Consider the following 72,089-nt stretch of genomic DNA (forward strand, 5'->3'; position numbering starts at 1 on the left):
AAGATGTGGTCTATGTATACAATGGAATATTACTCAGCTATTAGAAATGACGAATACCCACCATTTGCTTCGACATGGATGGAACTGGAGGGTACTATGCTGAGTGAAGTAAGTCAATCAGAGAAGGACAATCATTATATGGTTTCGCTCATACTAGGAGATATAAAAAATAGTGAAAGGGATTATAAGGGGAAGGAGGGAAAATGAGTGGGAGAAATCAGAGATGGTGACAAAACATGTGAGATTCCTAACTCTGGGAAATGAACAAGGGGTAGTGGAAGAGTAAGTGGGCAGGAGGATGGGGTGACTGGGTGATGGCCACTGAGGTGGGCACTTGATGGGAATAAAACTGGGTGTTATACTATATGTTGCAAATCGAACTCCAATAAAAAATATATATAAAATAAAATAAAATCTTTGTCTTTTAGTGATTCAATTATACACACTAGATACTTATAAGTTCTGTTAAAATGGGTGCTAAGTAAAAATGTATATAATGCTTAATTTTAGAAATATTTTCTCTTGTAGGTGAGGCTGGTAAAGATGGAAGTGTGCCCATACACATGCTGTTGGCTGAAAGAGCCAAGGCTCCCAGTGTATGACAGAGGAAGGAAACTGAATACAAGGAAGCCTGTCGGCCCTGCTGGCTGCTCACTGCCACCTCCAGGGTGTGTGATGGTGTTAACACAAAATGGGAAGGATAGATTAACTGGCATCATAAAGAGCAGACTCCCTGCTGAGCAAGGAGCCAGACTTGGGATTGAATCCCAAGGCCCCGCAATCCTGACCTGAGCCAAAGGTGGATGCTTAACTGACTGAGCCATCCAGGTGCCCTGTATTTATATTTTTCTTAATGAATAGTGATGTAATAAGATCTTCTTTCTCAGAATAGGAATAGGTAAGAATCAAATTCTGTGCCTTCTTGACATCTATTAAAGGTAATTGGAGTGCCTGCGTTCTTAGTAAACCAATCATCAAGGCTTCCTTTTTGTTGTTGTTGTCTTAATGTATCTGCAAAAGATGCAAGATTTACGTAGTTGCTAATCAATTCTTCTGTTCTCTGAACTACTGTCACTGAGTGATATTGGTCAATAGTCCCTTTTCTTCGAAGTTCTTTTGGTTAATGAAACATCATTGTATCAAAGTCTAACTGAGGCTTATAAGGAATATTATCAACTATGGGTAAAGAAAGTCCTAAGCTAAAGATTTGTTTAGAGTAAAAGGTGTTGCCACATATGTATCTGCATTGACCCATAATTCATTGGGCCTATTTTTAATCTAGTGCAAAAACAGTGATTCACATAGTCACTATCTAACTTGTAAATTTCCAGATGAGAGGAAGGAAGTGACAAATTCAGTTTAATTTTATTTTCCTACCATATTCCCTCTTGAGGAAGAAGTTCTATTTAGAAGAAATCATCTCCAGATAAAGTTAACCAAAACCTTAGAGATGAAAAACAAAGCATTCCATGTTTGTCATGATTCTGTTTGAATTCTTTTGAAAAATTGATTGCTTTGACTAATTGTTTGTGTTTATTTAAGTATTACTAAAAGCAACTTAAGCTTATAGTTGAATTTATATGTCAGTGTTAAGTTTTATGGTAATTGTAGAAAAATGTGAAAAAAACTATGTTCAAGGATATTCATTACAGCATTGTTTATAATAACTAACGAGTAGAACCATCCTCAACTTTCATCAACAAGTGACTGATTATATTTTAAATGTATTTATATAACAGAATGCCATATAGTTGTAAAGAGGGCTGTGGGTGGACCAATATTTATTGACAAGATAGCTGGATATATTGTTGATTAGATATGTCTGGATATGTCACACACATAAAATAAAGAGCGTGATGCAAAAGAATTGAACATATATGTGGATGTGGATTTTTGTAACGAAGATTTGGCCTGGTAGTACAAAATGGAGACACATCAGTGGATTAAGGAGGGAGGAGAAACATTCCATTCCAAAATGCTCCAAAACAATTCCTATCTCCTGGGGCTACAGTACTCTGGGCTTTAAAGCAGTGAGGCTTGTTTCAATTCATTTTGTTTCCTTAGCTCTGGAATTGAGGATTGTGAGTGGTCTCCTTTTGAGATGTGTCACACGGCAGCACATGTTTGGTTTTTCCCTTTATCAGTTCAGGAATAAAAATGGTAAATCTGTCTTTATAAAAAATATTCTCTCAACAAATATAAAAGTTTTCCATTCACTGAAGTCTTTATCTTCACCAACCCAACCTTCTTTGCTAACTCAAAGTGAGTGATTCTAATTAAGGAAGTTACTTTCAAATTTTAAGCATCTTCATATGTACCTGTTGGAGATCATTCTCCACAGAACTCTTCTGAGTTTCTGTATGTCTTGCAAGAAGAGATACTGACTGTATTTGTTGCAGACTCTTTAAAATTTTATAGCAAACAGCCTTAGGATATGGAGAGCATGCCTCCCTCCAGGCAAAGGACAGGTTTGTTTACCATCCACTATAAGAAAGATATTGTTGCCCTCCAGGGCAAAGTACAAATAGGCCTACTGCCCATTATAAAAGATTTTCCCATGATGTACCCCACTACATGTGCAGGATGAAGACGTGAAGCCCTTTTCATAGCAGAGGAACTAATGAAAATGCTGATATTTTGTCTATGCTATTACAGTGAGTAATTTTTTGTCTCTCATGAACAGGTCTCATGCCATCTGACAGCATACATGAAACTAGAAAGAAGGCTAACCTCTTAGCTGGAAAGTAGGGTAAAATTTCAGACCCTTCACAATAATTGACTAGACCCTGTCATGACTCAAAGTTATCGAAGTTACCAGTGTCTCCATTAGGACATTTAATCACATATTTTGAAGTAAGATTTATTTAATGTCAAACATTAACCTTGGATGTATTGATTTCTAACATGTCTTCTTAAAGTAAGTAATTTTGATGGACTTGATCACAAACTGGCTGAAGGTACTGATCATAGTATCAACTAACCTTAAAAATGCATTAAGAAATAATTGCCCTTTAAGAGTTATTTCAATTATAATGACTGATAATATACCAGAACGGTTTTCTGACAAATCAATAAAAACAGAGACTTTGTATTGATCAATTTACTAGAGGTTTATATTGCCAGTGAATTCAAAGCAATTTAAATAGAAAGAAAAGAGAACTGAGTCAATATCAGTGGTCAAATTAGATTGCATTCTGTAAGCAATGAACTGTCTTTGGTTTGCTTTCAGGTAAATAATCAATTGTTGGAAACAGTATTCCTCAAGGAACATCTCAGGCATGAACGGGCTTTTGGTTGATAATCTCATTTTCTTCCATATGAACTTTTATACAACTTTGCAAAATCATTTTCTCTATAATTCCATATAATCCATATTAAGTGCTTCAATGATCCAGTCGCTTATGTTTGTAACTACTGCCAGGCTTGTGCAGAGATTTGACACGCCTCCATTCAAGTGCTCTACATCACAGATTTAACACAGAAGGAAGCTGCTGTAATCACAGTACAGAGTAATCAGGTCTGGAGGGTCAGGAGGTGGAGGCAGGGACATCTGAGAAGACTTTCTGGAAGAGGTAAGACTTGACCTAGACAGGAGTCTATATAAGACTTCAATAAATGAGAAGTGGATGAAAGCCTGTCAAAACAGAGTGAGAAAAAAAAAAAAAAAAAAAAAAAACCAGAGTGAGATCACAAATCTGTGGAGGTTGGAACAACCAAGGGTTGTCAAGGACCCAATGAGGAGCACATGATAGCTGGGGTGTGCCAGGCTTAGTGGTACATCCAGCTTGAAAGATGATTAGTCAAGTTCAGTCCAGAAATGAGTCATTGGGGGAGTGTTTTCATTGAGAACATATTTGAAGTTAAGGAGTGGAGGAAATCACCAATGGAGAGTGTGTAGTGTATTCAATGAGCTCATATCTTAACTCTGAAGAGGGCTGCCAAAGGAAGAACCCACTTAGGAGACCTGAAGACCCAACTGCACAAGCAGGTACTTATTTGTGTACACACAGTAATCGTGGGCATGCCGGAGTGGGATTCAGCCTGTCTTGAAAACCCTGGGTGACCTTAACCAAAACATTTACTCAGCCTCAGTTTTTCTCTCCTGTCCACTGAAGAATGAATCTCTGGGACCCACCAAACTTCCTGCCATCTCTGAATCCCTGATTTTATTTCCCATTAATGGTGAGTAGAGAATCAGGCAAGATCACTGACCTGGCCATCTACTGAGGAATTGCTTGGGTGAAGACAGTAGGCATTGCAAACCCCTGTGGCCTCATGCACATCTTTCTGTCTCTGTGTTTATTCCAATGATGTTAAGTTGATAGAGAGGCACAGTCTTAGATGGATCCTGAAATTAAGTGTTAGTGCTGTTAAAAAAACAGTAGCCACTCTGACACAGGAGAAATATCAAGGCACAATCTACAGTCATAGCCTTTGTATTTTAGGAGCTGTTTGAAGCTCATTTGCATTGTTCTGTGTCAGATCCTCTCCTAGAATGCATATTAAAAGCTACAGTAGTGTTGGTACCAATGACATTCCCATTAATTAATAAAGTCAACAGGAGAAATGACAGTTGGATACATGTAACATGGTATGAGAAATCCAATTTGCATCCTCAAATCTGTTAATTCATGTGTTCCAGAGTTAAGATAATAATAGGCTGGAGAATTTCAAGTTTGCTTTGATAGATGAAACGTTTGCTGGAATGGTTTTAAAAAAATTCAGAGTCTGTGTCTGTGTGCCAGGCAGGATCTCTCACATTATAAAAACAAAGTTTTTGCCAAACTGTCTTATTCCTGGAAGTAAAGCAAACTAAAAATCTAACAATGACAAAATCTTAATTAAGGAGGAAGTATAGCACAGTTCAGGCCGTTTTCCAAGATGATCTAATATTTTTATCTAAATAATTTTTTTTTTAAGAACCCACTCTTTTGGTTTAAGGCCTGGGTTTATATATTTATTGATAGTCTGTTATTTGGGATATTTTATATCTTTAAAAAATATTATAGCCGATTAGAAGGATTTTTCCCTTAAGCCAATTACTTTTGGGGAGGAAACACATGCAAAGAGGGCTGGCTATGAACCAGGCACTATGGTAGATGCTTCGTGAAGTTTAGCTGAGCAGCCCTGTGAAGAAGGCATGAGAAAATTTAGGATCAAAATTGTAAGTATATCGCTAAGTTGCTTAGCAGTAAAATTTGAGTATCCTGCTCTTTGACATAAAGGAAATCATTCTTTTATACGGGATAACATCTGAACACAACATTAGCTTCAAGTGACTTCTCCCTTTCTGATGGCATGTTAGAAAGAAGACCTTCCTCTTTGTGGCCCTCAGGAAGATGAGAGTAGATGGAACACGGGACAGGGGGAATAAGGGACCTGGCTCCCTTCCATCTCTGTCAGATCAGCTCCCCAACCTAAGTGAACATCTGCATACTCCTCCCCAGTGAGAGACCACAGTCCTCCAACTAACTGACTGCCTTCTATGATTCTCATTTTATTCATTTGTGTCTAAATTTCTTTGGCAATTTCAAATACTAACACCTTTTTTTTTTCCCCCAATGATAATCATTGTTAGAAAACAGGAGATTTTCTTTTTATTTTCTTTCTTTCCTTTGTTGTTGTTGTTGTTGTTGTTGTTGTTGTTGTTGTTAATTAAGGAGTTTTAAGTTTGAACTAGTGGGCTGGATGCATATAGGTAATAAGTTCAGGATTCTCATTCGGTTTTAAGTTATCAACCTGATTACTTCAAAGTTGTTGGATTTTACAACTTCAGGTCTGATATTTTATATATATATATATATAAATATATATATATATATTTATATATATATGTCAAACACAGCTTCCTCAGTATTTTCCCTGCTGGTTACTGGCTTCTGTGACCTAAGTATGCATCTCATTACTTGTATGGGCAAGGCTCCACTACTTTTTTTTTTTTTTTTAATCCATAACAACTACTGAATTTGCATGCATTCACATTTCTTGGATGCCACAGCGGAGTTTCTTTCCAATTTCTGTGAAGATTAGTGAAATAAGAATTGCAAATGTGTGAAGTCCTACCAGTTTAAATTAGTTATAATGAAGTCGGCCTTCTCCAGGGTAAAATTATGAGATTTTGGTAGCCAATCTTACAGTTTTTCAAAGGCAATCCCAGATGGGATATAATTAGCTGAAGGCAGGAATTATTATTTTTCTATATTTAATCAAAGTAAGACCACTACTGATGGTCCAAATAGTTTCATAATTAGAATTTGAAGCAATTGAATTCTGAAAAGAATAGCTGTGTAATGAGACAGAGCTAGGCCACCGGAGATGGGCCTCTTACTGAGATGCCACAATAGTCATTCCAGTGGGGGGCGGGGGAGAGGGAATGATGTATCTTAGATGATGTATCATGTCAAGGAGTTCTGTATACCTGCTTACAGATTTATGCTACCTCACCCAGTATCTCTGAGAAATCTGCCTTCCAATTCTTTGCAGAAGCTGCTAATCTATTCATGCATTCTGTTTTCTCATAAATCCCTGTCTATTCCCTGTGTTTCCAGTAACCGACTTCCTTTTCGATCTCACTTTTGCTTGAATTCATACTAACCTCCCAGTTGTCTGAAATGGAAACTCCAGACTACAGAACACACAATTATGTTCGCTGACTGTGTAGTGCTCTTTATTGGTTTGGCCCTGTCCCCACTCTGGTCCAGGTTCTCACCAGACTGAGGAGTCAGAGGATGTGTTCAATGCTCTTTCTTCAATGATGCCCTCTGCCACCAAGTAAGATCCTTGGTTCATACAACATCATATAGTCAGTTACCACACTTAAAACAACTTTTGTGCTTGGAGAATGTACTACTCATGATTTTTGGTGACAAGTGTGTACTACTGTCAATTACTCATGTAATTAAAAAACCCAAAACAGCAGCAACAACTTTATGCAAGCTATAGATGAGATCATTTAGCATACCAGGCATTTTCATTGCTTTTTGATTTGCACTAATTCACATGAGTGTGTCAGCCAGCTATCACTTTAGCCATTTCAATCTGAGAAGTGCTTTGTTTAGCATTGCTTGACTTCTAGAGAAAAATAAGTCTTATTTCTAAATTTGTAAAGATTCCATCATTCAGTGACTTTAATTTGGGCAGAGTTTAGATGAACTTTTATCACTTAAAGCCTGCATTTACATCACTGTAATCCTATCACTGATGGAACTGATAGCTCCTGGTGAGATCCAACCATCCTAAAGACAGATTCATGATCACAAAGCCTTTGCGGGGGATCCCTGGATGGTGCAGCGGTTTGGCGCCTGCCTTTGGCCCAGGGCGCGATCCTGGAGACCCGGGATCGAATCCCACGTCGGGCTCCTGGTGCATGGAGCCTGCTTCTCCCTCTGCCTCTGTCTCTGCCTCTCTCTCTCTCTCTCTCTCTGTGACTATCATAAATAAATAAAAATTAAAAAAAAAAAAAAAAAAAAAAAAACAAAGCCTTTGCCGACTCCAGGCCATCCCCATCCCCTTGCAGGATGTTTTTAAAGTAGATGCAGATCCACAAGACTGGATTTCACAGACTCTGTGAAATCTGGTATCTGGAATGCACTTATTTTCCAAGTGGTGTAAGAAAATCAAAATGGCTTTGAGGAACTACCTTAATTAAACAAAACAGTTCAGGGAAGGGGTCAGGAAAGAGGTTTCCGGCAAATGGGGAGGAAGTGTGGAGGTGAGTGGCATCGTTTCCCACAGGATAGAAGGTTTGGTCTGGAGGGAGATTGGCATGGGTATAACTGGAGATGGGCAAAATGGTCAGGAAGCAGCCCTAGAAACAACTCAACAAACAAACGTGTCAATAGATTATATACTGCAATCATAGTATTTTGATAAATATTTATTGAGTGGAGAAACCATAGAGATTTTGAGGTAATGAAGATTTCAAAAAATGAACAGGGAGAGTGCTTTATTTCAGATACTTACACGCGGAGAACTGCATGAATTATAAGGTGTGTAGGAGGCTCCTAGGCATATGTATTGCTAAGGCAAATACTTCATCTCGAGATATCTATTTAAACTCATTAAAAAAGGAATCAGCAATATTGTCAGAGCACATATAAATAAGGCTCGTAATGAGGAGGCTGGATGGAATCCTTCCTTGTGAGAGTGGGAGGTACTCAGAGTTTGAGCAGTGAATCAGCATCACAGAACCCAGTATTTGCTCGTCATCAGAGTATCAGGAAGTCTGCAAGGCATAAGGGATGTTCTACTGCGAGAGCACCCAACAGTAAAGGGGAAGGCTCTAGGGGGTAAGGCCTCTCTCTCTGTTCTCTGGGGTAGTCCAGCCCAAGCAGGACTTGGGGCCCGAGGCTTTGGCCTGGCTCCATTCATAATGTAAACTCTTTTGGTCTGTAGGAGGCACAGGATAGCCAAGTGATCTCATGTTTCTAGGTGAAAGATTGGGTGTTAAGTAGATCAAAGTCAAGGAGGTTTCTGCCCCGTGTCTTGACTTGGATAGTAAATGGTTTTTAAAGAGATGCATTGATTAGGAAGCTGTCTTCTTGCCTCTGAGCAATTGCCAGCTTCTAGGAGCAGTGCTTCCTTGCTGATGGGGGGTATGTGGGGTAGCACCCACTTTAGCAGATTAGCCTGCCGCCAAAATGTTTGGGCCAGCCCCACTGTGAAGAGCACTTCTGAGGTTATTACACTTGTTGAATATTCTCTGTGTAAACTTGCATGGGGATTGCAAGCACAAAACATGAATATACTTCCCAAAAGATATCTTGTGGAAAATGTAAGTTATTCCTAAAATAAAAAGTTTATGAATTAAATAAATTTGGGAAGCAGGGCATATTAACATCCCTTCTTTGCCACTCATTGAACTTTCACATTGAACATAATTGTATTCAAAGCTCAGAAAGGTGGTGTAGCAAAGAAGCTGGCTTAACCAGGAATTCCTTGTCTATTTTTATCAGAGAAACATTTCTAACAGCATCTGCAATTGATTCCTCTCAGCTTATCTGTTGAGCCTACTTCTCTCAGTATCACCACCCACTTCACAGAAACATGCCCTTAAGCCCAAGAATGGGCTTCCAACAGCCATGTTTATACAGTGGAGCTAAGGAATTTGTTGACACTGGCAGGATGGACAAGGAGGTAATGCTTAAATTCAGAAGTAGGTGTTTAAAGCCCACACCCACAAGCTGCTTCTCCAACCTCTGTTCCTCATGCCTTTCCAGCATCCCCTACTGATCAGCTAGTTAGGGAGAAAGAAAACCAAGATTAACTTCTTAATAGCCATTTGCCAACTATGGAAAGACAAGCTATGACCGCTCTTTGTTCTCAGACTTACTCTGCCAGGACCTCTCTGCCCACAGGATGAAACTGAACATCTAAGGAAGTCTTTGGGCTCTCCCAGACCCTATGTTCTTAGGTTTCCCTGTTATCTCCTGCCTCCAGGTGCTGCTGCTGTATAGCAATAATGTGAGCATGCGCTTTCCCAAAGTGCAGAGCCTCCTCTCTATTTTCCTCCCCTTCCAAAGAGGTTCTTACAATGCCTCTCAGTAGTCAAGGAGCTGTTGACAAAGACTGCAGGCTTAGCTGCCATTGCAGAAATGACCCAAACTCAGCAGCCTCAAAGGATACTCCTAATAAGATATTAAAGAAACTCCAGAGCTGGGGGTTGTCAAGTTTTTTATGACATGTCTAGGGAAAGGAGAAAGCTGGCCCACAGACAGAGGAGGGAAAGAATGTGTTCAAGGAACAGAGGGAGGATCCCAGAGCCTGGTTCCAGACTCTTCCTGAAATCAGTTTCAGATGCATGGGCTCCTGGAAGCCCCAGTATCTTTTTCTGTGAGTCCACACAAATTCAAGCTGGTTTTTGTTTCTTGGGCAATGGTCTTAGCCAGTGTGACACCAATTGACATCATGGGATCCAGTGTTCAACTGGAGCATGCTTTGTAGACCAGAAGCCTTGGAAGCATCCCAGGATTATAAGGGACAAGTACAGAGATGGTACAATCTATTCTTTGTCTGTTTCACTACACACTTAACTCCTACTATTATTCAAAATTCAGCTTCAAACTATTCCATTGCCTCAGTAGTGATGTATTAAGCCCATAAAAAGTTAGGTGATTAGGTATAAAGATATAAAGAAAGTAAGACATGTTTTTAAAGGCAAGGGGCTCACAGCCTTGGGGGTGAAGAAGGACTAGATAAGCAAAGAATGAAATCCACAGGGAGCACATAAAAGAAAGGAAAAGTCCAAGAGGTGAGAGTCAGAATTCAGTGCCTAACTTAAAAATATTTGGGTACATTGTTTTTCCTAGATCTGGGTTACACAAATGATTAAAAAACAAAACAAAGAAACCAGAACACGCAAATATAAAGAATACTAAGCATATAAAAACAGACTGTGCTTTCCGCAGCAGTACCTCCTATTCTGTACAGTCATGGGCCTTCCCCAACTGAAGATCTTGTATAAGAAATAAATGGCTATTGGTGCTGCAGTGATCTTCCCGGGCAATGTTAGTCTCAGCCTCTGGTGACAATCATTGGAGAGCATAGCAACCTAGCAATTCAAACTGAGAAGCCACAGAATGAAATCAATCATCACTGAGGGGATTAACTTCAGAATAAAGAGTCAGAAAGCAAAAGATTCCAGTGCCAGATAACAGAAATCTGAACAGATGCATTAAAAAAATCAGATTAAATTATTATTATTGTGTCTCTAGTAAGGATCTGTATGGATAAAACAAAATGTAAGGCAGAGAAGTGTGATTAAGTGCCATTTGACTCAATATTCCATTGAATCTTTGTAGGTTAAACTTGCTATAGTTGTTCATTGTGCCAGTTATGCACAGCTATAAAACAAACTACCCTCAAACAGTGGGTTAAGCAAGAGTATTATTAATTATTTTCAAGGCGTCTCACACAGTTGTAGTTAGATGGTGATTGAGGTAGTAGTCAATCGAAAAGCTTCCTTGCTCACATGGCTGGTACCATGGCTGAAAGATAGGGGTAGTTGGGGCTCTTCTAAGAGAAATTGCCAGAAGCTGCATGGCCTTTTCTAGTCCAGGCTTGAAGGTCATGCAGTGTCACGGCATCTGGGTGGCTCAGATGGTTAAGTGTCTGTCTTTGGCTCAGGTCATGATCTCAGGGTCCTGGGATCCAGCCCCACATCTGGCTTCCTGCTCAGCAGGGAGTCTGCTTCTACCTCTCCCTCTGCCTTCCTCTCCTTGTTGATGTGCTCTCTGTCTCTCTCAAATGAATAAATGAAATCTTTTGAAAAGGAAGAAAGAAAGAAAGAAAGAAAGAAGAAAGAAAGAAAGAAAGAAAGAAAGAAAGAAAGAAAGAAAAAGAAAGTCATGCAGTGTCATTTCCCCAAATTATATTTATAGAGTCACAAAGGCCCATTCAGGTTCTAGGGGAGGGGACAGACACTCCATCCCTTAATGAGAAGGAGTATTCCTAAACGTAAAGGTACGTTTTTGAAGTTATCACATTCCTGCTGTCCGAAAAATACTTCACCTGTGGAAAGTTCTTTTTTTTTTTTTTTTTTCTTTTTAAGAAGTATTTTGTAGCCATGAAGTTCTTTGGAGTAATTCTAGCTTTGCCTAAAGCTGTTCTTTCACATATATCCAGCTACATGAACAGGAGCACTTTCCATAACTATTCTGAGGCTCTGTTTTCTTGGCACCAAAATAAGGATACTTTTTAGGAATGGGAGGAGAATTAAACAAATAATGCAAGTGAAGGGCTTAGTATAATACATGTTTTATGGTGGGTGTTTAATCAAGTGATAATAACAAATCTCAGTTTCAAGCATTCCAATTCAAATCATCACCTCTTTCTTTCTTGCTTCCTCTAGGCTACCCTGATTCCAACAGTTGACATATGATTCATGATTCTGTCACTTTTTTACCAAGGTGTTTATAAATGTATGAAATAGTACTGTATTGATCACTGAGGCCCTCACTGGAGGGGGAAGAATTAGAGAAGACGGACATTTGCTTATCATCCTGTATTTTCATGGACACTTGGAATTTTTAAGCTATTTTTTTAAAGATTTTATTTATTTATTCATAAGAGACACAGAGAGAGAGGCAGAGACATAAGGAGCCCAATGCAGGACTTGATCCCAGGACCCTGGGATCATGCCCTGGGCCAAAGGGAGATGCTCAACCACTGAGCCACACAGGCATCCCGATTTTTAAGCTATTAAGCCAATTTTTAACCTATTTTATTCCTTATTCTCAAAAGCAAATAAAAATATATTTATAAAATTTTAAATTGCAAAGAAGACATTAGCCTAATTAATGATATAGGAATCTTTAATTTCAGCAAAATAATTGCTATTATACTGATTATTTCTAATACTGTAAGCTATTCAAACAATAGTTTTATAAAGTTTGCTTTCCCCTTTACAATTAACTCATATTTTAATCAACAGTTATTTCTTTATAATTATTTACATTTAGCCTAATTACCCTAGCTAGCTCCTTTTATTCTTTCCAAGTAAATGCAATTGCAGATAATAAGGCTTCTTAGAATTCCTTAAACTTCCCTTAATAGACCATAAATCCCTTGTTGATCTCCACAGGTAAGCTGTATTGATTTCCTATTAGGAGACTTTTTTATTACCATGAAGAAAATAGAGGCTACCAATAAAATGATTTAAACTATAGGTGTCTTTGTTCTTTGAATTTCGATAAACCCTTTGCTTTAGACTCAACTAACTCACACATCAGGTGATTTCACATGGAGTAGCTTTAGAATATGGCAATAACCCTTTATAGCAGTTTTACTTAACTACACTGAGGGGGAATTCTCTCGCTCAAACTGACTGTCAGCTAGGACAGTGACTCCTTACCCTCAGACTGGGATTTATACCATCAGTTCTTCTGGTTCTTAGACCTTTGCATTCTGACAGGAACGACACCACTGGCTGGGTCTCCAGTTTGCTAATGGCAGACTGTGGGACTTCTCAGCCTCCATAATCACATGAGCCAACTCCTCATAATAAGACTGCCCCTTCTACTTGGTTCTGTTTCTCTGGAGAACCCTAATACACCCTTTACACATCTTGACTTGTTAATTACCCCCCAAACCCCCCTCCAAGTATGCAGGTCTAGCCTTGGGTCTGTCTACAAAGATCTGTTACCTTTATGTTCTGCATTTAGTTACCATTTTGTAGTTAGCCTTTCTTCTCTTCCAGGGAACCCACTGGGACTGACAAATTTCTTTTTCTATAAAATAAAATTTCAATAAAATCTAGAAAGAAAGAAAGAAAGAAAGAAAGAAAGAAAGAAAGAAAGAAAGAAAGATTTTATTTATTCATGAGAGACACGGAGAGAAAGGGAGGCAGAGACGCAGGCAGAGGCAGGAGCAGGCTCCATGTAGGGAGCCGCATGTGGGAATCGATCCCAGGACTCCAGGATTATGCCCTGGGCTGAAGGCAGGCGCTAAACCGCTGAACCACCCACGGATCCCCGAGACTGACAAATTTCTATAAATCAGAGGCTTCTTTCCACACTGGCAACATAACTTGCCTTTGTATAAAAATGTGTATTCCCCTTCCCCAAAGACTTTTTTAAAGAATGTTTAAAATCTATCCCTTTGAAAAAAATTTCTGTTTTCCAATGCAAGGAATACTTTAATGTTCCTAGTTCCTGTGAAATTTCTTCCACGGATTCACTCCAGGGTGAATAAGTTTTGGCAAGAACTTCAATCTTTGATACAGTGTCTTTAGAGGATGAATCTTCCAAAGTAATTTAATCCCAAAGGATTTTTCAATCACAAGTGTTTTAGCCATTGTGTCTAGATTAATCCAAAAATTTTTTGAAATTTAAATATATCTCCCTTCTTCCTGCACTTCCACATTGACTTTTACATAATTACCCTTATTCTGTTTTACAGTTACAATTGATATGTTTACCAAATACCTTAAAATATACTCATTTCCAAGTTACTATGAAATTAAATATTGGACACTAAGAAGTTTTTGCTTATCTCTTGCTGATCCAATCTTAGAAACAGAAATCAAATTCAAATGTCAATTGATCTCATTAATCAATAGCTCTTATGAATAAAGTCACATATTGTGTCACATGTGAGTCAGCTTAACTCATTCGAAAATTAATTGCACAAGGTCAAAATCAACAATGTCCACCAACAATATCAAGAGTCCCTGTGAAGTATGTAATAAAGATGAAAATGATTATAACCCATTTGCCAACTGCTTTAATAAATTCAATCTGACACTGGAGAAACATTCTCTGCTTTGTCCATCTGTTAACTCAAGTTATAATAAAGTGGTTTAAGGAGATGTCTTTTACATTGTTCACATTCCCAGATACTTTTTCTCAACTTATACCGGCAACTAAATGGTTGAAAATAATTTTGATAAAAATGAATATAAGAAGAAATTCTTCAACAGATGACTGACTAATGGCAATACCAACTCATCCATGTCACTTAGGTGGAAGCAGCTAGTTCTGGGCAAATATCAACTATTAAATAGCACTCTTGTAGGAAGTCCCCTCTCTCAATGCCTTTCCAGATCCCCTTTCTCTCTCAGTGCTGTGGACACAACAGTCTGCTTATTTACTACCAGAGAACTTCAACTTCCCCTCATATTTCTTCTCCTCTAGTGTCCAAGGTCAAGGACTCCCAAAAACTTGAGGAAGCATTAGCTTCACTTCTCTTTTTAACTACCTAATCTCTTGGGATGTAACTGGAGATTCAAAATTCTTCCACGAACCCTCTGCTCCTCTAAAAAGAAGGGCCACTTTCTTGTTTTTGTAAGAGTGGGTAAGGTGGGTATATAAAACTATCTCCTCAGCAGAGCAGCACTTGGCTACTTTCCCTGGATAGCAGGGACTTTTGGCCTCAGGACTCTCATTACAACTTGTTTGGGAAAAACAAGGCAATGGATGTGGCCCAAAGTGAGCACCAAGTCACATTACAGAGGTTTGAGTTGCAGGTGTAGCCAGTTACACAGATAACTGTAATTTAAAAATGAATGGAGTGCAAGAAAAGAAAAAAAATGGATGTAGTAGAAGCACTTCCAAAATGGTAGAGTAGGGGTCTTTGAAAATCTGTTCCTCCACAAAAACAATTATGCTAACAAAAACAAATGAATCAAGAACAACAAACACTTATTCAAAACTGGAAATCGATGAAATGCTTGCAAAAACCTAAGGAGCATTTATTATTGAAAAATGGTCAAATCAGGGTTAGAACAAGAAGTCTGTGGTATGTTAATTTGCTTTATTCCCATCTTCTTCTCCCAAATCAGCAGTGGTCTTGAAACCAATGGCCTTACAATCATGGTGGCTATGAATATCAGCAAGCTAGCAACCCCTGGAAAAAGTGAGGATAGGTCAGGCCCCCTCAAAAGCTCTACCTCAAGATAATTGCTGTCCTTTGTTTCTACAAGGTAACAGTAATCAAGACATTGTGGTACTGGCATAAGGATAGACATTCAGATCAATAGGATAGATTGAGAAGTCCAGAAGTAAACCTGTACATCTATGGCCAATTGAATCCAATTGAGTGCAGGGAGGGCCAAGACCTTTCAATAAGAAAAGAGTAGTCTCTTTAAAAAATATGGGAACAATTGCATATCGACATGAAAAAGAAAATGAATTTGGATCTCTACCTCATGTCATATACAAAAATTATCTCAAGATGGATTTGTGACTTAAATACAAATGCTGAAACTGTTAGACCCTTAGAAAAATAATATAGAAGTAAATCTTTGTGGTCTTGGACTAGCAATCAGTTATTAGATATGACTTCAAAAACGTGACAAAATTAAAAACAGATACATTAAACTTCATCAAAATTTCATACTTTTACACTTTAAAGGGTAGCACTAAGAATGAAAAGACAACCCATGGAATGCATGGAAATATTTGCAAATCAGCTATTTTATAAGTGACTTGTATTCAGAATATATAAAGAACACTTTCATATCAACAATAGACAATCCTATTGGAAATGGGCAAAAGATCTCAATAAATAATAAATTCAATAAATTCAATATATTCTTTAAAGAATACATACAAATAACCTCTAAGAATATGAAAAGATCTTCAACATCATCAATCATTAGAAAATTGCAAATCAAAGGGCACCTGGGTGGCTCAGTCAGTTAAGCATCTGCCTTTGACTCAGGTCATAATCCCAGGGTCCTGGGATTGAGCCCTGCATCAGGCTCCCTGCTCCCTACTTCTCCCTCTCCATTGCTGTGTTCTCTTGAGTTCTTTCTCTCTCTCTTTCTTAAATAAATAAATAAAATCTTTGAAAAAGGAAAATGCAAGTCAGAACCACAAGATACTATTTCATAGTTACTAGAGGGATTAAAATCCAAAAGACAGAAAAAAAATAAATGTTTGCAAAAATGTGGAGAGATTGGAACCCTGATATGTTTCCATAGGAATGTAAGATAGTATAGCTTCTGTGGAACAGTCCAGTAGTTTCTCAAAATGTTAAATATAGTAACCTATATCACTCAAATTTCACTGCCAGGCATGAGAACCCAAGAGAATTGAAAGCATATGTCTAAGCAAAAATGTATACATCAATGTTCATAGCAGCATTATCCATAATAGTCAAAAGGTGGAAGCAACCACAATGTCCATCAACTGATGAATATGTAGTGGTATATCCATACAATAGAATACTATTTATCAATGAAAAATAGATGAAACTTGAAAACCTTGTACTTAGTGAAAGAAGCTGGTATTTATACATAATGTCTAGAATAGGCAAATCCATAGAAACAGAAGATAGATGAGTAGTTGTCAGAGGGAATGAGAAGTGGCTGCTAGGCATAGGGTTTCCTTTTAGGGTGAGGAAAATGTTCTAAGATTAGATCATTTTTATTATTGTACAACTTTGATTAAAACTCAAATGATTGAGTTTTACTTTTTAAAAGTAAATTTTGTGATACGTGAATTATGTCTCAATAAAGTCCTTTTTTTTAAAAAAAAGGCATATTTATGAATAAGGTTTAGAAATGTGGATTAATAGGTTTTCATGCATTTTATGTTATTCAGAAGAAAAGGTAAATCTGTTTGAAGAAGGGTTTTCTTGTTACTTTTTTGGACTTGCAAGTGTGTAAATTTCAGCTTTGTTGTGTGGTAAACTGACTCCCATGGGTAGATATTCAACATTACTGGCCATCCAATATGTATTGGAATTCTGTTCTGTTTTCAAAACTAAAAGGAGGCCATTTTTATTTTCTGAAGAGATCAAAGTGGTGGTGGTAAATATAAATCCTCTTGAGAACAACACCTTCTTTGCAGAGCCTAGAAAACAAACTGACTTTAAAATATGGAAGATTTATTGACAAATGGAAATTAGTCATTCTTTAGTTTTATCAATTCACAAGTATTTCTTAAGCACCTATATGCACAAGGCAATTTTTTTATTGGAGCTGGAAATAAAAAATACTTGATTCCTTAGGATGCTTTCTGTCCAAAGCTCTGAAAGACTTTAAAATAAACATTAATATACTATTGAGTTTTTGCTGAATGTTAAATTTATAATAAAATTCACCAGCTTAAAAATAAAACAAAGTTCTTGCCCTTTAGTGGAGAAGCAAACACTAAACAAATAAATAGTTAATACTAGCTCAGGTAATGGTCACTGTTACAAAGGCAAAGTAAGGTAAGGGGTAGAAAGTTCTGGAGGGGAAGTCCTGATAAAATGGAAAGAAATCCTTCCAATGAGTTATCATTAGAGGTAAGACCTACTTGAAGTGAGGGAGATAGTCATCTGCAAATATATCTCTCTAAAGGAAAGAGCAAGTGCAAAGGCCCTGAGGCAAGAGTGTGTTTGACCTCTCTGTGGTACATTAAGTACTATATTGTAGCTGAGGTCCTGAGACCAAACTGGATCTTGGACAGAGATGAGGTCAGAGAGAAACCAGGAGCAAGATCATTTAGTGCCCTTGTGAGAGCTTTAAATTTTATGCTAATATCAATTGAGGAGTTAAAGCTAGATGTTTCATTTTTCTACATCTCTGATGCTCATGAAATGAATCAAAAGTTCAGTTTTAGAAGATGTGCTGTCCCATATTTTTCAAATATGGGGCAAAAAATCTGATTTCCCATTTCTTTATCATTTGCATATACTCTAAAAAACGGATGAAAACTTGAAATGCCAAATGTTTTCTTTCCAAATTTCATCACAACTTCAATATACTAGCAGTCTTGCTAAAAAATTGTGTAATATGTGAGAGTACTTCCAGCGATGAAGTATAACGGGGGGGGGGGGGGATGCTGACTTCTAAGCAGGTTTGCAGCAACTATTGCTCATCTACTCCCTTGGGCTTCTCAAAAGGAAATGGAAGTATATCATGGTGTCTTCTTGAGCTGAAAACAATTGTTTCATTAAGCAAATAAACAAAAGCATCTGACAAAATAACTGGTTCATTTATCAGTGCTTTTACTTTTTAGTTGATTGCTTTTTTTTTATTCAAATTAGAGTTTTAGAAATAAGTGATTTAATTAGTAGTTATCTTCTCTCACGAAATTAGACAGAGAATTAAAGACAAGTTGGATAAAGAGGTGTTTCCTCCCTTCCTTGATTTGGAAAAAAAAAAAAAAAGAAGCAGTAGTCCATATAGCAGGGACTCAGAACGCATTCACTTTTAGCCTGCGTCACCTCAATGCAGGCAGTGTGAAGCATGCCACAGATAGCTTCACTTTCTCAGTGAACTATTGAGAAATGAACATTTCAGGGAAAATTTTGTGAGGCAACAGAAGAAGAAGTGAGGAAAAAGTGCTAATTTTCATGTAACATTTTATTCAAAAGAAATTCATTCTGGACCTTGTTTTTTGAAGTGTCTGAAATATTTTCTCTACTCTTACAGATCAGCTTCCATATTCCACTGTAGGGGAGGGCAGCCGAGGGTGGAGAGGACCTATGGGTTAGTGGACTAGAGCTTTTTATTGTTCCTCAAGCATGTCTCACTGAGAGGAGAGGCAGGGTCTAAATTTCATTCTGCTAATGAAACATTCAAGGAAAATACCTTGAAGAAATGGAATCTGTGAGACGATAGGGGTTAAGCTCAGTTGGAATGGACAGCTATATTAAGGTGGTCACTGGAGGCACAGAATGAAATTCTGGGATTGAAACCAGGCTAGCAGAACATAGTGTCCAGAGAGAGTTGCCAACATCCAGAGGTGGCAATCTCATGCAAAGACTCAGTGTTGCAGAGGTTTCATCCAATTTCCAGAGATAGGTATGTGTAAAGCAAGGAGTTCTCCAAAGGAATCAGGGTGGCCTCATAGCAACCAGTGATTAAAGACCTACACAGTCAGTTGCCAAACAAAAACCCATGAGCAGATCTGGGACTTCAAGCACTAGATACCATTAGAGGGAGAGGAGGTTAGAAGGGATGGATATGATGGCTAAGAATGAGGCAAGGTGAGTCTAGTCTGAGAGCATCTGAAAAAAATTGACAGGGTATGAAGTGAGAGACACAATGTGAGAATCAAGGAGGGATAGACTTACTAGAATTGGGGAACAGAACAGAAGAGGGACTTGAGCTAAGGTTTAAGGCAAAAGTCCAGTTCCTTCTGTCATGGTTGTAACAGCATGGCTCTTGCCTTGGAAGCCCCGTCAGATGAATGTGACAGGCAGATCCATCAGCATGTTTTAGGGCTCCAAAAACCTATAGGGGAGATGTGATGCAGTGGTTGAGAAAGTGGAGGCATTGGGATTGCTTAGTACCTATTGTTGTAGGTTAGGCTTGGTCCTGGGAGTGAGATAGAGCAGAGCATGTTGGTAAGTATGATGCCATCCCAATTATGGGGAGGAGACTGGAAGTTGGTTACTGAGGGTCTAGGAGGAAACAGATGGCACATTCAAGTGGGTCAATGAGGAGAGTTTAATGAACACATAATTAACAAAGATGCAGGGAGAGTTAAAGCTAACCTGCTGAGGATAGTGATGCACAAGCAAAATGCAGGAAGCTATTACTACTATTAGGCCTAAAAGGCCATGAAGAGGAAACACCCTTATGAGAAGACTATTCAGTATGACCTTTGGTCATGGAACAGAGCTGTTGCTAATCTTGGTCCAGTAGGGAGGGAGCTAGCTCAGAGAATAAATACTCTGATTTCTTATCCTTCCCAAACTGCAATCTACTACTCATGCCTCCTCTTGGCCAAATTTAGCCAGTGGATAAGGAATCCTAGCTGCAGCATTTTCTAGAGGATAGTTTCCAAAGACCCTGGAAAGGGGTAGTGGACAGATCTGGATGGAGAGTAGATGGATCCTGCGAACCAGGGTGTGTTTGATCTTCCTATACATACATAAAGCATATGTATGTATATGAGTCAAATATACTACACACACACACACACACACACACACACACACACACATATAGTCCTGTTTTGAGATTGCTCTCATTTGCATAAGTAAATTTTATTTTTATAATGGCTGTTTTATAATGGCTATTTTTATAACTATATTAAGAAAGAACACCTTTATATTCAAGATGCCTATTCCTATATTGCATAGAAAACAAAGCTCTAAGACTTGTGTGGAATGTAGATATTTTTACAATAAATCAAACTTTTGTTCCAGAAAACCAATTCCTGATGATGATTTCTTTACTTAGAGTTGCCAAAATTGATCTTTATTACATTCTTTGAGTATGTTGACTTTTTCCTCTATTAATAAGTCAAAGTCCAGTGGATAAAATATATTTTAAGTTTATGAAATTAGATGAAGCTTACTTTCTGGTGTTCATATCTGAAGACTTAAGCAGTTGTTTTATTGACCTGAACTCTACCTTGGGACACAATGACTTGCTGCCCATACTTTGTCTATCAGAAGAGCATAAAGATCTGAAGCAAAGTGAGCAGAAATGGATACTGGTCTCCCTTTGTAAAGGAATCTCACCTCAAGGGTAATGTATCAGGAGAGGGAAATCAAATCTTTGGGTTAAATTATGGATTTCCAGTGAGGAAATCCAACTACTCCATTTTTTTTTTTTTTTTTTCCCTAAATGGGCTCAGGAATCCCATGTGCTACTGAAGATAGAGACATACCACATACTGTGCAGGCCAGTTAAATGGCCTAAATGACACAGTGGAAGCTGCCAGAAGAAGTAAATGTCATCATGGAAAACAATTTGAGAAAATTAGTATGGTGCTTTCAATGGAAGCATTCTACATTTTGTTCTTGCCCAGCCTGGAATTAGAACAAGTGTGATGCTGAGCAGTGGGTGGAGGGTTGGAACATAGGGTGGAGAATAGTAATTTCAGAATCTGAGGTCTTGTTGAAGTCAGAGACAGCTCAGTTTAGCAGAATAGAATAGGGACAGGCACACCCTTTCTGTGTGGCATCGGGCAGGTTATGTTCTTCCCCGTTCTTATCTATAAAATAGGGATGGTGTCAATAACACCTGCCTTACTTACCTCACTAAAAGAAATGTGAATACTGAGTTTCTTCTGCAAGACAGCATAATGTAACCTGTTACTTTTTTATGTTTGTGTCAAACAAAAAGACAGAAAATGGTTTTCTGTGAATCTCCTAGATAAATTTCTGGGGTAGCATAAATAGGAATTGACTTGGGCCTACTTGAAGGCTGGTTAGGTAAAATGATATTTATTATTACTAATGATACCCCAGAAATGAGCAGTGAGTAAAGTAATAACTAATTTGAATAATTATTTTTGCAGACGATAAAACAGGGCAATGCTGTGTCATAGAGAGAGTTGTGTTCTCCTATAGAGAGAAAATGAAAATAGAGTCCAGTTAGGTGATTGCATGATGATTCATTAAACCTGGACAGAAAGTACGTAACTGTTACAGATGAATCACACAAATGGGAAGATATGAAAACAGATATAGAATGACTCAAATGCATTAACATCATTCTTAATCCATTTTCTGATCTTATGCACGATCTTCTATCCTCGACTCTCATCTCATCCCCAAGTGCTTGTTTGATACAAATTTTGGTTGATCCTACTGGTCTGGTAATTGAGATTTAACTGAAGAGGATATGAAAAGTAATTGTGTTAAACAGTGATTTGATTTCTTCTTTAATTCATATTTTGGGGCCCTCTTTTGGGTACTGTGTGCCGTGCCTGACACGGGAAGCTCAACATAAGCATCCTGCCTTTGTCCTGGCAGGATCATTTGGGCTATTATTTGTTGATCTCACAAGTACTCATGACTTGGGCTCTACATCCAAGGTAGGTCAGCCTGGCACTGGAAGGCAGCTTATGAACTTTCATGTACTGTTTATATTTTAGAATTGGTAAATTTTATTGCAGGTTGGAATAGCTTCTTCCATTCTTGAGGTATTTTTCAGTACAGTGTAAAAATCTTTATCTGCCTTTGAAATTTACCTTTGAGCTTCCTAAGAGATACTTAGGTCATATTGGCTTAGTCATCCAATGTGTAGAACTCTGAAAAAACTCAAAGGTGTTAGAAGAAACCACACATGGTTTTTGGAACAGTAGTTCCTAGGTCTTTTAGGTCATGAGTTCAGGAAGCACACTCTCTTCAGTTTTTCTTTCAAAATTCTACCATCCTTCAAGATGCATCCTTCAAAATCCCACCATCCTGAGGCACTTGGGTGCCTCAGTGGTTGAGCATATGCCTTCAGCTCAGGGCATGATCCCAGGGTCCTAGGTTCAAGTCTTACATCAGGCTCCCCATGGGAGCCTGTTTCTCCCTCTGTGTATGTCTCTGCCTCTGTGTGTGTGTCTCTCATGAATAAATCAGTAAAATCTTTAAAAAAAAATCCCATCTTCCTTAAAGTGTCTCTTTTCAATGAAATCCTTCTTCATTACTTTAGACAAAAGGAGAATCTCTTTTTTCCTAAATCATATAAAACCCCATACCTTTACCCATTGCTGGATACTTACCCTAATATTTTTTTCATCTATTTGATTACCCATGTCCTCTTTTATACCAGAAGTACCTAGAGGTAAAAAGAATACCATACATTTTTATATCTGCCCACTACTATGCATAGTAAGTTTTCAATAAGTATATCTTGAAATAAATAACTTGTTAAAAGTGCACATCTTTATTATTTATTTGGTGGAAAGTTTTTTAGTGCTCTTGTCATTAAGAACATACTAAATTAAGAGATTAATAATGTCAAGGTGTATTAATGGACTACAACTCAGAGTGTCCACTTTCAATCTTAGTTAAACTAAGACAGATTAGAAATGGTAGCTTACTTTTTAAATAATGAGTTAACTTTCCACTAAAGCATAGCCATTAAGACTACACTCTGAACTGGTTAGTTTTCTCCTTGACTGATTTTGCTCATACTCAGGCAGTGACCCTCGATACCAAAGCAATTTGTCACACAAGGGAGTTTTATTGCTTCTCACCTGGGCATAGTCAAAATTCCTTGCCAAATGTCAAAGCTGTAAATACTAGATTGTGTAGATGTTCTTTTGGAATTTAAGATTGAACTATGCCCTCTATTTGGAGAGAAAAGTTCTGGGTCTTCTGTTTTTCCAAGTATGAGGTGGACTGCTTCCAGCCAGGAAGGAGGTGATGGTCCACTGGGACAGATTTGAGGGAATTTGAGTATCCCTTCATCGTCCTCCAGTGTACATTCGAGAAACAAATGATCTTATAATCCTTCCAATTACCTCTTTCTCCTCTCTTCTGGTCAGCTAGTTCATGAAATTCGAGCTAGCAGAATTAAACTAACTGAAACTCTTGTTCCCAAAGTGCCTCGGTAAAGGTACATGTAACTTATATGGAATAGGTAACAGATTCATAGAGATAAATTCCTCAGATTAAGCTGTTGTTGAGGAGACATGCTCAGTCCTGAAGGAATGAGCCACAGAGTGGAAAATGTTTGGGATCTGAGTAGCACCAGACAAGGCAGCCTTAGGTATTTGGTCCAGGAAGCTGACGATGGGCAGAGTGGCTGGCAGGCTTTGTCCACTGGGTGACTGGACCAAACACAATTCTCAGTTGGGTGCTTTGAGGCCAGGAGCAAAGTGCAAATATTATTAATACTTCTTGGGATTTGAAAATATTCTAAATAGCTAATGGTATGATGTCAGCATGACAAGAACAAAGGATTTGAGAAAGGGAAATATTTGCATCCATCCTGGAGCTCTTTCTTTAACTAGCTACCAATTGCTTGAGGCTATTTCCTTATTGTAGTGGGATGATAATTCACCCTCTATGCCTTTGGTTCCTCCTTCAGTGTTTCCTGATACCCCTGTCTTCTTCACAGTCAAGTAACAGTGAGCATTTCTGTACTAATTTCCCTAAGCTGTTGACTTTCAAATCAGATTTTTGTAACCCACAACTGAGAAATACTTTGAGAAAAGAGGTATATGGATTTAACAAGCCTGTGTTTTGATAATCAAAATCCAGATCTATAAGGATGCAGAGCACGGTGTCTAAGCCATAGCACTAGTTATGTGGGTTTCTCAAAAGTGGGAGCATCCTGCTTCCATGAGGCAAACCAGTGGTGAGAAGGGGTATGAGAATCTCAAGACAAATTTGGGCATTAGACAGTAGATTTGTGTGCCCCACTTTCTTCTGAAGATGTGGAAGGGGACTAGCCAAGATTTCCTTGAGTTACCATAAAAAGCTGGGAGTAGAGTAGATGTGTTTATTTAAGCAGGGGACCTGAAACAACACCGCTAAATTCACTAGAAGGACATGAGAGATAGGATGATGATGTCAAATGCCCTTTGGAAGGGAGTGGATGTAGCTGGTACTTTCAGTGGACCTAAAAACACCCCATTCTTGGAAAGAGAGAGTTCAATGGTAGATAGTGGCTTGAGTAAACAAATGTTTCCATTTTGGCCAATATCAAAGGATAGCAACAACCCAGAACTGATGACAGACATGTTGGTGGATGCTGTTTGGTATGGACACATGATGACACATAAGCAAATCCTGCATTCCACTCTTCCCACTTACTTTGCTGGTCCATAAACTTCCTATCTCTGTCCCTGTAGAGCTGGGGGAGGAAGAAGAGGCAAATCCTACACTGACTAATAAAATTGTAAGTTAGCTGAGTCTGACATGCATGTATTAAACTTAGCTTTTCTACCTCAGGTAAAATGGAGAGTAAGGGTAGAAATTCATTTCAGTTATAAAACAGAGTATTAGATTTTTACATACTTCAGGTTATGGTTTATGAAATATGGTTTATGAAATAATTACATAATTAAATTTGATAATATGTGTGATACAGCATTTTGAAAATTTGAGCATCATTTAAAGACTTAAGGACAAACAGAAACCATAAATGTGTTGACCCCTCTAAATAACTGATATTTTTTTAACTGTATGGATGTGTTGATATACCAGGCAGGATTTGTTATGTACACATTAATGTCCATTCCTCTTCTTCTTTTCTTCTTTCCTTCCTAATAGATTCCTATGTGTGTTCAGATATCCATCCTACTCTTCTGGCCACATCTATCTGGGGAGGAGGCCCTCCAATTGTGAATCATGATTGGCTGAAGCCAACCATGATGGACCTTTGCCTTGCAGTGATTGGTTTATGTGTGAGCCAGTTACAACCACTAAAATGTGAGCATAAATCTGCTAAGAGGCTTGTAGGAAAAGTTTCTCTTATCAGTGAGACTTTTGAGAGAACATCTTCATGTTTTGCCTCAGAATGTTGCCATGCAAATATACTGTGTAAAATGTTAAAATGATTTAACCTGTTGACATCAGAATGGGAAGACTGAGGCTGTCGATACTCTGTATAACTCAGGACAGTATAACTCTCTCCAGAAATTGTGTTGAAGTGTTATATTTAAAAGCATGGTGAGCCAGGGTTTTCTGTTATCTGGAGCTGAAATCTTACTCACTTTTAGTTAATAGCATTTTAGGGCCCCAAATAACGTTTGTTGAGTGAATTTTCTCTGTTTTTAAAATTCAGTTTAAGATAGCTATCTTATGCTCTGGCCAGTGGTGTCAGTTCCAGTTACTTGAAAGCAAAACAAACAAACAAACAAAAAAAACAAAAAAAACCTTCTATCAGATACTTTGCTCTGCGCATGACCAGCTCCCTTCAAAGATATTAGATGAGAACGTTAAAAAAAAATAATTCAAGACACAAAACTGTGCTTAATTTTCCGGGAATTATACTCATTCAACCTTACCCTTAAAGGTCTGGGAACAATTTCCCAACATGCTCAAAGAAAACAGTCTCAGCCTCAGACACAGATAGGAAAATTTAAAAGCTATTAAACTTAGCTGGCCTCTTTCTTTATTTCTGCCTGAGGGAAATTAGTCAATTGAGGGAAACATTTCAGAAAGTACACAGTTTTAAACCAAAATGTCATTGTTAATGATTTTCTATCACTGTTGTAACCTGTACTTCTACAGTAATTGCCATTCTCTGACCTACTGGTCAAATAGTATTTTTCAGTTAGGAAAAATTATGTCCCTGTCATGTATTAATAAAGCATAGCACTGTATTCTTCAACTCCCTATTAACAATTATGGACCTATATCCAGAGATGAGCCTCAAGAACAAAGGGCTATCCAAATTTATTGTTCATGGAAAGTCATATTCACATGCATTTCTCTGTTCTCAGTAACATTACATAAGAACATGAAAAAGGAAATGACAACAGTGTCAAATGTATAACACAGTTGAACTGGTCTCTAACACCTGACCAAGCAAAAAAGATAAATAAATAAGATTGGACACTTCAAAGTTATCATACAGGTGGAACATACATTGCTAATTCACACTCACTCACTAAAAGCCAAATGAAAATGGCACTGGCTAGATGATAGACAGTAAATGAAAAAAGCTCTCCTGGTATCACACTTGAGGAAGGCTAACTCTTTCTGAGAGTACCAGTGACATTCCCTTGGCCAGTCGTGTTCATTTAAAAGTGTTTGAATTCTTGTTCACTTAAGGGTGTTTCATAAGTTGGAGCTTTACCATCCAGAAGAAGCTACTGGAGCCAACTGTAGCTTAAAGCATCTATGAGAAATGAAACTCAGAATCTTTTCTGTCATGCCCGCATTAGGAAAATCGTGTAAGTGTTCTGAAAACAGGAAGTCCTATCAAAGATAAAGAATTGAAAGTAATTACATCTGTATCAATAGTCACTGAAGATGATTCAATAAACTATGGTCTGTAAAAATGAAAAAGTTATTGGAACAGGTAATTTTTCTGAGTCATTGCCGATATGCAGCCCCTCTGCTGATGCTTTGTGTCTGCAGCTAATCTGTTTAGCCAAAAAATATCATGTCAGTGATTCTGCAATTATGCCTAGAGATACTGTTTAATTACCAGTCAGTGAAGGATTTCCAAGTTCCACTATTTTGCTTTATCCCAGATTCTTTTCCCATCTCTACCTTCATTTGCAGGCAATTGATCAGGAAACTTTCATACTATAAAACATTCTTCTTGAAGCCAATAATTTATTTGGATACACAGGTTGGTCAAAATGGTTAAAAAGCATTTATGAGCAACAAGATCTTGGAAGGAGCACAGGCAACAGAAGCTCCAGGTGCCAGTCTCAGCTTATGACTTAGGAGCTTGGCTGTGTCCTTAGTTATATTTGTTTATCTCTTTCTGGGCCTCAAACTCCTCATGGAACATCTCAAGAACTATTTTGCATTCTTAATAAAACTTTTCCAATCTAAACATCCTTCAATGACTCAATTGCTCTTACTTTATACATGAAACTCTGAAAAGTGTACCTATTCTCCCCACTACCCTTCATTGTTTCAAGGTTCACTACACACACACACACACACACACACACACACACACACACACTACATAAACATACACTCTCACACATAGGTTGGCATCTTGATCATTATCCAGTATTGTCATTCTTAGGCAATACAGAGTTAAATAAATTCTGCAACAATAATTGCTTCATTCCACTGAAACAAATATTAAGGACATGTCATACACATATAAAAGTAGAGAAATATATATACAGAGAGAGAGAGAGAGAGACAGAAATAACTTTATTGGATAGCATAATAAATGTTGCATTTATTCGAAATGTCATGTAAATTGAAAAAAAGTTGCCAGGACCACATAAAATTCTTTGAATGAACAAAAAGTTTCTAAGTATTAAGAGTGCCAGTTTCGTACATAGTATACATTTAACAGATTAAGAACTGATAAGGGGAAGTCTCTATAAAATGCAAGATCCTTTAGGGAAGAAAATGTTCTTACTGCACTTTCTAGCAGAAACAAGATTATTGTGTCTAAATTAAGTACAATTTCTAGTTAATTTATTATTTTGTATTGTGCTTGGAGATACACTGAGCATGAAATCATCTTATAAATATAAATTTCCTTCTACTCCAATGCTATTGCTGTGACAGAGTGGGATAATATTGAGTATTTTTCCTGCAGAATTTAAAAGAAAATGGATCCAAAGTTGATCATTTGTTTTACTGCCTAAATGGCAGGCTTGTCTATTTCCAGAGTTTACAGGCATGAGAGGTAGATAATTCTGATCCAAACAGAGTGAAGTACCTTCTTTCTATTGTCAGTAACATGTCTAATAAGTTTCCAGAAGTTATCTAGAACTACTTTCTCATTTATAGCACTGGATATTCTGCAATAAATTCACACTGTTGTTTAAATTTTTAATATTCAAACACAAATATTCACTAATTTTCCTTTAAAAGAGTCAAATGATCAAACTGTGAGGCCTTGAGCATGAAATGCCAGGATAACTAAGAGGAATTCTTTTGATTAAATTACTCCAAACTGATCTAATCCTAGGTAAGTTGTTTCTTCTCATGTCTCAGTATTCTTATCTGTAGGAGAGAGTTAAATCATATCTGTCCCCTCTCTGTTCCTCAGGAATGCTGGGCAGAAAATATACCAATTTTTGCTTTAAACGGCTTATTATCACTTAGAGGTAAGGCTGTAGAACCAGGCAACCATGAAAGAAGAACTTGAGTGTGAGTGAAATAACAATCCTGTGTTTTTAGAATAATGGGTAGAGAAAAATACCACAGGAATGCAGAATTAAATCAGGCAGTAAATAGTTTTGTTGAATACATATTCAGGTGGTGAAAGAACATCATAGGGGTTGTCAAAATCTGTTGAAATAAAGTAGATGAAAGGTGAGGAGATAGGTAAAAGTACAGCTTGAACTAAGAGGAATGTGGGTGGCTGAGCCAACCCATGTGAAGAGTGTGGCCTTGGAGTAGCAAGTCCAACTGTTGACCTGTATGGAAACATTCTGTAGGCATGTAGCTCTTGGGTCCTCCATCTGGTTTTGGGTCTCTGACAAATAATAAACCATATCTTGTTGTTATATATGTTATCTCAGCTCCCCTGAGGTGATAAAGTAGGCTTCTTGGTCTCAAATCCAAGGCCCATTAGGCAACTCTAGGTTAGATGGAAGACTAACTGGACTCTTATGATAAATCTGATCCCCTTAATTGGGTAAACACTTCATGGTCTGGAAAGACTTGAATGAACACTGAAATAATGAATGCAAGGATTATGCAGAGTATGAATACACTTGTATCAGGTTTAACACAATAAGTATGTTTGTAACTTTTCTGATAATTTAGGACTTTAGGGAATTTAATTTAATTTTTAATCCTTTTAAAAAGATTTTATTTATTTATTTGAAAGAGAAAGGGAGTGAAGGGGGAGGGGCAGAGGGAGAGAGAAGCAGACTGTCCAATGAGAAGAGAGCTGGATTCAGGCTTGATCCCAGGTTCCCCAGATCATGATCTGAGCCTAAGGCAGATGCTTAACTGACTGAGCCACCCAGGCACCCCTTATTTATTTTAGCGAGAGAGAGAAAGCGAGTGAGCACAAGTGGGGAAGGCAGAGGGAGAGGGAGAGAGAATCTCAAGTAGACTCCCCACTGATTGTGGAGCCCAACAGCGGTCTTGATCTTTCGAACCTGAGATCATGACCAATAGCTGAAATCAACAGTCTGACACTTAACTGTGCCATCAGGAGCCCCTCTAGTCTATTTCAAAGCAAAAAGTGAGGGCTTTATAAAGATCTTCAAGGTCCTGTGTTATCTCACATGGCTCATCTACTACTGATTTCTCCCTATTATGTTACACTCCAGGCAACTGGCTTGAGCATTCCAGGCACTATTCGGCCTTCATTTCTTTATACTTGCTGTTCTTTCTACTTGGGAAGCTTTTTTTTTTTTTTTTTCTTCCAGATATCCCCATAGGTAGCTTCTTCATTTCCTTCAGACATTTACAGAGGAGTCACCTTCCTGGGAGGCCTCCATGCCCATCGACACAATCTAACAGTTAGGAGTACAGCCCCTTTGATACTTCATAACCCACTTCTCAGCTCCCAGCTTTACTTTTTCTCCTGATGACTCATTTATCTTTTTTATTTGTTTGTTTATCTATTTCCTCTACTAGAATGTAAACTCCTTGACATTAGAGTTTGTTTTGGAGGGAGAGTGGTTAGTTGTGCTTACAAACGTGTAAGCAAAGCACCAAGAATAGCTGCCTGGCACAGAATCAGCCTCAGTCAGTAACTGTTAAATTGATGAGGACATGAACACGAATGGATCAGCTTCACACTTGGAAGATATAAAATTATGTAGATAGACCATAGCATCTAGAATCATCTTTCTTTCAGTTACTCATTTTGCTTACTTGTTTTTTAACTTCCTTCAGGTCTCATTTCATATGTCGCCCAGAAGACTATCCCAAATCTCCTGCCAAAAATAGCACCCTCCAAAATGTTCTGTTTCCTTCCTTGCTTTTAGTTTTTCTCCATACACTTTGCAGCACTTGACATCATATTCTGTATTTATTTATTTGTTTTCTGCCTCCTCTAAAATGTAAGAATGATGAAGATGAAGCTCTTTTTTTCCCTGCTCATAAATATTTATTCCACACCTATAACAGAGTCTGACCCCCAATACATACCTGGTCATTATTTATTAAAGGAAGGATTGAATGAATGAATGAATGAATGAATACAGCCATGATCTCTCTTTTGTATTCTAGACACACATCTCTAAGAGCCTAGTAGACAGCAATGTAGGAATATTTGACCTCAAAGGCAGCAGGTTTTAAACTAAACTTATTGATTTGTTCTTTCCCTGTTCTTTGATTTAGTTGTAAGCATCCCTTAGACTAGAAATTGCACATCATCTTGGCTTCTCCTGCTCCTCTAATTTTGAATCTGTGTGTCTCAAGTCTTGCTGGCACAGCCTGTCTCAACTTTACTCCCTCCCTAATGGTGTAGACTGTTTCCAACATCACAAAAGTATCTGTATTTGTCTCCCCATAAGTCTTCAAGCTCTTTGCAATTACTCATCACCACCGCTCCCAGAGTGAGATTCCTAAACTCTGATCCTCAGTTTTCCTGAAATCTTCATTGGCTCTTACCTGAATTTTCCTTTGCTAGACACTTGAGACTCTTCACAATCTATTCCCAAGCAAATTTCTAGTTGACCTTCATTTCATGTCCTCTATTATCTACACTCAGATGAGGACTTTTCAGAGTTACATCTGGGCCACTGACATCAAAATCACCTGGGACACCAATCCGTGGACCCCAATCCAGACCTATGGACCCGACTCTCGAGACAAGCACCTCGGGAATGAATCTACATTTTTAATAAGCTGTCCATGCAATTTTTAGGCACACAAATGTTATAATCACACTGGGTTATAAACTGCTCAAAAGAGCTCTCTGTTCTTGGCTCTCCCTTAGGATACTTTCTTTTTGCTTGGAATGCTTTCCCACTCCACAAACCAAGATGATTATGTTTCTTCTTCCATTTCCCCTACTTTCACTCAGAGCACCCCCTTTGGGGTATTCATTGTTTCTCTTCTCTGTGCTCTTTTTGACTCATATCCTGTTCATGTATATAGCCTCATCTCTAGCATGTTATTTTTCACCTAACAGGTCCTCAATCAATGTTTGTGCAGTTGAATTTTTAAGTGCTCCAAGCTAGTTGAAAGCTAAGACACTGTTAAATCACAGGAGAACATGATATTAATTCACGCTGAGTGTGTCTGGCACAGATTTCACTGGTTTGCTTTTATCATTTTTGTGTTGCTAGATAACAGAGAAGTCTCCAGCTGCAATTAGCAAGCACCTTTTCCTTAGGTAACGAACATGGATGTGGGTAGCCTGCAGACTTCAGAAAATTGAAAGCCAACTTCGACATAATAGTCTCCATATTTTCTCTTTTAAAATTTCATATCTCTGTGTGCAATGCAAGCATTCCTTTGATCAAAACTATATGAACGTTTTAATAATTTGCTAGATTATTTTCAGTAAATTTGCCCTGAGTTGGGCATTGGAGAATGAGAAGGATTTCAAAAGACAAAAATCATGATTATGCAGCCTAGACAGAGGGGGGAAAAATCTTTAGGCAAATAATGAGTAAGTCTAATGCCATATTAAGGTAATAATTTAGATAAGAGCTGGCTGATGGATAACCATAGTTATCCTTCCAAGGGACTCTGGCTTCTTTATGCTTTGCCAGTGAGGTGAAGCTGTGTTTCCTTCAAAGTAAAATGTATCCCCACCTCACTGGACATCAAAGTGGCCGTCACTATGACTGACCAAATGGCATTTGCTCCTGGATCTGGCTTACATTTTTGGGAATGCAGTTGGGCTAGAATTGAAAGAAGTGAAGAACAATGAGAATGCTCCCTTTCTGCTATCTCAGGAAAACTTAAACTGCCTCTTCTGGTATTCAAAAGAAAAGTAAGTCCCATTTTCATGTTGATCGCATCTACAAATAGAAGAGAATGTTTCACAATCTCTTTGGAATAGAGTCTAAAAATGTCATTTATAATCTATGCCCTTCTTTTATACTGTAGATGTGAAAGTTTTATGTTAGGAAAATAAATTATATTATACACATAAAAATTAGATATATGAAAATAGTTATTCTTAAATATTTCACTTTATTTCTCAAGCCAAATTAGTCTTGAAATTCAATCTATGTAAACTTTGGAAAGGGGAAGAACTTTTAATCTTCCTTTAAAAAAAAGATTTATTTATTTGAGAGCAGGAGGGGCAGAGGGAGAGGGAGAGAAAATTTCAAGTACACTCCATGCTGAGCACTGAGCCTAATGTGAGGCTTGATCTCATGACCCTGAGATCGTGACCTGAGCTGAAACCAAGAGTCAGAGGCTTAACCAACTGTACCACCCAAGCACCCCTTAATTCTCCTTCTCACAGTCAAACTGTCATAGCTTCTATGACCATAATATTTATACATATATGACAAAGACAATTTTATTTACAAATCATGTTTGTAAATGTGGGAGAGAACAAAAGCAATCTTTTTCCAACAAAAATATAAGCAATATAAAAGGGAGAATGATACTAATTAGTATTAGTATATTTAGAATCAACATATGGCATAGAAAATAGAAAGAATTCCATTGTTATGTTAAGGAAAAATTATTCATGACATTTGATAAAGAATGGTAAGGCAGACTTTATTTAAGGAGTATCACTAAGGTATTAGGACCACTGCAAAGGGGTCTTGCAGCTTGGGAGAGAGATTGGGTTCAACTCCAAAAACAACAAGAAGAAGCGAGAATTTATAGTCAAGGAGCAGTGTAGTGAGCCATTGGATGCTAAATTACAAAGAGAATTCACATCAGAAATGAAAAGTGAGGGCAGCCCGGGTGGCTCAGTGGTTTAGCACCGCCTTCAGCCCAGGGTGTGATCCTGGAGACCTGGGATCAAGTCCCGTGTTGGGCTCCCTGCATGGAGCCTGCTTCTCTCTCTGCCTGTGTCTCTGCCTCTCTCTTTCTCTCTCTGTCATGAATAAATAAATAAAATCTTAAAAAAAAAATGAAGGTGATTCTGGCTAACTCAACCCAACAGGATTCTTGTTGAAGGCAGGTAGGTGAGGGTGAATGGGAATGAGGAGGTGGGAAAGAATGGATGATGAAGAACCTAAATAGATACCAAGAGTGTCCAAATAGGAAGGAATGGGGGTTCTAGGTAAAATGATTTCCTGGGCCTCTTGCTGATAATGGACAATGCAGATATAGAAACTCAAAAGTCAGGACCTAATTGAGAAGAAAGTTTGTAGGAGCCTGACCAGAGTTTGGTCAAGGAGAAAAATCTTTGTCAGTTAAAAAAATAAAAATTGTTAAACATTTCTAAAGGTTTATCCCTAGGTTTCCACACAACACTTATTTTTTTCTGTCTCAAGCTTTGCAAACTTTTGCTTGTGAAGGGAAAAAAAAATAGGATAAAATTAGTAATGATATAAAATGACCAAAGCAATTGCCTTTTGAAACTATCTTTCCATCAGTGACCACCAACCAAAATGCTGATGGTTCATGCTAAAAAATTGCCAGGTAAAAAAATAAAAAAATAAAAAAATAAAAATAAATTTTTAAAAAAATAAAAAATTGCTAAGCATTTGTTACAAAGAGGACTTCATTTTCAAACTACTCTATTGTATTTTTCTTTCCCAAAGTATTCTTTGGAAAATTGTTTTGTAATTTACTGCCAATGTTTTTGTTAAAAAAAAAAATCAGTCCATTATTTAAAATAAGAATTAATATAGCAATGTCCAAAAATATTGAAAGAAACAAAACCCCTCACATCCAAGATATGAATTTGATCAGAATTAATTAACAGATTTTGTCCTTTCACTGATTGATGGATTTATTCAGCAAATATATATATATATATTCAATATATATATATATTGAATATATATATATATATTCAATAAAAATACATATATATTTAACATTTTATTTATTTATTTTAAAAAGAGAGATAACATGAGTTGGGAAGGAGAAAGAGAAGAAGACTTCTCATTGAGCACAAAGCCCCATGCAGGGCTTGATCTCAGGACCCTGGGATCATGGCCTGAGGCAGAAGGCAGATGCTTAACTGACTGAGCCACCCAGGTGCCCAGCAAATATATTTTTGATAACTTATTTTTGTGTTAGGAACCATGTTAAGTCCTAAAATCACAAGATTATGGAGATGCAGGAGCTAATATTAATATGTTTATAGTCCACTAGGGGAAAGCAACACATTTTAAGATCAGTATGATATAGCATGATCTGTGTAATGAGAGGAATATGCACAGAGTAGTATGCCCCAGTGGTAGTTCTAAATTTCCTAGAGGTTCATGGGGGGTTGAGCTATGAGGACATTCTGTTTTTAAGAAAGCTATTAATACATAAACTAAATTTTTTTCCCTTTAAAAAAACAATGCAGTTTGATAGTATCTGAGAGGATCTGGTAAACTTCTGCAGGGATTCATACAAGGTACATAATGTGCTCATAGGTCATTGTGGTTTTTTATTTTTCAGCCATTCAACTCAGGATAGGTTTTGACTGTTATATAATCTTGAACTATTTTTATTCTTTGTTGGCTATATTTTTAATAAATATTGCAGTATAATTATATGCAATAAAATGCATCCATTTTAAATGTATGGTTCGGTACTTTCTAACAAAAGATGTGATATGCTCACAATCAAGATATAGAATCCTTTTATCCCCTCAAAGACTTTTCTCACGCCCCTTTGAAGTCCATGTGTCCCAAGCCCTACTTTTAGTAATCAGTAATCTGACTTCTATCACTATAGATTAGCATTCTAAAATCTTATGTAAAGGAATCTTTCCGTGTGTACTCTTTTGCGTCTTGCTTCTTTCATTCGACATAATGACTTTGAGATTTTTCCATGTTGCTGTATATATCTGTAATTGCTTTTGATTGCTGTGTAGAATTTCATTACATAAATATACAAACTTTGTCGTTTTGTTGTTTAGTGAACATGGTTGTGACATATTTTAGAGATTCTAGTTTCTATAACTTTCTTCTGAGGAGAGTTGGTGTTTGTTCTGATAGGTAATTCAATTACTGGCTGATTTACTGCAACTTCTGTAGGCTTACTTTATGTATTTTGGATTTGGTGTTGTAGAAAGCCCTAACCATTTCTGTGTGGAAGAACCTGAGTTCCCAACTGTATCCTGTGGATCCTGTTGGTATTTGCTTTCAAGTTTTTTAGAGTAGTTCTAGAGTAGAACTTATTATTCTAAATAAGGTCATGGTTTTAACTCTTATAGTCCTTCCTTTCTGGTGTCTCCACTGTGTTAAAAAAATGATTAAAGGAAACAACTTAAGTGATACAAACAAACTTTATTTACTACCTCATGAAGTGGACAGCCTCCTTTTTGAGAACTGCAAAGTGGGGCTGAAGGTCAAAAGCTGGTATAGGATGAAGGATAAAGAATAAGGAAGAGACAAATAGCAAATATCTGTTTGTCTGGAACCACACAGTCTACTTTGTTTTTGGTGAGAAGACCTAGAGTTGGCTTGACACTTGGGGATTGGGCTAACAAGTATACTGTGGTTTTGGTCAAGTGGAGTATTTATAGGAGGGACATGTGGTTATCTAAGCTTTGGTCTGCTGATGTTGCATCTTAGGTAGGAGTGGCTCCATCAGGGAGCCAAGAAGCATTTCAACAGTTGGATGTCTTGCATTAATAAAGTCTTAACATGTCTCTTCAATCTGGAATTCCAATGACCCCTACACTGACTGATCAATGGTAGATGGCACTGGCTCTCAAGTCTGAGGCTATATCCTGGGGAACCTTAACATGCACATGATAAGCTCACTTGGATTTTGGGAACTCCCCCCTCTAAATAAATTATCACTCTATTCTTTGGTTCCTTCCTTTGCAGAGTGAAGCTATGTCAGCTTTTGTAGATACCAATTTCTGTATTCCCAAGCTCAGTAGGACTATTGCACCCCACATATTGTATTGAGGTCAGGAAATTGCCTCGTATATTTTGTATAGTTTTGTAGCTGCTTATGGTAGGAGGTCTAGTCTAGTGTAAGTCACCCTATCATAGACCATAATAGATAGCTGATTAAACAGAACAAATTACATTGAGTTTGAGTTTCAACATCCTTAATTAGAATTTTGAGTAGGCCTTTATAACACGTGGTTTTGCTCTTATAAGCTAAGAACAAAGCAGTAACAGGAGTTTTCTTTAAGAGGAATTTTTTCCTGACTACCCACCTTACCCACCAGTACACAATAAACACACCTCCATCTCCCCAGAGAACAGGAGAAACTGAGAGAAAGAGGGAGGAAAGAGAAAGAATCCATAGCTTTTCTTTTCACTTATTTTAGGCAAGAAAAATGGAGACTTCTCTCACATGACATGGCATATGGGAAAATGTGAAAACTCAATGGCACAGAAAGGAGCTCTCCCTCAGGGAATTCTAAGATGGAAGCATTCTGTAAAGAACTGATGGCATATTCGAGGTATATATTCTTTTAATTTTATATAGGCAACCAATCTGTCTAAGGTGGAGGGCTATTCATCCATCTGTGAATCTCTCCCATCATTTTTGTATGCTAGGCCTCCTATTTTGAAAGATGTTTCACATTTTAGCTAAAATGTCTTTGGTCACCTTCCTTGATAGTTGATAAAGTAAATGTATACTATGTATATGTACTCGTTTCCTATTGCTGCACTAACAAATTATCACAAATTTAGGAGCTTAAAACAAAAATACATTATCATGTAGTTCTAGAGGTCAGAAATGTTAGTTAGCATCAAGGTCCCAGCAAAGCTGCATTCCTTCTGGAGGTTCCAGTATATAGTGTGTTTCCTTACCTGTTCCAGCTTCTAGACACCACTTAACAGCTCATAGACTTTTCCGCATACCACTCCAATGTCCCTTCACCAAACTCCTTTTCTGACCTTGACCCTTTTGCCTCCTTTTATAAGGACTCCTGTGACTACTTTGGATTCATCTAAATAATCAAAGATTGTCTTCCCAACCCAAGATCTTTAGTCATATCTGCAAAGCCCCTTTGTGATAGTACAAGTTCTAGGTACTAAGACATGGACATCCTTAGGGAGTCATTATTCTGTCTCGAACAGTACAAATATGTGTTTGAACTAATTACAAATCAGTTCCTCTATATTGTCATTTTCATATAACTATAGCCCACATACATTAACGAAGGTTTCCATTATTTCTGACCTAAGTGGAAATAATTAAAAATTGTTGAATTTAGGAAATCAGAGACCTCCCAGAAGTGTGAGAATTTTTTTTCTCTGAGTACCACTTTGATGTGTAACATGTTAGTAAGGGAGAAGAAGATGGAAGGAGGTTTTATAAATCTAACTCAAGATTTTCTTTAAGAGATTTTTAAGTCTACATTTTCTCAAACTTTTTTCCGTAGTAATCAAGATGTTTTAATAAATTTTTAGAAAGTTAAAAATGTAAAAAGATACAAACTATATATTTCATCCATTTAGGAAAAGGAAAATTCACACCTTCAGTGTCATTTAGAAGAAAACTGCTTGCAGAGTATCCTGTGAAAGTCTCTTCAGCTTGTCATTTAGTAACAAAATCACAAAGATTATTTTTAGAACAAAATAAAAATTTCTAACCATGAGGGTTTGTGTGAATTTAAGACTCCACACTTTAATATATATTTTGTTCCAAACCAAGCATGACATTATGTTTTTATATTGATTAATGATTAATCATGATTTTTATTCATCAACTGGTAATAAATCTTAAAAACTGACAATTTATTAAAAGGGAAATGTCAACATTTATCTCAAGATAGCATATTAAAGATTTTATTAAGTGAACTTTATAATAAAATCTGTAATATCATACTGATCTAAAATAAAACCTTTTAACCTAAAACCTTTCTCTATCACACTCCACGAATTGTCTAAGAGGGAACATAAGATTATGTTATTATGAAATAGTTCATGAGTCAAGCAATATTGGAAATGCTAACATGGGAAACTAAGTTAGCTCAGAAGTGAGTCTTGAGTTTAACTGGGAGCCATGGGGTTAAAGAAAGTTCCCCAGAGGAACTAAGCGCTGAGCTAATTGTGAGAAGATAAACAGGATTTACCCAGCAAAGTATAAGGGAAGGTCATTTCAAGTGAAGAGGACAGCATGAGAGGAATGGATAGTGAGGTGGTATTTCTAGACTGTAAACAAAACTGATGTAGTGATTTTAAAAGATGAGACTGGAGAGATCAGCAGGGAAGGATCACCGAGGACATTAAATGCCACATGAGGAATTTGACTTGATACCCTTGTGATAGGAGGCTGAAGAATCAAGAAGGGGATACATGATTTCTGTGATTGACCCATCTCTCTGAAAGCTTTGTGAGAGAGGGATCATAAAGAATGGATCCGAGGACATCATTCCTGGAGATGGGAAGCTAACAAGCTGGGAAATGCAGAGGTCGAGCTTAGGAGATTCTAATAGATGATGTTGGCAATGATCAATGATGGGTTAGAGATGGAGACCTGGTGAAGAAGAAACAAAAGAAGGTTCTCCCATGGTTTCCAACTAAGTGAGAAGCAAACTCATGATGAAGGTAACTTAAATTAGATACTGTGGAGTATCCAGATACCAAGTGGTGGCCCAAAACATGAGTGGATGAGATTACCCAGAGAGAAGAAAGAGATGAGAAAAGAAGAGGCAATCTGTAGGGGGTCAAATGATGGGTGCAGAGCACAGGAAGGAGGCTAGGAGGGGCTGACTGGGAGGAGAGTTAGGTGAGCCTCGTGGCAGAAGAGGACAGGGAACAACCACCATGTTACTAACAGACATGGCAAGTGCTGATGTGGCAGGTACTCTTGGAAGACTTCACACATGCTAACTCTTTAATGTTCACACTTTACAGATGAGAGAACTGAGGAAGAGTGTGTAGGAAAGTTCTCCAACATCATGCAGTAGCCAATGGGAGCTGGAATTCCAACTGAGGCAGTGGGGCCCTGCTGGCTATACTCTCAGCAGAAGGGAGTGGCCAGCTCGCAAAAGGGGCAGAGAGATCCAGTGATAGAGGCCTGAAACAGAGCTACTGGGTATTGCAACTTGGAGGAAATCATCATAGGGTAAATTTCGGTACCAGGAGGGAAGTGGGGAGGTAGCTGCTATGGTAACACATGGATGAAAGGAATGGTAGAGTCCTAAGAATTTATTTGATATAGTGTAGACATAGTGTACATTTATATTTGCATCCCACAGACATTTGAGCACTTAATATGATATAGTTAGAAAAGCATAGCTCTTGGCCTCATAAAGCTTATGTTTTAGCACCTGTAACATCACAATTTGTAATTATTTATTTGTTTATTGCCTGTTGCTCTGGAGGAAATTAGTGATTCAATGTGATGGGCACTGTCAAGGGCGATGCCATCTAATTGGAGATCAGAGGGGTTGAAAGGAGATTGCTGGTCAAAAAGTTAGGGAAAAAACTTCCAAAGTGAGTAAAGGAAGAATCCTTAAGTTCATTCAAAATGAATTTGGCACTTTGAGGAAATAGTTTTTAGAAGAAAAAAAAGAAGAAGAAGAAGAAGAAGAAGAAGAAGAAGAAAGAGGAGGAGGAGGAGGAAAAGGAGGGGGAGGAAGAGAGGAAGAGAAAATAGAGAAAGAGAGAGTAGGGGTAAGAGGAGGAAGCCAATGTCCCTGATGCAGAGTGAATTAGCATAAAGGAAAAATGTCAGGAGGTTGGAAGGCCAGACAAGAAGACAGAAGATTCCAGAGTCTCATTGCATGATGCAAATCTGTGACTTATTCCAATTGCAACCTGAGAGTGACCTTGGTGTGGTTTACATATTCCTTTGGCTACTGTATGGAGACTGGATGGAAAGACAAGTGAGGGTAAAAAGATGAGGTGCCTGAAACTTGAGATAATTTGGATCAAGTGTGACTATATAGATGGGAGGGATAAATGTATTTGAACAAACAAAAGTTAACAAGATAAGCTTGCAAAATGTTATAGTAGGAATAAAAACAAAGGTGTAAATTAATATACTAAGCGTGTGTGGCTGGATTCTCCTTGCAAAATTAAAGAATCTCGTCTCTGTTTGGGAAGTAAACACAGTTCTATGCTGTTCACAAGACACGTGTAACAGAGAGTAACACAGAAGAATTGACAAAGTAACAAAGGGGGTGGTCAGAGTTACCAGGAAAATTCAGGTCATGAGAAATCAAAAACTGTGACCATTATATTGGATACGTGGGATTTGAGGCCAAAGCTGTTAATGTGACAAAAGTTACAAATGCACAGAAGTTATCATCCCCAAAGAAAATAAGGTTGTCATAGTCTTTTATGTACTTATGGGATTCAGGACATGCTACTCCCAAAATATGCCACTTTGGCATACTGAATATCTTGAGGAGTTAATGAAAATGACAAAAGCAAGAGCAAGAAGGTCACTCTGACCTCCCCCAACCACCTCCCTCCCTGAAGGCAAAAAATCAATCTCCCACGTGAAAGTACTCTCCTTGTACAGAGGGGAAGGGAGATTCCATATCACCAGAAGCAGCGACTTTAGGGCCAACAGGCTGGAGAAGCAAACATTGTCACTTCTTCATTTACTACCCCGTGGGAAAAACCTCCTTGTTTTGTCAATTCTTCATAGATTTATTATTTCTTTGTCTAAAAGGAGGTATAAAAGTTTCTTCCTTTTGTCACTTCTGCAGGTCTTCATGCTCTTGGGAAGGCTCCCATGGTCATGTAAATATTTAATAAAATGTGTATGCTTTTCCCCTGTTAATCTGTCAGTTTAATTTTCAGACCCAGCCAGGAACCCCAAGAGGGTAAGGAAGAACATTTCCCTTGCCTATGGATAGTACCAAATAATGCAACGATATTCACTTTGGAGATACAAGAGGACCAGATGAAAGCACAATAATATTGGGATAGGTTTAGTGTCTATTTTCAGAATTTGACAGATTTTACAGGTGAAAATATAGAAGACAGAAAATTAGAATAAAGAGGTCTACTTTATAGCTTTGAACTCTGAGTCTCTACGTAGTTCCAAAGAATACAGAGATACAAAACTCAAACCCATGGTCTAACAAGGACCCAGGGACTATTATAAATGTCAGTTTCCCTGTTGGTGGGGAAATGAATATCCCAAACCAGTTCCAGAGGCCCTGGAAGATCAGAAAGTGGAGTGGAGAGTACACAGAGCAGGTGAGAGGGCCCAGGGAAGAAGTGATAACAAACCAGATAAAAACTGCCCACACAAGAGGTAGGTCCCACCCTGAGTGGGAATACTGACAAGTGAGACCCCGAGGTAGACAACTATGCCCCTGGGCACAGAAAGGAAGAGCCTTGGAAGTGTGCAAACCAGAGGGGCAGTCCTGTGAAGGAATCTCCCAAGAGTGAATGAATGGCTTGTAGGCTCATCCACGCAGGGAAAGAAAAAAGCAGTCAATGCAAAGAAAGATTCCTACGTAAGTCAAAGGATATCATGGAAATAAGGAGCAACAAGGAAACCAGTTTGTCCAAAAGGCCACATTGTAAAGAAACTAAATGTTTGGGTTATAATAGAAGACAGCATTTTTAAGTTATTATTTTCTTTTTTTTAGTTGATGTATAATTAGCATATGATGTTACTTTAGTTTCAGGTGTCCAGTATATTGATTCATAATTCTATACATTTCTCAGAGATCATCACAATAAGAGTACCCTTAATCCTCTTCGCCTATCTCCCCATTCCACCCTGACCTCCCCTCTAGCAAACACCAGTGTGTTTTCTGTGTGTAAAGGTCTGGTTTTTGGTTCATAAGAAGGCACTTAGAAATCTTTATTTATTTGACAGAGAGAGAGAGATTGGGAGGTGCAGGCAGGAGGAGAGGGAGAAACAGGTTCCCTGCTGAGCAAAAAGCCCCATGTAGGACTTGTTCTCAGTCCCCTGGGATCGTGACCTGAGCTTAACCGACTGAGCCACCCAGGCGCCCTAAAAAAGACACTTTTTAAGTAAGAAACCTCATAAGCCACTCAAATTCACTCCCCCTAAAGGGAAAGAACTATTATTAATGGTTTGGCAGAAACCTAAAACCTTTACAAAGAACCAAAATCAAATACAAAGCAGAGGAAAACTGGAAACCAGCACCCCATCAAAAATACAAATCATCAAAAGCAATGTTAGATACGAAGCAGCACCCCGAATCAAAACTCAAAAGCTCAGCACAAAAAAATAAACAGCAACAACAACCAAAGAAGGAGGGGAAGCAAGGCTTGACTAACTTTAACAAAGAAATTGAGGAGAAAATACAATATCATATTAAAAATGAACACCAACTACAAATAGCCAACAGAGCAGAGAATCAACTGAAAATATAAGGGACATTGAGAAGAGGGCATGGAACTAGAAACACAAAAATCCAAAAAATAAAGAAACAGGTAAAGAATATTAAAAGAAAGATATAGACATAGAAGAAAAAGAATGTATCAGAGAGTCCCTGAAGTGGAAAAAACAATCACTGAACTAAATTAATATTTAAAATTACAAAAAAAAATCTGGAAATAAAGACCCATTAAAAGGGCCCCATGGTGAATCTGGGGAAAATAGATCTTTAACAGTAGATTCTGAGATACATCCTGAAATGCAGTGATTACCTTGAAAGAGAAAGAAAATTATCATCTAGATGTTGGGGTAAAAAAGCTCATACAGCAATTCGGTAGCGTGGCAGGATACAAAATCAATGCCCAGAAATCAGTGGCATTTCTATACACTAACAATGAGACTGAAGAAAGAGAAATTAAGGAGTCAATCCCATTTACAATTGCACCCAAAAGCATAAGATACCTAGGAATAAACCTAACCAAAGAGGTAAAGGATCTATACCCTCAAAACTATAGAACACTTCTGAAAGAAATTGAGGAAGACACAAAGAGATGGAAAAATATTCCATGCTCATGGATTGGCAGAATTAATATTGTGAAAATGTCAATGTTACCCAGGGCAATTTACACGTTTAATGCAATCCCTATCAAAATACAATGGACTTTCTTCAGAGAGTTAGAACAAATTATTTTAAGATTTGTGTGGAATCAGAAAAGACCCCGAATAGCCAGGGGAATTTTAAAAAAGAAAACCATATCTGGGGGCATCACAATGCCAGATTTCAGGTTGTACTACAAAGCTGTGGTCATCAAGACAGTGTGGTACTGGCACAAAAACAGACACATAGATCAGTGGAACAGAATAGAGAATCCAGAAGTGGACCCTGAACTTTATGGGCAACTAATATTCGATAAAGGAGGAAAGACTATCCATTGGAAGAAAGACAGTCTCTTCAATAAATGGTGCTGGGAACATTGGACATCCACATGCAGAAGAATGAAACTAGACCACTCTTTTGTACCATACACAAAGATAAACTCAAAATGGATGAAAGATCTAAATGTGAGACAAGATTCCATCAAAATCCTAGAGGAGAACACGGGCAACACCCTTTTTGAACTCGGCCATAGTAACTTCTTGCAAGATACATCCACGAAGGCAAAAGAAACAAAAGCAAAAATGAACTATTGGGACTTCATCAAGATAAGAAGCTTTTGCACAGCAAAGGATACAGTCACCAAAACTCAAAGACAACCTACAGAATGGGAGAAGATATTTGCAAATGACCTATCAGATAAAGGGCTAGTATCCAAGATCTAAACTCAACAGCAAAGAAACAAACAACCCAATCATGAAATGGGCAAAAGACATGAAGAGAAATCTCACAGAGGAAGACATAGACATGGCCAACACGCACATGAGAAAATGCTCTGCATCACTTGCCTTCAGGGAAATACAAATCAAAACCACAATGAGATCCCACCTCACACCAGTGAGAATGTGGAAAATTAACAAGGCAGGAAACCACAAATGTTGGAGAGGATGCGGAGAAAAGGGAACCCTCTTACACTGTTGGTGGGAATGTGAACTGGTGCAGCCACTCTGGAAAACTGTGTGGAGGTTCCTCAAAGAGTTAAAAATAGACCTGCCCTACGACCCAGCAATTGCACTGTTGGGGATTTACCCCAAAGATACAGATGCAATGAAACGCCGGGACACCTGCACCCCGATGTTTCTAGCAGCAATGTCCACAATAGCCACACTGTGGAAGGAGCCTCAGTGTCCATCGAAAGATGAGTGGATAAGGAAGATGTGGTCTATGTATACAATGGAATATTACTCAGCCATTAGAAACGACAAATACCCACCATTTGCTTCAACGTGGATGAAACTGGAGGGTATTATGCTGAGTGAAGTAAGTCAGTCGGAGAAGGACAAACATTATATGTTCTCATTCATGTGGGGAATATAAATAATAGTGAAAGGGAATATAAGGGAAGGGAGAAGAAATGTGTGGGAAATATCAGAAAGGGAGACAGAACGTAAAGACTGCTAACTCTGAGAAACGAACTAGGGGTGGTAGAAGGGGAGGAGGGCGGGGGGGTGGGAGTGAATGGGTGACGGGCACTGGGGGTTATTCTGTATGTTGGTAAATTGAACACCAATAAAAAATAAATTAAAAAAAAATCAAGTCACTTTTTGGTAAGTTCAAAAAGTAATTTAAAAAGAATAAATACCCTTCAAAGAGTTTCAGAATCTCCCTCACCCCAAACCAAAAATGAGGATAATCACATGCAAGAACTAAATATAGCACCCAATTAAAACCTGAACAGGGTCCTGAAATCTGAAAAGTAAGTCCATGTTGATACTGATTTTATGTTGTAGTTAAGCTAGCAATGATCTTGTAGCTTCTAGATCCTCATTGGAGTTCTGTCTTTGGCAAGTTACATAATCTCTCTGAGCCTCAGTTTTCATATCTTTAAAATAGGACAATGATATCTCAAAAAAGATAGGTGTGAAAAGTAAGTGCAGTTATACACTGGAAACATCTGACACATCAAACATGTTCACAAAAACGAAATTTTAGGGCACTTAATACATTCCTAAAGGGAGCTAGTTTCTTGGAATTCACATTTAAAAGTATAATCCACTTAAAAACTTGCTCATTGCACGTTAAAACACCGATGTAGCTCTTAATATTAAAAACAACAAAATTCAAGCTCATATGGTGAATTATTTTCAGAATGATTTTGTTGATGGTCATAAAGATTTCTAGGGTAAGAAATCTTGCCCTGAAAATATGGCTTATTTTTTATTTATAATATTTTTATCACTAAGCCATTTCCCTGCTTTTATTAATCTTTACTGTACCTGTGTTGCAAGTTTAAAATGTATTTTCTGTGGACCACATTTTTCCCTTAAGAACTTTAATGGATTCCCAAAATATCACAATATCTAACATGAGTTTGACATCCTACAAATCAAATGTTCAGAAAGATTGAATTTTCTAGACTAGCTTTATAATATCACTTGAAATTTATATTTGTCAAGAATATTATTTTTGGTACTGTGGCTTCACATGTAGATTTTCAACTGCTTTTTCCCAAAATGGGGTCATGCCTTTTTATTTCAGAAAAGATTGAAAATGAGTTTCCTTTCATTAACTTACTTTGTTTCCTCAGAAGCATTTTTATATCTGTGTCTTTTCATACATAATTTATAGTGTGGGGATTTTCTTTCTAACTGGCTTTTCGAAGCAACTAGAAAACTATCTCCACCTTTCTGACATTTATCACTTCTGCAAATAGGAAAAGGAATAGGCGTTCAGGCATTTCTCTTTTGGCTAGGAAACATAATATGGCTATTTGTTTTGAAAAGTTAAGTTAAACAAGGCCTAGGAGAACGAGAAGTATAGTTTTGTTTCTTCCACCATCTATTGTATTTATTTCCAGAAAAAAAAAAAAAAACAACCACGAGAGGTGGCATGCCATGGTTATTAAATAAAATAGAGCAATCTACCAAGTAGAACATCACTATGAAAATATGAGACCCCACCCGCACCCCCATCCACTCTTGTCATTGAGTCTGGTGAGAGGTAAATGAGGAAGTAAACGGCTTGGAGTACTTTTGCTTTTTTTCAGACTATGTTCCCTAGAAAGGGGACTGACTGAGAAGAAAATTAGTGGGTAGGAGTTTTGTGGGGAGTGCTCTCAAGATGAATGCACCAGGAAGGAAAGGAAGTGGGGTCACACAGAGGGAAGAGTCCAGCTGTGATGCAGTCACCTGTGCAAACCCTAAGGACATCCTGATGACTGATGATTCAACAGAGCTGTCTCTAAGGGGGCGACAGTGCCCCAGCTTTATGCCCCTGGTGAGCTGTGACCTTGGTGAGGAAGGGCAGTTGAGCTAATTCCTGAAGGTGCTGACAGCTGAGGATGGAGTCCCGGCAGCTGGCGCAAGAAGTCTTCTGTTCCTGAAGGGGGATTTGAGCAGTGCAATACAGAATCCTCCAAAATGCTAGAAAGAAGAGAATTTCATTTTGAGAAATACAGACCCATGAGAGATTATTTAAAAGGTTTTTATTCATTTTTTTTCTTAAGATTCCATTTATTTATTCATGAAAGACACAGAGGCAGAGACAGGCAGAGAGAAGCAGGATCTCCACAGGGAGCTCCATGCAGATCTGGATCCCAGGACCTCAGGATCACCACTGAGGAAAATGCTCAACCATCAAGCCACCCAGGTGCCCCAATTCAACATGATTTTACTCATTATGTTCTGTCCATTAGGCTGGGGACTCAGGTTGTTTCATAATGATTAAATCTTGCTCCTGTCCTCAAGTAACCAAAAACTTGTGGAGGACTGAGACAGAAATCAATGATTACACTGCTGTAAAAGAGGTAAAGAGACCTCAGAAAGCTCCAGAAAGGAAGCAGCTGTCTGGAGGAGTGGTCAGGGAAGGCTTTGGGATGCAGGAGACATTTGAAACAGATCTTAAAGAGTTAAATGCATCCGAGCAAAGAATAAAAGCCTTCCAGGCAGAGGGGGTAAAACTGTGTTACCAGTGAGTCCTTAGTAATTGTTCAATGATGAGGACCTAGAATATCTTTTATTTTATTTATTTATTTAAAAATTTTTTTTCCCAAGAAATATTTTAAAAGGTGGATGATGCATGCTTCTATTGTAGAACCAGTGCCAAACCTGTCGTGGTGAAGGGGAATTGTTCTTAGAAATCTGTCATTAGTAACGTGAGAGAAGCATCTGCCCCCATACCACACCTCTTATATGAATGTCCATCTCTTCCTTTGCTTTCATGAAGGATAAAGCACAATCCTAAATATTCAAAACAGCAGAAGCCTCTGTGGAATTTAGATTCTCTAGAATATGAGTAAAAACATATAGTGTGTATAGAAACATATCCTCATGTGACAGGCACCGGCATCCTCATGTCTTAGAAGCACAAGAAGAAAAGGATCTTTTTTCCTGCTGTGGATGTATGTTTCTCCCATTCCTTGGTGAGCCTCAGGCAATAGTCAGAGGGTAAAAACCTCCAGTAACCTCCCTGCAATGACCCCGGAAGGAAATTCACAGTGACGGCAGCTCAACACCCATCTGCCCACTCCTGCCTCTATGGTACAAGCAATCCATCCTCACGATCACACATGTCTGCAGGACAATTGCTCGCAGGGAGGAGATTTCACCACGTGGGCACTTACTCTCCCTGACACTCTTTTGTCATGTTTACTGGGCTGTTTTCTCCTCCTCCTCCTCCTCCTCCTCCTCCTCCTTCTTCTTCTTCTTCTTCCTATTATTTATTATTATTATTATTATTATTATTATTATTATTATTATTATTTAGTATGCTGTCATCTTCCCAACCAACTTACAGTCCCAAGACTGTAAGTTCTTTTATGGCCAAAACCCTTCTGTGAATCTGCTGCAGCACTCTCACAGTGGCATGCCCTTGCAGAGATACCACTCTTGCAAGAGCTTAAGCCCCACCCTGAAAATGATTTGGAAAGATGGTGCCTGGCACATAAGAGCATTTTTAGAGGGGTAAGTGGGTCTTCTCAAGAGAACTTTCTTTAAGTTGTACTTAGAATTTACTTAGAATTTAACTTTTCATAGTCTCCCCATAAAACCTTTAATAAAATGTAAAGTATTTACTAGTTAACTGTGGGGTTTGATTCCCTTCAGAGGTGGAGAGTGAGGAAGAGCTAAGTTCTTTAATGGGGCATAGGAGAGAATGTCATTAGGGGACTAGTCACATTTGAGTTGTTTTCCAGAGTATGGAGGTGCTTCAGACCCACACCTAGTATTGTATCTTTAAGTTGTCTCTGTCCACAGTCCAATTTTCTGTGAAACCAGGAGTGTGCATGGTCATCTAGAGGACAACCGGATTTCAATATAACAGATTCTATGTACAAGCCTCATACTTGGCTTCTTTTTGGCTTTATTATCTCTATTTTTATACTTGCAATTTTCCTCATCAACTTGTTTATCAGCTACCTTAGAATTGTTTCTAATGGAGTTAAGACAGAAAAGAGAAAAAAGAGAGGAAGAAGAAAAAAAATAAACGATGGCTCTCAACACAGTGAGCCAGGATGAGGCTAACTCCATTTTTCCATGGATTTAACCAGTGACCCTAGATTTTTACGTCAACTTCTTTCCATATAAACACCACTTCCAAAAGCATCAAAGGTTTAAACTATGGAGAAATAGCAGAACTCTCCCATCATTCTAGCCATTGCTGCAAGTTTTTGTTAAAAGGGAAAGAAGAAACAAATCCACCGTTTCAAAGCTGCTTATGTACATTGGAAAAAAGAAGGAAGGATAGAAGAGAAGATGGGAGGAGAGGAGAAGAGATGTGAGAGAGGAAAGAAAGGAAGACAGAAAGAACATAGAAAGACAGTATTCAGCGAGCCCAGGATTCCCTCAATTTAATTTCCAAGAAACCTCTTGCACATTAAAGATTTAATCAACTATTCATTAGGAAGGGACATGCTGGAATTAGAAGTGTGTATGTGTGTGTTTGCATATTTCAAGCTTGGAAACCCTCTTCATTCCACCATCTATCCAAAAATGTGGAGCCCCTATACCTTCATTTAGATTCACTGCCTTAATAGAATTTGCTGGAAGGAAGCCTGTTGATTCCCACAGGAGTATTGAAACTTAACAAAAGTTGAGAACCTTGAGTGTCCACGAAGTCAAATCATTCAGTAATAACTGAAAGTAGATCTAACTAGTTTTTCTGTATGGAGATATTTACAGTACGGGTTGAAATTGTGTTCCTCTAAAAACATGTTGTGTTTGTTTCTGATAGGTATCCCTGGAATGTGACTAGCCTGAAAGAATTTGTGTTCTCAGTTTGGGCATCTTTGGGCCATAAAGATGAAGTGAAATCCCAGGCAAAATGAAGACAAGCTCATAGATAAAAATTCCCTTCCAAGTTTTCTCTATCTTCCCTTTGACTCTGAGGAAAGACTATAAATAATTGTTTTTTTCCACCCTGTGCCCCAGGCTGAATCTAGGCCCTATTCTGCTCTTCCACAGAGTATGTAGCCCTTCCTAGGAGCAGGTGGAGAGTCAATTTAACACCTACCTCTTTTGGGGCCAACGTCTGGCACTTAGTCCAGGTGGGACCAATACACCTAAACCCCCTTCCAGTCACCAGCAATAGAAAATCTCAAGGAGTCAGTTCCCTTTATTGTTTTGGTTTTCACTTTCCTTTGCCTTCTGGCTTGTGAAGATTTCCCTTACCTATCTTAGTGATGGGTTAGGATTTTAAAGGTTGTCTTATCTAGCAGCATTTCAGTGCTGAAGGAACAGAAGGACTGTTCAATAATCAAGTCCCCCATATTTCTGAAATCTTCTGGTGGCACTATTACATTTTTTTTTTCCTATACCAAAGGATCACTAAGATGTAACTAGAATTGGTGCTACCTTTATTTATACAATCACTTTGGAGGAGCTTTGCTTCTGAATCAGGAATGAAGCACTCTAGTGACCATTCCTAAAGAAATTACCTCCTTTAAGAAAACTTAATGAGGTTACCTCCTAAAGAAAACTATTTCTATATGTTGACCTGTTGGATTAATGGAAGCTGTGGTAGCTTCTCCTATTTCTAGGTAATGCTATCACATAAACTTCAGTGATCATCTTACAAGCCACTACAATTTAAACTTATCCTATCTTTGGCGTGTATTATCTAAATGGATTAAGAAATCTTAAAAATTGCTTGATTTTTAACCATTTTCCTATTGTTGAATTAAATTCATCTTTAATATGACAAAAATGTGTTTTAAAATGTGGGGATTGTGTGATGAACTATGAGAGGAAGGTACTTTCATTTGGTGGCAGGTGGAATGAGGTTCTGAGATTTTTTCCAGGACTCCGACTACCTGGGTGTTGGTAGAAGGTTAATCTTTAAGCCATTTGCATTGGTCAGCAACTTATTTTATTCTCTGTGCTTCCTTGACCTCAGATTTTAAGCTGTTCTACAGAAAAAACAATAAAAACAAACCAAACAAAAAAACAAAAAAACAAGCAACTACAACAAATGAACCAAATAACTGTTTACCATTTGTGCCAACTTTGAATGAAACAATGGTTTTATTTGTCTGTTGCTCCTTTGTTTGTTTTCTTATTGATGAAATGATGGTGTGTTTCAACTTCAGAAGAGCCTCCCGGGATGAAAATGGTCAGGTCAGTAACCAGTTTCAACAACCATAGAATTTCTTACTCTATTTGCAACATAAAAAAAATAATTCGAGTTTTTTGAATTACACAATAAAAGTGACATTTCTTGAAATATGAAGTAAATTTCCCTTCATTTTTTCTTGTATCATTGTTATTTGACCAAGGGTGAAAGCCAAACTTAATAAAAAGCCATTCCCTTTCACTTGAAAATTCAAATATTTGAAATAGCGCTTAAAATGCCATCAGGAGCAATTTTAGGACACTTTAAAGACTGAATTTCCAGATGGTTAGAAGAATTGTCTACCTGTTCTTGGCTGGCAAAATGGTAATTCCCCTCAACATTCTCAAGCTCAGCCAGGAACAGGCCTAGTACTTAGGAGATCCTTCACTACTTATCCATATTTTTTTTTAAATAAAAAAGTAATGTTCTTTCTCCAACTTTCACCCATCATACTCTGTTTAATTTAAACAATTTAAATTTCTTACACCGAGATATGCTTCCCAACCTACCTCTAGTGGTGTTCTGGCATAAATGGATAGTTGGTAACAGATCATAAGGTGATGTCATTAAAAGGGATCATATTGATTTTTTTTGTCAGCAAGTTTTATCAGGTTGTACTTGAATAAGCCCATCTTCTGAATTATTTTTAATGAAGTGAGCACATAACTTAAACTTTTTGATGATCTCATAGACTCATTCGATATATGGAAATCAATATGATTTACATTTGCTCAGCACATTCATGACTGAATGAGAGTTATCTGGCCAAAACCTTTTTCTGAAACAGTCTGCACATCTTAGCATGACCTCAGACACAATGAAAACATTTAATCCTAGACTCTTGTTCATTAAGTGGCTATGTGCTATGCTGTAACCTAAATCCTTATAAAAATCCTTCAAGATAGTTATTATTATCTTCAATTTACAGGTGACAAAACTGAAGTCAGAGGTTAAGCAGTTGGTCTTAGATCACACAGTGATTAAGTTTCAGGGCTATGACTCATTCAAGGCTATTTAATGCCAGGGATCTTTGCCTTTTGTCATCCAACTTGAATTTGACTCTGGTATGAACCAAGGCAATAACTAAATGGCATTCACACTTGGTTTAAGATTAAAGAATCTCAATGACATCCTTATGAAGGCATCCAAACAAGTATGATCTCACTTGTGTAAAATCGGATTTTCCTTTTACATAGACCCCAAGGAAGGAATACTGAAAGAGGCAGGAGTTCTGAGCTTTGGTGTCATGCCCAGGGAATCTCTCCAGTGTTTCTCACAGTAGTGTGAATGAGGCTTACCCTCACTCTTCCTCTTACCAGCTGGAGGGTGAGTCCAGTTCAACAAATATTTAATGAGCAGGCACTTCCTAAATAAACTACTCCAGTTCTAGATCTGGAAACACAGAAACAAATAGGGCTCACACCCTGACCTTGATGACTGACCATTTTATCTTTTCTACATCTATTACTCTTCCTATCTCAACCAAAGGAAGTTGAGAGACACATTAGTTACACACCCTTCTGCTGTAATTTGAGAATTGTAGACTGCATGTTCCAGGTCTACCCCGTCATGAATGGGTTATTGGTTCACAGTCCTAGGTGAGGTGGCCGTGGAACAAGTATGTCCTTACTTCACTGACCAGGATATACTTCTCTTCTGAGAGTGAGAACTGCCCTTTGCTGCCTGAAGAAGAGGAAGCAGAGAACTTTGAACCCAGGGTTCTGACGTCAAAGCACTCTTTATGAAGCCATGTTGCATCCACTTTTCCAACAGCTGACATGAATACTTCTAGCTACTGCCCTAACATTCTTTGAAGAATTTGGAACCCAAGGAAAGGGATCATGTGCCTATATTCTAAATCAGTGATCTTCAAAATGATTTATTAAGTGCTTTCTCAAAGAAACTTGAAAACATACAACCATTGCATATTTTTAGGTAAATATTTAAAATTCATCATAAATTAAGTAATTATGAGGTGCAATTTCTTCAATATTATAAATATTGGTAACTCTAAATGAACTTTTCACATCTCCACTTAAATGCATTTATTGGATTTAATTATCATAGTAATGTGATACCAACAAGCATCCATTGAAAACATACCTGAGTAAGTTTCTGAACAGATGAAAATTTTACATTGTTACCTTTTCTTCTTGAGGTTCTATTATCATCCTCCATATTCCACAGAAACTGTATCCTCATATAATATATTTCTGTGCAGGAAATTATTCTATCGGTCACCCTGTAATTCTTCTCTGTTAAAAATACACATACATAAATTAATTTTTTAATCTTCTGTTACCATAACCATGACAAATTAGATTTGTTCTTTACTGAATTATCATTACCATTATTGTATTACTATTATTATTATTATTATTAGCAGTAGTGGTAGTAGCAGTAAATTCTGGTATTAGTTGGTACTTTAGTTCACATACTTGTGGATGAAAATTATTTACTGGTACAGCAAGGCAGGCTTCAGCATCATTTCTAGTATCTCAAAAAAATTATTCATTGATACCAAAATATCTTGTTCATGTATATAAATAAATGAAGAAATACATGGAATTTTATTATAGAAATCTTACCCTATTTTTGGACTCCTTCTGAATTCTATGCCAAAAAAACAATCCTAGTGTGATCAACAATTATTTTAATACTGCTATCAGTTAGTGAGGCTATTAAGTCCTCCTGGTGACTCAGCTAGTTTGTCCTCTTATTTATTGAAAGCAGATATATGGAAAACACTTCACACAAAGCAGATCTGTCACCAGTCATTAGCAGTCCACTTCTTCAGCCTCTATACCAAAAAAAGCTCTACCAAGTCTGTCAAATGGTCCTTAATCATACCTCTCTTTAACTTAAATACCCCTGTTCAAAATGATTTTTTTTCAGAAATAGTTAGAAAAGAAAGATACTGATCCCAATATACATTTTAATAGAAAAAATATGTTTGTTTTAAAAATATTTTCATTGAAATATTGGTGCTCCAAATTTATTCAGTTAAAAAAATCCACCATCCAACCAAAAATCTGATTTATCAAATAAGTCAGATAAATTATATTTACTTTGTTTCCAAAAGCCTCACTCTTTTCAATTTGAATGAGTGTGTTAAAATGCATTCTTGAGACAACTAAATGACTTCCAAAGTCGAACAGATGATAAATGGATAGCAAGCACAGAGTTCTGTTCCTCAGTCCTGACTTTCAGCACTGCCCCTTAGTACTACCCCTCAGTATTACTGCTACCCTTCAGGACATATCTTTTCAGTATTGCCCCTCAGTACTACCCCTCAGTACTGACCCTCAGTACCACTTTTCAATACTGCACTTCAGTGTTGCTTCTGAAATTCTCTCTGCTTGGTCCTCATGGCCTCTCCCTCGGAGCAATGTAATCTCAACCAAAGAGATGATGGTAAAGAATTGTGCTGTCACTCTCATCCCTCATTCTGTAGTATACAGTAACTGAAATTGGAACATTCCAAGGAGGATGGAAATAGCTTACTTTTAAAGTCAAGCTTTCCTTTTATCAGAAATTTGTATAAGTAAGGAAGAGATATTGGTAGAATTATGGCACTTGATTAATGGTTTGGAGGTACTCATGTTTTGGACTAGCCTTCATACTGCAGAGGATTTTGTACCACGGGGACAATTAACCATCTTGAATCCAGAGTGATACTAGTTATGAGAGAAAGTGGAGAAAGGAATGGCCTCCTAACTTGGCTAAAGGCAGATGCATTTTAGGAAGGAGTACCCATGAAAGATGAAGATACAGAAATTCACTCCTCGCCCATAAAAACTTGAAAAGTACTTGTGTACCCCCAAGGGTAAATGTGCCCCAGTTTGAAGATTGTTGCTCTAGGGTATAAAGTGAAGAAATATCTGAATATAATTCATCAAAGGAGGATATTAGTAGAGCTCAAGAACTTTGGAAGCTAATGGTAGGCATTACAATTTCAGGAAATCTGGAAACGGCTCATATTAGTTCATGAAAGATCTTCCACAACAGGCCTATCTGGGTCAGTACCTGCACATACTAGGGAAAAGAAATGCAAAACTCACAGGCTATGTATGGTGCTCTGAGCAAAGTCCTTCCTTAAATGTGCTTTAATTTCACTTAAACATTATGAAAGCAAGTAACAGAAGTTTGTTCATATCAACTACATACCTATGAAACTTCCCTTTTGAGTTGCTGTAGTGAGGGAAACATGGTTACTGATCTTTCAATGGACCAATCTAACCCAGCTCCTTTGTGCAAACTTATTTATCAAATTTCTTTTTGACAATACAGATGCCCTGGAAATCCTTGCCAACATAAGGTGATGAGAAAAGAAAAAAAAAAAAAGTTGAGTTGCTAAACTGTCTTCAATTCTCTAACTTCTCCTGTCTAACCTATGAGCTTGGAATGAAAAAATATGGTTTGCAGAGATTTATAAAGGTCAAGTCACATTTGCATGGTATACTAGCCTTTTCTGTCTTCCACATGATAAAGAACATTTTAAAAATTCATTTTTTCCAATTGACACATGTACGCCAATGGATGCCAAACTGCTTAGTTCACTGAATTAACATTAAAAATACTTGCTGAAAGTTACACATCAAAAAATAATTCTCACAAGAGTGAAATTGCATGAAAATTAAGCACAAAGGCATCAGAGAGAATGCAGAAAACATGATCTATTTCAAGGGCAGGGTATTTCAATAGCCCAATTCATTTGACAACCATCTACTCTGCACTTAATTCTGAGACTTTTCTTTTTATATGTGACATATAAATGTGTTTTAGAAGTCAGAAGGACTTGGGGGATAATAATTTTCTACCAAAGAACAAAATCATTCCTAAAATCTGTGAGAGATAGACAATCCCCATTTAGATACTTCTGGGGGTGGAATATGCCCTGGCTCACCAGGAAGTCTGTTTCCTGTGGTATCTCTGAATGATTAGGACCCTGCAATTTTTTCCCACAATAAGGTGTCTTGAATTGCTACTCTTTCCTCCATGTGATTCCGCCCATGCAAAATGTGGTAAGGTTACTAGTACTTTAAAAACAGGTAACTAGTACTTTAAAAAATAAAATAAAGACATCTGCTTCCTCTGTCTTATCACCCATTTATTTCTCAATGCATGCAGCTTGATTTTGGTCCTCACAATTTGCCTGAAATTGTAAAAAGTCCACAGTGATCTCCAGAAAACCGTATTTGCGGTTACACATCTGACAACTCTGCACAAATACCTTTCCTTAAATGTAAACCTTCCTTAAGCCAGCCTTCTCCCCATCTCTTCTCTCCTTCTGAAGCTTCTGAAACTTTCTTCTCATCCATACAAATCACCTTTAAAAGTTACTTGTTTAAAACAACGATGAGTGTAAATTTTCTTTCCGTATTGGTGGGTCAGGAATTTAGGAGCGGCTTAGTTGGGTGGTTCTGACTCAGACTCACTCTTCAGTTTGCTATTAAGTTGTCAGCATCACTGTGGTCATCTGATGGCTTGACTGGGGTTGGAAGATTAAATTTCAAGATGGCTCACCCACATTTCTGGATGTTGGTGGTGGTTGTGTATGGGAGGTCTCAGAGTTTCACCTCCCGTGTTTATCCAATGACTGCTTCAGTGTCCTTGTATCACTGCAGCTGGCATTCCCCACAGCAAGTGATTCAAGAAAATGATGTCTTTTTATAAGTTTAGAGCCTTTTTAATAAGTCTCTCCATGGTTTTATATCTTATTGTTCATCCATAACCCCAGGTAATTTATAATTCCAAAGGTAAGATGATTTTAATTTGAAACAAAGGAAAAATCTCCATGAAATATTTATTAACACATCTAGCTTAAGATTACTAAGGTGAAAATTCCATGTGCCCAGTGAAACCTTCTTAAACTTCTTTTGGTCACATAAAGCCTTCCTACCCTGTCCCCTTCCCACCCTTCCCAGTAATATTGGTAAACTTGTTCTAGTCTTTCTGTTCTGTGCACCTTATTTTTTGAAACTATTTTCTTTCTTTTTCTAAGATTTTATTTATTTATTCATAAAAGACAGAGAGAGAGAGAGGCAGAGACACAGGCAGGGGAAGAAGCAGACTCCATGCAGGGAGCCTGATTGAAACTATTTTCAAGTCTTACAACTAAGCTGTTCAAATTCAGATCATTGGGTTGAGCATAACCCTGCAAGTTGTCAAAAATCATATTGAACAGATTTTGCCTGAAGTAATGGAAATGTGCCATTCAGGATGGACTTTATGATTATAAGCAAAACAGACACCTTCCCACATGGTATAATTTCAAAGAGGTCCAATCTAAAAAAAAAAGAATTCTAAAAACTTTATAAAATGCAACTCCTGTAGAGGCCCTGGCCCTAAAATGTCCATTTTATTCTTTAGATCTTCATCTTCTCTCTTAAGAATGTTGATTAAAAAGTAATACACAAAGCTCTTCACCTCACCTCTAGGTGGTTCATTGTGTTAGTCATCACAACGCAAGATATGAAGCCTTTCTCCACAAAATGAATGGATGACATGTTTTGATTAAAGGTGGGGGCATTAAAAAACCTTAGGGCTTGGAATGATGCTAAGGTCAAGGTTAACCACTAAAAATGAAGTGTTAGTAGTCAGTAGATGGAAGAGCATTTTGGAAATAAGGATGGGAGAGGACCAAAAGAGGACTGATGGATAAAGGAGATCCTGGGAGTTCTATGTTACCCATTTATAAGTCCACAAGCAGATGACTTTCCGTTGTGTCATGGACACTCCTGGCCCTTCTAGTCTGATTCTATCATGGGTGAATTTGCACTGACCTCCCCACAAGACTAAGGTTAGTTATGGGTCCTACTATAACGCTGGTGACTATAGAATGGACCAATGCCCACTCACTCTCAGAGACTCAGAAGGCATTTCTTGCTTGGTCTTTTATCAAGCACCTGGCTGGGCCAACTGACCACATCAGAGCCTTTATGACAACTGGCAGTAGGCTACAAAGTACTCAGGATGAGCATAAGGAGAAACCAAGATGTTGGCCCACACATATAACTCTTTCTAGTTTGCTTCTGTGCTCTTTTTTATTTTTATTAGGTTTGTGTGGATTGTGATGATGGAAAATTCAGGAAGTATTTGTTCCAGGCAGTTGCTTATCATATTGTCTACTGTAATTTAGAGACAGAAGGGGTTACCATTTTTCAGGAAGAAAGAAATTAAATGTCAAAAGTTAGTTGTTTTCTCCATATGCAATAATGCTTTCACTTTCCCATCTTTGTGCAGGAAATATAACCTGTGATGATTTGAGAACAATATAATTCATATCTGTTTCCAATCTCACAACTGACTTTAAGAAAATACCTTCAATTATTTGTGGAAAACATTTAGCCCTGAAAGGAGATGATGATAATCTATTGTTCTTTCAGCAGCTGGTAGCTTTTGAATGGCCTCCATCACCAGCAGATATGGCAGGTTTAAATCAGCAACATAAGCCTGTCTAGTCCGATATACTGTCGAATATAAAATCCAACATAGAGGAGCACCATGGCAGTCACAAAAAAGATGTTTATTTCAGGACCATACGCTCATAATAAATAAACTGACAGAAAGTCTATTCAGTTCAGATCAACAGGCATTGACACATACTTGAAGATTTTTAAAACAGACTCCAACATTCCATTTTAGCTGAAGTTTAAAAATAAAAAAATAAATAAATAAAAGAAGACATTCTTCAATGGCATAGCTGGATTTCCAAGTAGCTGAAGTGACAGGAAGTAATTTATGCAGAAGGTGGAAATTGAGCTAAATATTAAACAATGGGAAGTGTTTTGATATAGAAATGAGCGACAAGGGTATTCTGAGTCCTGAAGAATGACATGACCAAAGTGACAGAAATGGGTCATGTGATGTGTAGAGAGAGAGCAAATCATTGCCTGTTAGTTGGGAAGGAGGTCCAGTCAAGAATAAGGTGATGTTGGAAGATATTTGAGAAAGATCTTCAATAGTGGAATAACACTTTTGGATTGGTTTACTGTAATGTGTGATATGCTTTTGAGTAGTTAAAGGCTCAGAGAATTCAATCTGAAACTCCAGAACGGCTTTACTGAGGGAGAGCTGGTATATATAGAAGTATATAGGAGACCATCGAGTGAGCTCAGGTAGAGACTAGAAGACATGGACCAAGGTCATGGCCATGGGGAAGGAGACTAAGGGCTTACCATGAATAAATACACTCTCAGTTTCTATTGCAAAGTTCAGATCCTTAATTTATATCAAAAAGGTAGTTGGGGGATAACTACATGGGTGTGTGCTAGGAGACGGAGACTCTAGCTGGGGCCAGTATTACTATGAGTGCCAGCCTCCTGACCTCTCTGCTGCTCAAAGGTGTTAAAGATGAAATTGCCTGTGACTCTCCTAGATTCTCTCTACATGGCATACTCCACCACTGCATCTTTGCATGGACGATCTTTTTAATCATTAGGTCTCAGCTCAAATGTCACCTTCCCAAGGAGGCACAGTACCCCAATCCAAAGAATCATGGATATCCGTCACCATACATTTCACATCCCCCCACCCCATATTCATCTGGAACTAATCTTCTTGGTGACACTTTCATGTTATCCTGTTTATTTGCTTATTTCTGTCCTTCCCTACTAGAATGTAAGAAAAAGATCTCTATTGTATGTCTAGGACTTCATTTCCAGTGCTTACATCAGAGACTGGCACATAATAAATGTTCAACAAATCTTGATTGAATAAATGAATGAAAGGTTTTATAATCTATTCCTCCATTATTATTCTTTTATTCCTTTCTTATCATTGTATCTCTCTTGAGACTACAGTGCTAAAGACTAAGTAAGGAATACATAAATGGAAGGATATATGTTAGAAATGGTTGTTCAAAAAAAAAATGGTTGTTCACTAACTTTCCCTCCCCCACACTAATGGGTAAAGAAATTGCCCAGTGGTTAAAATCTTGTCTCAGATTCCACAAAGAAATTAAATTTGCTACCCTCAATAGTACTTGTCAGAAATCCTCCTACTCACTAAACATCCAAAGAACTAGTTGGGTAATCATGAATAAGCCATCACTCTTCCTTAAACCCTGGCTTCCTTGATCAAAAATACATCTTTGACCACATATTTATTTTTAATTATTTTTGCCCGCATTTTTACTTTTCATTCTGCATTTAGTCTCTCTCCCATTCTACCACAAGTCCTGGGCAGTTTCCTGATGCAGAGCTAGATAAGATCGATCTCCAAAATTTGGTGAGAGGGTTATCTCTAGCATAAATGCTCCCTGTCTCCCTGTAGGGGACATTTAAAAAAGTTTGTGCATTGAAGAAGGCCTGGAATAAGATTGTAGCCTATTTTGTCTGATCATTTCTTTTTTATTTATTTTTAAAGATTTTATTTATTTATTTATTTATTTATTTATTTATTTATTTATTTGAGAGAGAGAAAAAGTACACAAACAAGGGAAGAAGCAGAGGGGGAGCAGAGGGGGAGGGAAAGAATCTCAGCCAGATTACACAGCTGAGCTCACAGCCCAAAGTGGCCTTCATCTCAAAACCCTGTCTGTGATCATGGCCTGAGCTGAAACCAAGGGTTGGGTGCTTAACCCACTAAGCCACTCAAGCAGCACTCCTGATCTCTTCTTTTTTAACGGCTTGTTGTTCATCTGCATAGAAAATGATATTTGTGGAAATTTTCTCACTTTATTTATTTTTTAAAAGATTTTATTTATTTATTCATAAGAGACACAGAAAAAGAGACAGAGACATAGGCAGATGAGAAGCAGGCTTGCTGCAAGGAGCCCAATGCAGGATTCTATCCCAGGACCTGGGACCATGCCCTGAACCCAAGGCAGATGCTCAACCACTGAGTCAACCAGGCATCTTGAAATTTTCCCACTTTAAATAGTAATAATATTGGCCCCTCCCAATGGGCTCTCAGCCTTCCAAGAAAAAAATACTGGGGAAAGGAGAGTTCCTTTAAGTGAGATTAAGGAATTAAGTTCTGTGAGCTGGGTTCCTCCAAGGTTTCTCAGAAATCAGTAATAAATACTGTTTCAATTAGCAGAAGGAGTTCTTAGACCATTCAAGGAGGTTATAAAAACCAGCTAGTCTATTCAAAAGGCCATGTCAGATACTATTAAACATGACTCTTTGTCTGTCTTATCAACATGTTTCTTGGTAACTAGAGAGCTCAGTGATAGAGATAAAATATCAGTAACCAAAACATGTCATAGAGAAAGCAAAGTGTGGAAGGGATTACAGTAAGATTCTAGAGTTTCTTCTGAAAGTAGGATATATTCTTCTCTCATGCATTGTTTCTCAGAAAAAAAAATTAATCTATATTATTCCAAATTCTAAGCTACTAGAGGTCAAGGCCAGTATATTTAAGGAAATGGAGAAGGGAAATCTGTAGAGTAGTGTTTATTTTCAATTACCACAGTATACTATGCAAAAACATGAGCTTTGATTTATTTTTACTTTGTGATTGCCTGGAGATGTTCATATATCCTCTTTTCATAGGTTAAAAATGGTTTTTCAAGGTCATTACTTACGCAGTATATGAAGAGGATGTTTTAAGAAAGAATGGGAAGAAGTGCTGGAACATTCCTGTGGATACTGCCACTCTGAATTCTTAACCAAAATTTATATCCTTTCCTAGTGGACTATGAAACTCTACAGAAGCAGTGGAAAGCAATTTCAGAACACGACAGGAAATGTACTTATTTATTTATTTATTTATTTAAGAGTTTTTTAATTTTTATTTTTTAAAGATTTTATTTATTTAGACATGAGAAAGGCAGAGGAGACATAGGCAGAGGGAGAAGCAGACTCCCTGTGGGGAGCCTGATGCAGGATTCAATCCCAGGACCATGGGGTCACGACCTAAGCTGAAGGCAGACACTCAACCTTTGAGCCACCCAGGCACTCCCACAACAGGAAATTCAAACACATTAGTTTTTTTATTTCAGATCGTGGGAGCTCTCTCTCCACTGGGGTGCAGATGGTGACTGACAGCCTGGGCTTATTAAGCTCTATCCATAGTTTTTCAGTGGGATGTAAAGTCAAGGTTCAGAAGATATTTACTCTGGCAAATCTCATTTCCAGACATTCCTAATTTTCTCTCAAATTAAGAAAAAAGGATATTTTGCTCCTACAGTGTTTTCTTTCTTTTAAAAAGCTTCATTCAGGGCTGTGTACCAAGCCAGTAAGAACTAAATGAGGTTCGAGTGGCACTTCAGAGTGCTTGAAAGAAATTGTATTTATTCTTTTTCCAGAGCCACTCTAAGGAGGTGAAACTCATATGCGAAGAATTCTAATATTTAGGCCTAAAAAATACCAAAGACTTAATGTCACTCTAAAAAAGCTTATGCAAGTCAGATAATGATGTCAACAAAAGCCAGCATTAAACAAGCAGGACTACATTAATCTAGAAAGCTCTCTACAGCAATGGAAACCATCAACAAAATGGAAAGCTGACCTACTGAATGTTTACCAATCATATATCTGATAAGGGTTTAGTGCCCAAAATATATAAAGAACTGATACATACAACTCAATAACAAAAAAAACAAGCAATTCAGTTTAAAAATGGGAAGAGGATTCCATTAGACATTTATTCAGACAAGACATCCAGATGGCCAAATGGCACATGAAAAGATGCTCAACATCAGGGAAATGTAACTCAAATCCACAAGGAGATAACATTTCATATCTGTTAGAATGGCTTAGAAAGAGAAGTAATAACAAGTTTTAGTTAAAACATTAAGAAAAGGGAACCCTTGTGCACTATTGGTGGGATTATAAATTGGTATAAAAATTTTTTTTAAAAATTGAACTGCCGTATGAGTCAGCAACTTCACTTCTAGGTATTTATCCTAAAAAAAACAAAAACACTAATTCAAAAAGGAATCTGCACCCCATGTTCATTGCAGCATTATTTATAATAACCAAGACCCAAGTGTCCATCAGTGGATAAATGGTTAAAGAAGTTCAATGGAGAAAGATATAATGAGTACTACTCAGCCATGATAAATGATGAAGTCTTGCCATTAGCCACAACATGGATGGACCTAGAGAATATTATGTCAAGTGAAATAAATCACTCAGAGAAAGACAAATACCATACGTTTTTACTTATTTGTGGAATCTAAAATACAAAATAAATGAACAAACCAAAAAAACCCTCAGGGACACTGAGAACAGATTGGTGATTGCTGGGCGGAGAGGGATTGGTGGGGGGGTAAAATGGGTAAAAGAGGTCAAGACGTACAAAATTCCAACCAGAAAATAAATAAGTTGGTGTGCCTGGGTGGCTCAGCGGTTTAGCGCCACCTTCAGCCCAGGGCATGATCCTGGACACCTGGGATCAAGTCCCACATCCGGCTCCCTGCATGGGGCCTGTTTCTCCCTCAGCCCGTGTTTCTGCTTCTCTCTCTCTCTCTCTCTCTCTCTCTCTCTCTGTGTCTCTCATGAATGAATAAATAAAATCTTTAAAAAAATAAAAAATAAAAATAATGAAATAAAATAAATAAGTCTTAGGAATGTAATGCACAGCACGATGACTATACTCAATAATACTGTATTGCACATTTGAAGATTGCTAAAAGTAAATCTTAAAAAGTTCTTTTAACAAGAAAAAAATGTTTGTGATATCGCATTGTGACAGATGGTAACTAAACTTATTGTGGTGATTATCATTATGTCGTACACCTGAAACTAATATCATATTATGTATCAAGTATATCTCAATAAAACAAATAGCAAAATCAAAAAAGCAAATGACATCAAGTGTTCAATAATTCTGCAAACACATGACACAGTTCATCTTCTCTAGAAACCAGCCAAAGAAAGACTCACTTTGAAGATTCCTGATTGAGCCCTCTAATGCTACACCATTCCATATACAGAGAAGTAGCTTCACCTCAGTTCCCATCCTATGCAATCCCCCTATATCTAAAGGAAAGATAATATAATTTATACATCTCCCATGATGATCTCTTGCTGGGAAAGTAATTGCCCTCGTTTAAGAGTTTGTATCAATGAATAATGATGAGATTGCTTTCAATTAAATGAATGCTAATACAGTAATGCTCCAATATGCATACACAAATTTGGTAAGATAATGATGTTTCTTGACAATCAATGTTTCCAAAGACATGCTTTGTCTGCTCATGGTAACTCTCAATGTAGGCAGCTCAAATTATCCAAATTGATTTTTTTTAGTCTAATAAAATGACAGCTATTTTAAAAGGGTAGTCACCTTTTCCTTATGTCATTGACAGGTGTCCTTACATCTACCATTGTCTATAAATGGCACTTGCACTGCCTGCCAGTCTTAAACTGAAACTCAAATGCCCAGCAAGTATTCTGTGGCTAAGTTCCCTTAGAGCTGATGTTTTTGCAGACAAAATTATGCAGATATGATGCTACTTTTTGAGACTATATCTCTTAAGCTGGGCAGCTTTCAATACACTTTTAGAGGTTTCAACTCAGGGAACGGTCAGGGAGAAACAAGAAAGAAAATATTTGTGTGGAAACTACTTGGCAAACAACACCAAAAAATAAAATCCTTGTGCCATGGACGTTTAAACCTCTGTAAGAAACTTGGGTGTCTTACACTTGATTTTGTATCTAATTTGGAAATGACTTTGAGAAATTGTCATCAATTTGGTAACAGGGCAGAATGATTTCAGCCTTAAGGATTGCAGGGCAAGAAATAAATATCTCAAGAACTTGCAACCAACTTCTGTGGATATAGTGACTCTAATGTAATGAGAGAATTGTACAGAAGCCACAGAGGAAAAACCACCATTAAGTACTTTGCACAAGTAAGTAATATACTCTTATGCTGTCCTACAGCCCCACTTATTTTTGTCAGTTGGTATGTGTGTGTCCACCACACCCTCAGATGTAAGGATTAAGTGAAGTGGATTTAACAGGGTAAGGGGACACAGATGAAACGGCAGGAACAAGGACTTGCCGGCCAGTGAGATGTCACAGGATGTCACTGTGACAATTCTGAATGATGTTACCGCTGCTGAGACATGGGATGTCAGTCAGCTGTCCAGACCTGTGCCCTCGGTCTTTGACATGGGAAGGGGTATAGGAAAGTGGTCCTCTTGGGGTGAGGAGTGTTGAGGCAGTGGAATGGTGAGAGAAAAACAAGGTGAGGGGCTGCTTATTGGAGACAGTCTGACTCCAGCCTGAACACGACATTGGCCATTCCTATGTTCCTGATTACTAAATAAGCTCTTTCTTTGCTTTAACTTGTATAATTTCAAGAGGTAAAAAATGCCTATGTCTTTCTTTGCACATGTGCTTTGGGTGAGGGGAAAAGGGGTATGGCCTGTAATTACCAAGTAGGATTTTCATAAAATTTTCAAGACGCAGTCAGAACAAAATGCTATATTCAAACTCAACATTGTCTTGATTATAGGCAAAACAAATCACCCCATGAGAAATCTATTCATGATTTGGTGGATTTCTTCTAGAATGGGAAATTAGACACCAGTTAAGATTTCCTGAATGATGGGGTACTTGGCTGTCAAAGTACATCTGCTGTCAGTTAAACATCTGCTCTTAGCTCAGATCGTGGTCACAGGGTCCTGGGATTAAGCACCTGCATTGGGCTCCCTGCTCCAGGGATCTTCTTTTCCCTTTCCCTCGGCTCCTCCTCCCAACTCATACTTTTCCTCTGAAATAAATGAAAAATAAAATCTTAAAAAACAAAAGATTCTGAGTGACAACTTGGAAGCTGGGACTGTGGTGGCAGGATGGTGCCATGGTGAGGTGATAGGGTGTGAGGTAAAGCAGCAGAGAGAGGGGTGAATCCTTGGCTGGGGGAGTCATCTAATAATGAGGATGTTGGGGCCTCTGGGTGGTTCAGTCGGTTAAGTGTCTGACTTTTGGTTTCAACTCTAGTCATGATCTCATGGATCTTGGGATCAAGTCCTGAATCCAACTCTGTATTCAATGGGGAGTCTGCTTGAAGATTCTCTCTCTCCTCTCCCTCTGCCCCTCCCTCCTATGTGTTCTCTCTCTTAAATAAATAAATATTTAAGAAATAAAAATAAGAAAAAAAAGAAATAAAAATAAGGATGCTAATATTTTGTCATTGAATGTAACAAATCAGAGAGATGCAGACATCCAGGGAAATTGGAGGAAGGTGAAGATTTTAATACTTTAGAAAACCCCAAAGAAAAGCCATCATAGTGCATAATATCCCAGCCAAGATAATGTTAGAAGGTCAGCAGTGCTTGGAATACCCATCATCACCTTAGTGTGATTAGAGAAATAATTCATTGCTTAAAAACAGATCAAGGCTAGTTCTCTTATCTAATATTGTCCAAAAACTCCAGGGGATGATTAACTGTGTCTTATATTTCTCTTTATGATCCTGTATCTTGTCTAGTTGCCAGAATGTCAGTTCTGAAGCTTTTTAGCTTCAGCCTATACTTGAGGCTGGGAAAATGGGACATAGTAGTGATGGATTTCTGGGATACTTGCTAATGAGGAAGGTAGGCAGAGGAAATGGAGTGAATTCAACAGAAGCTGAGCAGGAGACCTAGAAAGTAGACAAAACCAGGACAGGATGATGTCTTATGGAAAAAATTGCTCAACAGGGCAAATGCTGTGAGTTATGAATTTGCCCTGACTCACCTGAGTTAAAAAACAAAAGATTCCGAGTGACAACTTGGAAGCTGGTACTGTGGTGGCAGCTCACCTGAGTTATGAATTGCAAAGAAATGATGAGTTTAGGTATTTAGTACACAGTACATCAGTGAAAACAATATAGATGGGATGTAGAGTCATCCCGAGATTCATGTTAAAGTGGAAGAGAAAACTAGGGTAAAAACCAGATTGGGAAAGTTCGACTCTTCACAGGGACTTGCTTCAGTGAAAAAGCCAAAGGAGAGAAAAAGAGAGACTGATGATTCCCAGCGATGACAGTGTAAGTTCCTGGGGAAAACTTCTCTTCACAAATAAGCTCCTTAGTTCATACAGATCATAAAAAATTAACACAATGTGCCACATTGCAGAAATAAAGATTAGCCTACTAACCTTTGTATAATACACTGAAATACTATTTTACAACGATTTCATAATAAAAATATTGTTCTGAATGAACAAGCTGTGGTACTTCCAGAAAATGGAATGTTATTCAATGATAAAAAGAAACGAGCTCTCAAACCACAAAAAGACACAGAGGAAACTTAAATGCATATTGCTAAGTGAAAGAAGCCAATCCTAAAAGGCTCCCTACTGGATGATTCCAACTATATAGCATCTAAAATAGGAAAAGTTAGAGCAACAGTAAAAAGAATAGTGGTTGCCAGGGGTTCATGGTGGGCATGGGGCTGAAGCCATGGAGCCCAGGAGACCTTTAGGACAATAGAACTACTCTGCATGACATTATAGTGGTGGACAATAGAACTACTCTGTATGATATTATAGTGGTGGATACATGCATTTGTCAAAACCCATTGAGTGCATAGCATAGAGTGACCCCTAATGTAAACTGTGGACTTCATTTAATGGTAATGTATTGATATTGGTTCATCAATTGTAACAAATGTATGGCATTAATGCAAGATGTTAATAATAGGAGACGTGTGTGTGTTGGAGGGAATTTATGAAAAGTCTCTATATTTTCTGTGTGAGTTTACTGAAAACTTAAAATTGTATAAAGTATAAACGTAGCAAAAATTTTTAGAAGTTGTATTATATAAATCAAAAATAACATTAAAAGTTGAAAAGCATTTAGGATCACTTAAGGCTATTTTCTGAGTTTTTATGTAGGTTAATTTATTTTTATATTTTATATATATTTTTTAAATAACATTTTAACTATTTTTTTTACTTTTTTAAATTTATTTATGATAGGCACACAGTGAGAGAGAGAGGCAGAGACACAGGCAGAGGGAGAAGCAGGCTCCATGCACCGGGAGCCCGACGTGGGACTCGATCCTGGGTCTCCAGGATCGCGCCCTGAGCCAAAGGCAGGCGCCAAACCGCTGCGCCACCCAGGGATCCCTATATTTTATATTTTTAACTTACTTTGCTATTTTTATATGACAGAATTTATGCTAATACTTTATTGCAATAAAAATCATTTATTTATTCTTTTGAGTTTCTCATGTATATTTGTATGTTCATTATTAAGATTTTAGTTACTTTCTTCTGAAGAGGAACAATATGAGTTAATCAGAGACCTGCTTGCCTGTCAGGAAACCTATTAGTTCACATATTAAAGGGCTAACAGGAGCTATTTCACCCTTGGCTTATGAGAAAAGACATTTCATTTTAATCTTCCAAAGTAAATGAGCTCTGACAAACAGATATGTTGTGTAAGATGTGTACAGAGCCCCTAAATCAAATGGCCATTTTCCACGCAAATTCATAAACTACAATTCGAACTGTATTTCATCTACCTGAAGGTCACCATCAAAGCAGCTGTCAACCAATAAACAAAAGTGTCTGTAATAGATGTGTGAATGGCCAACTTTTGTCTCTGACTAGGGGAGAGCCAAAATCAGCACCACCCCCAGGAAGAAAGTTCATTTTGTCTTCTGTCATTTCTTCAGTCCACAAGAGGCAACAACAACTAGTCCAAGCAAATAACACGAAACACATACCATATTCCAGCAAAGAGAAAGTTGTTCTAAAATTCTAAGAGTGTAACAAGGCTTTAGTTTATGAATGGTAAGAAAGGGAAAGTGCATCATGGCTCATCTGGTGTAGCACAGAAATAAGAGCTGCAGTTTATTAACTAAGACCTAAGTCACTGCCCAGAAATAATGGGGTGGGAGACATGATAACATGGGTAGAGAGAATATAATGATGTTCAATCATGTTCTCATAGCACCACCAGCATGTGAGTGTGAGTCTCCCTCATTAGCTCCTTCTGGATTTCACCACCTTCAACTTGGGGAAAGCCACCCTTTCCCATGAGAGAGCTAACCAAGAGTCCCCAACCCCATCATCTGCTCTTTGCTCAGCAGCTGTTGGGTGTGCCTTCTGAGGAGCCAAGGTGAGGTTTCTGATTTGTAAAGTGTGCGCACATTTGGCTCTGGAGTTTGCTGTTGGCCAGGCTGACTCAGATTCCTTTAGTTTGTTTCTCTGGCACGAAAGGAAATGAAAAAGATACAATTATATTCATTTAATAAGTGTGTTTTTTTACATTTTATTTTGTTATTTATTTGTATTTTATTAAGTATAATGAACATATATGTCATATTAGTTTCAAGTATATAATTCCTTCTTTTTAAAATGCAAGCATAACTTTAGAGGTCTTCTCTCAGAAAAGTGGAGTAATTGGGATACAGATGATATCTTTGTGTTTGTAAATTGCATGATTTTCATGAAAATACATGCCATGGAGCTGCTTGAGCCATCAACATGTGGTTTGTGGCTAAAGAGCAGAGACCCCTCCCCCAGTTCAATCTGTCTTGGTTATCTCCACTGTAACTGGAGAAAACCTACCCACTTGGTTCCTATAAAGCATATTTGGCAAGGAACTTTCCTCTGGGGTTGTTTACACTAGCTTAGTGGTCGAAATGTCAGGCTTCCCCTTCTAAGTCCTCAAACTTAGCTGTGACAGTTTGAGGGTGGGAACAGAGCTGAAGGCAGATATATATTTTGGGTGGCCTTTTGTGAAGATGTTAAGGCAAGGCGAGCTCAGAAACTCACATACCTTTTTCACATTAAGGAAATGAACATGGCAGAGGTATATGAGCATCCATAAATGCAGAGAGACAGAATTGGTATTTTAAATGAATCACATTCTACAAATTAACGGTCAGCTGTGGCATCTGTCAGCTCCAAATAGCAGAATTTGAATGTTATAGCAGCTGGGGATGGAAATTCAAAGTTCTCTCCTAAATACAGAGTGCCCAGAATTCTCTGGATAGAGTCACCTTTGGTGTTAGACAGTTAAGACACTGTGGTTGAGGTTCAAACAGGGCCAGTGGGCAGTCCTTTCACTTGCCTCTAAGCAGAATAAATGAAGCTCTGCTGCATTTTTATAGTTCTCTGGGATGGATGAAGGCTGATACACTGAACAAATCTCTCAAATGGTAGAGTATAGTAAAAATACACAAAAATATAATTACCCTTGATCAAAGTCATCACTGATTAATCAGACAAGTGGTTTTAAAAATCCATACTAGAGTTTCCCAACCTATAAAACAAACAGTGACTTTGTTTTTCCTGGGGGAGGTGATGGGGAGAAGCAGACACTGTATCATAGCAGAAGTGATACTCCCTTGACTTAAACACTCATGGCTTCTGCTGTGTGCTCCATAACATGTATCTCAGGGTATTACGATTGTTCCCTTTGCTTCTACCACACTTGGAGCACCTCAAGAGGAGTTACTGATTCAATATCTATTACAGTAATATCATTAACTGAAGACAGGTATTTGGCAAATGTATCTCATTTGACCCTCAGAGGATTAGCCCTATTTTGCAACTGAAGAAATAAAGACTCAGAGAAATAAAGCTGCTCAAAGTAGCATACACAGAGCAGGTTCCCAGATGTCAGGATACATGAGAAACCCTTGAAGCGTTTGTTAAAATTTAGATTGCAAGGCCCCACTTTCAGAGTTTTAATTTGATAGATCTAGGATGGGAGTAGAGAATTTACATTTTTAACAAATTCACAAGTAAGGGCAACTCGGGTCCAGGATCACATGTCAAGAACCTGCAGCCTAGATCATTTGTGTTTGACGTGATACTCTGTCCTGAGTGGCTGGGGGACCTGGAAGCCATGCTCTTTCAACGGCAGTATGTTTACCCACTGGCCCTCTCTTTCTATCTTCCACAGAGCCTCAATTGCCAGCTACCTTGGGGTGGGGGTGGGGTGGGAGGAGTGGTCAAGGAATACCAGTTGACCATCTGCTGCCATCCCCCTTCTTATGCACATACCACTTCCTTTACCTAATTCACTCCTTCAAGTCTCCAATTAAAATGTCATTTTCTCAGAGAGGCCTTCAATAAAATAATTTATCATTGCGAATTTACTCAGGTTTATTTGTCTCATGAATGTCTGCCTTTCAAAACTATAAGGGCCATGAGGATGAGACTCTTTTCACCTCTGTTCTTAGAATAGAATCATGTACCCAGCATGTGGTACAGTACTTGCCCCTAGGAGGTACTCAACAAAATTACGTAAATGGATAAATGAGTTGAGTAAAGGAAACTTTGAGATCTAGTCCTAATTCTGCTCTCTTACTAACTGGACAAAATCAGGTCAGTGCCTTGATATTTCTAAAATCTAAGCCTCTCGTTTGTAAAATATAGATAATAATTTTGAAAGGGTTGTGCTGAGGGTTTTTTTTTTTTCTTTTTTTTTTTTTTTTAGCAAGCTCAATATATAAAAGACTTGCTCTAGATACGCACTGTTGGCTCTTAAATCCAGGCGGAACTCATAGTAGATGTTCAACAATTGGTTGAATTGAATCAGATTTGGCTTGCTTGGATAGAGTGATTTTTTTATGCTCTCCAAGGAACTTCATTTTAGCAGTTATTCATTTTAAAACATCAAATACCTCTGTTGTTAATTTCTGCTTATCTCTTAAGGGGCTTGGAAAGATACAATGTATACTTTCACAGGCATTAATACTTCCTCCATTTGAGGTACTAAATCAACCTGCACGAATTTTTCAGAGCAGTAGAGGCACATGCCACATTTGTAAAAGAATGACCTGATAGGACTTTATTTTTAAACTGCATTTCATCTCACAAAGCTCTGTAGTGAGTTGAATAGTGACATCGGGCTTCTCAAACCTATTAGCTAGACATGTGAG

Source organism: Canis aureus, chromosome 28, assembly GCF_053574225.1.
Source record: "Canis aureus isolate CA01 chromosome 28, VMU_Caureus_v.1.0, whole genome shotgun sequence".
Taxonomy (NCBI): Eukaryota; Metazoa; Chordata; class Mammalia; order Carnivora; family Canidae; genus Canis; species Canis aureus.